The sequence below is a fragment of the Argiope bruennichi genome, chromosome 4, assembly GCF_947563725.1.
Source record: "Argiope bruennichi chromosome 4, qqArgBrue1.1, whole genome shotgun sequence".
Lineage (NCBI taxonomy): Eukaryota > Metazoa > Arthropoda > Arachnida > Araneae > Araneidae > Argiope > Argiope bruennichi.
The window spans coordinates 39,619,831-39,691,919 of record NC_079154.1 but is presented as its reverse complement, the minus strand read 5'-3'; the positions used below and the strand labels follow the sequence as shown (position 1 = coordinate 39,691,919).

The 72,089-nt window shown below is 27.1% G+C and overlaps 2 protein-coding genes across 3 annotated transcripts in view; both read left to right on the top strand.

Moving 5' to 3' along the window:
* The window catches only part of LOC129967082 (chondroitin sulfate synthase 2-like), a 5,934-nt gene extending 3,788 nt beyond the window's left edge, over positions 1–2,146 (top strand). Inside the window, exon 2 of the mRNA XM_056081748.1 lies at positions 169–2,146. Within this exon, the coding sequence (XP_055937723.1) occupies positions 169–1,677 (1,509 nt within the window). The 3' untranslated portion in view covers positions 1,678–2,146. The remainder of the gene's footprint in view (positions 1–168) is intronic.
* Positions 2,147–42,342: 40,196 nt separating this feature from the next.
* On the top strand, positions 42,343–59,056 carry LOC129966528 (uncharacterized). Of its 2 annotated transcripts, none has more exons than XM_056080968.1 (6): positions 42,343–43,108; positions 48,431–48,607; positions 50,230–50,523; positions 54,517–54,689; positions 56,211–56,465; positions 58,116–59,056. In XM_056080968.1, exons 1-6 carry the CDS (start codon positions 42,682–42,684, stop codon positions 58,338–58,340), a joined length of 1,551 nt encoding a protein of 516 aa, XP_055936943.1. In that variant the 5' UTR covers positions 42,343–42,681; the 3' UTR covers positions 58,341–59,056. The 2 variants fall into 2 exon arrangements, with proteins under 2 accessions (XP_055936943.1, XP_055936942.1); XM_056080967.1 differs by having other exon boundaries at positions 54,514–54,689.
* The last annotated feature ends 13,033 nt before the right edge of the window (positions 59,057–72,089 follow it).

Here is a 72,089-nt window from a genome sequence, read left to right as displayed (position 1 = left end):
AATAAGTGTATAGTTGTGCACATTTGCATTTTGTATATCTTCCTGTTATTTTCTGAATTCCTCCTTATTATTAATTTTTGTTATATTTCTCTGTTTGATTCCTTTCTGTCCAATGGAAATTTTGATTTGTTTGTTTTCAGTCATTTATACCTTGTATATCTTTTTAAGGGTTTGAATTATGAATCTCATCAAGTGTCCAAATATGATAACCTAGAAACTTCAATCCAAAAATCATCCTGGCCTAAAGATCTGAAAAATGTATTTACAATATATTCGGTTTCAACTCCTGAAGAACATTATTTGATTCATCATTATTTTTCTCAACAAGAGCTTATTGACAATCAACAACAGCTGCAAGAAATCCAAGTAAAAATTTCTAATCTGAGTTCATTTCTGCCTGTAAATTCCAGTAAAACTTCTTGGCCTGTTGGCATTGAGCCACCTTTTAAACCACATGGCAGATTTGATGTTTTACCATGGGTATACTTTAATACAACGCACAATTTTTTGCAAACTGAACTCGATGTCATATCTGAAGTAAAGGGTCTTTATAAAGCTGAAATTCAAGATCTACTTAAATCTACTGTGCAATGGATAAAAATTACACATAATGATAGGTACATTTATCAGAAATTAGTCAATGGTTACAAGCGATTTGATCCCACTAGAGGTACTGAATACATTTTAGATATGTTATTTTTAGAAGAAACCACTGGTCAAGAGGTATTGAAACGTATAAATGCTGTTCGGCCCCTTAATGAAGTAGAAATAATACCTGTGCCTTTTGTTACTGAACATACTAGAGTTGTTCTCTTGGTTTTAGTAAAAGCAAGTGAAAGAAATGAAGCATTAAGATTTTTAGATGATTATGCCAAAGCATGCATTGAGAAGCAAGATAGTACTGTGATGTTATTGGTTTTTCTTTATGGTCCTCAAGATCCTGGCAAAGGGGAAAAAGAAGATGTATTTGGGCCTGTAAAAGATTTGGTAAATTCTCTTGTAAATAAGTATCGATCAAACGGTGCTAAAATAGCATGGTTTAGTGTCAAAACAATTGGTAAAATGCCACCATATTTTGCCATTGTTGATTTAATCTCAAGAAAACTGTCTTCTGAATCCTTGCTACTACTTTGTCATGTAGGCATGGAAGTGCGTCCAGATTACATAAATCGAGTACGAATGAATACCATTCTTAAAACGCAAGTATTTTTTCCTATTCCTTTTCGTCAGTATCATCCTTCATTAGCATACAATCATATTACAGTTCCTGATAATGTGGAAGTTAAAAAAGATCTGGGACATTTTGATACAGACAGTTTTGAGCATGCAAGCTTTTATCTTGCTGATTACTTGGCCATTAGGAAACAGTTAGAAAGTACCATTTCAATGATTAAATTAGATAAAGATCTAAAAAATGAGTATTTGTATACTTTACATTTTGATCTGTTTGAAATTTTTCTTCAATCTAAATTACATGTAATGCGAGCAGTTGAACCTGATTTAAGAATAAGATTCAAATTTGACTCTTGTGACCTTGAGTCCAATGTTGCAACATATCAGGAATGTCTTCAGAATAGAGAACAAAATCTAGGTACTAAATCTCAAATGGCTGCAGAAGTCCTGTCACATTCTGAGCATGGTTCTAAGGAAAATGTAAATTTTAATGCAATTTTATAAGGAAAGGTTTGTAGTGTGTGTGTTTATAAATTGTGTGCTTTATTTTTTGATATATTTACAACTTTTATTGTTGCCATAATGCTTTTGAGTGTTTTCCTAACTAGTTTTTTATTTACTTTTAAACTGTGCCAATATAAGTGTTCCTTGCTTTGTTGTTGTTTGTAATGTTATAGAGAGTTCAGAATTTTTTTTTATATGTGTGATAAACAAAATATCCTTCAAGTGCTAAAAAGTCATTTGGAACAAAGAGAAATTCATCTTAATTTTTTAAGCTAATTTATTAATATTTAACTAATTACAATATAGGAAGCAAATTGATTATAAAAATAGGATTTTTTAATAACTTCAAATGTTTTTATTTTTTCTAACATATCTAATATTACATAATATTGATGTTTCATTCTAATTACAGTTTGTTTTTTTTTTAACTATACAGAGTCTAATTACATTTGAAAAAAAACTTTTTAATAGCTGGGTAATTTTCACCTCACTTTTTCTTAACATTTAGTAATATATAAAAATACCTTTTAAAAATATCTTTGTGATACTTCTTTTGCATTTGCCATATATAACATATACATTACAAATTTTTGTTTAAGGCATATAACTTATATCAGAAATATTTATAAAGTATTTAATGATTTTCTAAAGTAAAATGAAAATAAAAAATTAATGTAGATCATTTACATTTTTAAAATACTTGCATAATTTATAGATAATATACATCAATTTTGATTTTATCATGTATGTTAGATCTTTGATATTACTATAAAAAATATTCTTTTCGCATTTGCATGCCTGTCTTGTTAAAGGCAAAATTTTGCATAATACTTTAATATTATTATAATAAATAATTTTTATTATTTTTCAATTATTCTAAATTTTTAATTATATTCAAATGTTTTTATTTTTACTATTTCTACTTATGTATTTCCTTTTAGTGATAAATTTATTATATTGGGCTTGATTTTAAATTAATTAAAAAAATTGAAATTTTCATTTTACATTTTGCATAACTTTTAAATTTTAGTTTTTCATATTTTGAATTAAGCATTAAATTATATAAAATTATTTTACTATTTATCTTAAGGCAACCTGAAATTTGATATGAATAATTCAGACGTAGTTATGGAATAGAAAAGCAATTTCAAAATATGCGATGGAATTGTTCTTGCAAAATAATGAAAAAAAAAATTAAACGTTGCAAAATTAATAATGAAAAAAATTGTTTTGCATTGAATTGGAATTATATTATCTTGCATATGCTTGTTTATTTGTTTGTAATAGTGAATCTAAAAAATGATTCCTTATTGTATAATTGCATAATCCTGCTTATTTAGCGGTCAGTTTTGAAATTTTGCATTTACCTTAAATTTTCTATTTGCTTTTACAGTCATTAAAAATTTTCAAGTTTATTAATTACTATTTGACATGAAATTTGATTTTTTTATGTTAGTCATTGCTTGTTAATTCAATATTTTATTTGCATTTACATATATCAAAATTATGTTTAGCTGCTTTTTCAAACATATTTGATTTTATATCATTTAACAGTATCACTTATTGAGATTTTCTTTTCTTTGTTAGTACCTCTCAGGTTTAGATACCCAAAGACCTATATTTTCATCCTTTCTTTAAACATTTTGAAGCATATATTGTTGAAAATGCATGTTAATTTATTTTTGTGTCAGTTTTTTTTAATACTTTGAATCTCAAGTTTTTGTTCTTTATTAATCATGTTTAAGTAATTGGTTTATCAGTGCTATATTATATTTTAAACATTAATATGTTTTAGAAACTGTTATTGTTAAGTTTTTGTTAACTTTTTTATGTTTCCTTTGTTTTTTTAATATAAAAATAATGAATGAATATTTGGTTTGATGTATGAGTTTCCAATACTTGTGCTTCATGTAAAATAATCTATATTATTAATATAAATACAGTTAAACTTTTATATACCAAACTTAAAAATTCCTGAAAAAAAATCCAGAAATTTTGACAAACAGAAATAAATACTGGAAATTTGATATCACTTTTTTTATTATTATTATTATTAAAGAATATTTAAAAGATTTTTTTTGAAGAAAATTTGTTTTAAAAAATGAACAAAAAAAAAAACAATGATTTTTCAAATTTTTGTACAATTGCAGTTTTTTTTTTTTTTTTTTTCAAAGATTTCCTTTTAGCAGCCAACCTCACTGTAAGAAATCTAAATCTTAAACTGAATATACAGGGTGTTTATAAAGTCCCGGGCCCATTTTCATGTTTAATAACTCATAAAATAATAAAGATAGATTTAAATTAATAACATAAATGGTTAAATAGACTCAAAAAGTTTCATGACCCTTGTCAATGAATTTCCACGTGTGCCCACTTCGTCGCACGGAGAATATCAAGTCGATAGTCAATTTCACGCCAGGTAGCGACAAGTATGTCGGCATCCACAGAGCCATTTGCGCACATTATGGCGATTGACAATGCCAGAAACATGAAAGGATGCTTCATCGGAGAACATTATGCTCTTCAGAAAATCAGCAGCATCTTCTATCCTCCTTAGCATATCTGTTGCAAAGGCCATCCTCCTAGGCCTATCGTTCGGTTCCAAAACTTGAACAGTTTGAACTTTGTATGCATGCAGTCTTAATTTTTTCTTAATAACCTTGTACACCGTCGAAATTGGCATATCCAATTCTGTTGCCGCTGATCTCACAGATATTCTAGGATTGTGTAAAAATGTCTCTCTGACACGCTCAACATCAAAATCACTTGTGCAAGGACGTCTGGAACGTTTCTTATTTTCGATACTTTCAATTTCTAGAAAATTCTTTTTCCACGTCAAGATGCTGTTTTTGGATGGAGGAAATTTCAGAAAATTCTTCTGAAATTTCTCTGTGCTTGCACTATCGATTTCATTTCTATGAACCACCATAAAATCTGCGCTTTCTCTTGTGGTGTATGCATTCTCCTTAATATCCGCTCAAATAAAACATCACATACAAAAGTGCGACATAGAACAAACACATCCAAAGTAAACATAATATTGCAATAGTTGCCAAAAACAAAAGAGAAAAATGCAATTAATAAGCAGACAATATTTAGAAAAGTACAGATATTTAGACTGGAAAATGAAATTATCTGAAATTAACCACATGTGCAGACGATATTTACAAAAGTAAAAATATTCAAACCTGAAAAGGAAAATATATGAGTTATTTCATCAATAAATGCCATAAGTTTGTTTATATCTTTATTATTTTACGAGTTATTAAACATCAAAATGGGTCCGGGACTTTATAAACACCCTGTATAATAAAAATCCTACTCTATGTTAGGAAATAGATTTATTGAACCAAAAAATGTCATGTGATTCACAGTCTTCTGAGAATTTTTTATTGCAATAAGAATCAATCTAAATTATTTTAATCTTATTTTTCTTTTTATGAGGATTATCAATAGTTGTTTTTGACTGCAATAAATTTACATAAATATTATATGTAAAAAATCTCGTTTGATAATAAAAATGTTATTAAATTTAAAGGAATTGTTTTTGTTTTTTTGTTGAAAGGCAAATTTTCTTTTAAGTTTGGTTTGATTTTTAGAAATTTTTATTGTTTGAAATATGGCATTCTAATGTATATGCTTCTATGAAATCGTATCTGGAAAGCTAGGGAATGTTATTTTTTCTTAATTATAAATATGGTTAATTTGACATTTTGCTTAATATGTTAAATTCATGTAACCACTTGTTTATCTACACTTAAATTATTGAATTGTATAATTATAGTCAATGACCATCATGTTTACAGTATTAGAAAGTTGTTGGTGAATATATTGTACATGAATAGTGTCTTATAGTAATATGTGTCTTATGGTTATAAAATTGTACTTGGAATTAAGTAATTCATTTTAAACACAGAATTTAATTATTTAATATATGATTGTCTTATTATATTTTAAATTTTGTTAAAATATAATAAATACTTTGATATGCATTAGGAAATATTCAAGATTACTTAACTGGACATTATGTACTATACATAACTATCCTTATACTATCAACTTGCATAACAAAAACTATAAAAATTTTCTATAAAATTTTATTTTTCTTATTTTATTGTAGAACTGTATATGGATATTGTTATACCTAGAGATCTGATTTTCTTTGAGTGTGTGTCTTTTACTTCTCTAAGTTTTTAATCATTGAATAATGAAAAGATAAAGTTTTGATCTGATCAAATATTTTTAATAATTCAGTAGGTGCAGCTTATTGTGATCTTAATACAACAAATTATTTGATAACTGTGCATTTTTAATAATCAAGCAGCATTATTTTCAGTTGTTGTTTTGGAATCTTGATAAATGTTCCAATCTTTACTTAAACTGTCCAAGTTCTTTACTTTCTTAATAAATTTTAAAAATTGATTAAATTCAGATTATATAATTATTATTACATTAAGTAACACTTACCGTTTATGTTTTGATAACTTTGATGTCTTTTGTTCCTCTGAGAAAAGAACTCTATTTTGTTATTTGGATGTCTGTTTTAATTGTTCAATTTTTAATTTGGCACAATTATGAAATTCAACATATCAAATATTTCTACTTACAAATAAGTGATTTATAATTATGATTTATAAATGGTATCCATGTTTAATGCATTATATATTTATTAAAACAGAAACTAAAATAAAATTTGTTGAAAACATTTTATAATGTCTGGTTTTTAAGTGCCTGTTTTAAATCGAATAGTTTCTTTTGTATCTGTGAAGCACGTGTATTTGTTAAAAATGTAATCAAAAGTATTTAATAAGCATTAGGCTTAATCAAATTGAAAAAAAATGCACAAAAAATTATATTTTTTCATTTATAACATTTTAAATCAAATTATGCATCTGACTTACTAAGTGCAATGAATTAGCTATGTTACTTTTATCTGTCTGTTAATGTTAGAATTATGTTGTAAACTTTAAAATTACTTCATATTTTCACTTTAATTTAAAGCTCAAAGATGTTGTGATATATTAATATGAAATATTTATTAAAATGCAATTCCAATATTCTTTCATTATAATATTCCATTTATTTAATTTTCAAACTTTAATTTGTATAACTTACAATAGTTATAGTGATTTTTCTAATTTTTTTTCTGTCAACATAAATAATAAATTTTCTTTACTATGCTTATAGAACTAATCATTAATCAAAATATTTCTCAAGCTGTTTGTTATAAAAAAAATCGTTTTCTGCAATACAACATGTCAATTTCCCCCTCAGTTGTATTGTTTCTTTTTGTAAAATATATACACAGACCGATACAAAAGTTCTTATTATGTATGTTATCTTGTGTTTCAGTTCATGAAACATTTGTGGTGCTTTTAAGCTGTGTTTATGTTGCAATAAAATCTATTTTATTACATCAGTTTTACGAATTTGATTATTTCAATTACACTTATTAATCCTTCATTATACATTTATATTTAGGGACATTTATATAAATTCGGTTTAGTAAATTTCGTTGCTTTTAATGATCCATTTTAATATTAACTATCTCTTTCTCCTTGTAATTTTTTTATATCAATTTCATTTACTCTGGATTGACAATCCTTTCTCAAAATTTATTTCAATAGAAAAAAATTAAATTAAATTAGAAGTAACAATTTATTAATTTGGAGGGGGTTTTTTTATACAATTTTAGAACATATTTTAAATAAGTGAATTTTACTTCTTTTTAAACTTTTTTTAAAAATTAATAAAATCCATGAATAATTCTAGTCATTCTAGTTGCTTTTACATTTTTTTAGATTTCAAAAAATAAAACTTGAAACTTTTCCAGCTTTGAAATAAAAAATAATTTTTCAATTTTCACTGTCCATACTGCCTATTTGTATTAAAATTAAACTTTTTCTAAGCTAATTATATTTATTTCGAAATAATATAGAAATCTTTTCTTGCTTTGTCATGTATTACATGGCTAGCTACTTTAGGTGACCAATCGGTACATCAAGAATATTGACAACATTTAATGAAAACTCTTGTTTATAACTTGGTTCCATGATTCCATTTACAATGTATTTTAATAGCCTTGCACCTATTCTGCTTACTGTGTGTGCCCCTGAGTCTACATAATAAAATCAAGTTCCAAGAAATCATTATACTATCAAACTCAAAACTATGCAAATGTCTATTTCTTTTTAATTCCACATTATTCTTTGCAATATTTTTTAATTTCACTATCATATTCCTTATGCATACCGTACAGATAATAAACAAAACCCTTCTTTATTTGCTTTCAACAATGGAAGAAAATTAACGACGAATTATTATTTGGTGAAACAATGACATTTTGAATCTCATTGATGCATTATGCAGAAAAATGTGTGTGCATATTTAGAAAATCTTGAAATTTAAGATTACTAGATTGATATTATTACTTTTTTTTTTAATTTTAAAACGGTATAAAAATTATTTTTGTGCAGTAATATTTTCGGAAGTTATTGCTGAAAAACAAAATCTTGCTCAATTTTTAATTAATTTAAACTACAAAAAAATTATCCCAATGTGGGCATAAATTTGTGCCAAATTTGGTGATGCCAACACACATTTATTATCGTTTTAATAATACCAGTTTAATAGTTTAAAAATTCGGAAATCTAGATTAAATGAACTTTTTTTAAATATATTTTTAAGCATATACTTCAACTTTATTTTTATAATTGTAAATGTAACCCAAACCGTTTCCATTGTTTCATCACATACTTAATAGATGTTTTTTTCCCCTTATGTTGAAAACTAGTGAGAAGAATTCAATATAATATATGTATGATTTTCATCGCTATTATTAGTAAATAAAGTAGAATGCAGTATAAGGCAAGCTTTTAATAATGTTGTAAATTTTTTCTGTATGAACGGCTTATGATGAAGGCTTTCCTATGAAGAATTAATATGTAAAGGTAATTTTTTTAAGTGCAATTTTAAACACTGCAGTGCTTTTCTGTGATATATTTTGATGTGAAAAGAAAATGGTACAAAATTAGTGAAGTACATAGTAAAATGAACTGAACGGCTTAAGACTACTAAAATCATATAATGAAAGAGTAATAGTATGAAATGTCTACCAAAATTTGAAATTTAAAATATTGTGATAAGGAAAGTATTAAAGGAAAATTATATGAAATTTTTAATTGAAAATTTTTATGGCGAACCAAGTAGTAAATAATAAAGAACAAATTCCAAAAAAAAAATAAAGGTAAATGAATTAAGCCTAAAAATTATCATGTTACGATGCTTCGGTTTACCGATTCGAATCTTTTTTAAATTTTTATCCTATACCTTTTAAAACAATAATCAAATACTTAAGTTATAATTTCAATAATTTATATTTAATTAAATTTGAATTTAATTATAAAAATATATTGAATTGTCTGAATTTAAATATAAAAAAATAACTTGTCACTTTGTGCAATATTCCATGAAAAATAAGGTGTAAAACTTGATTTCTTTTTGAAAGTGAAGATAAAGCTTAAATTAATTGATCTGCTTCTTTTTGCGAAAAAATAATAAACTAGATTATTCCCTTGCCATAATTTTCAACAGTTTTTCCTTGTATCTGAAAGCTTTGTTCGAAATTATCACTATTCAACATGCGCACGAAGTCTTTCCAAGGGATTTCATAGTTATATGTTCTTTTACTGCATCATTTCCGCACTACTTTCAAAGCATTGCATTTTCTTCTTCCGTTACGTCCGTGTTTTGAAACTTAAATAAATTATGTTTCTATTTATAGCTTCAGCAAAACAGAACGATTTTATTTCGTCTGTAGAAATAAAGACAAAGATCATTTTAGTTGTTGCCTCTCTTTAAAATTTGACACGGAACTGTTTATTATTGTAGAAATCTAATATTACAACTAAACTATTATTCTTTTCGAATACTCAATCATTTTTAAGTTAATTAATTGCTTCTATTGTTAATAAAAATGGAACTATTTTTAGTTGATAAAAAAACATTTATTTAATTCGATTAAGTCTAAATAAGATTTATAGTCTAGTTACTGAGTATTTCTGTAGATTTTGAGAAACATTAGTAGTAAGAATAGGAGATCCCAACTTTTAAACATTGCGATCTAAGTTTTAGAAATTGAATCAATAATGAGTCCAACCTTGGCTCACTGAATTTTCTCATTTATTCAGTTTGTTTAAGAGGATTTAAATAACACCTATAGTCAAATCAGTTGCTGAGTGTTAATGTAGATTTTGAGCCTAATCATTAGTAAGAACAGGGGATCATAACTTTTAAATATTGCTACCTACTTTTTCGAAACTGAATCTATAATGACACTGTAGCGAATTAGTATGAGCGAGGATAGAACCTGGGAACTTGTGGTTCGCAGCCCAGTAACATGACCACAATATAAAAGCAATTGTTCGTGTGTCGTACCTGTTAACTGACTTATACGCTTTCACCACAAACCGTTAGAAGTAAACAAATACTTGATATCCGATTCCTGTTCGGATTTTATTTCCAAATCCTCGACATCACAATTCCGTAATTTTTTTTTCTCTATTTATTGTTTAATTTTTACCGGACCTTATATTAGTTTAATAGCTACAACTCTTCCTTTTCATTCTAGAAGATCTTCCTTCTTTCTGACATTTCCTAAGTGAAAAGTTATTAAAAACACAGAATAAGATCTATATTAAAACTAAATGCTTTTAAAGCAAAATATGCTACTTCCTTATAAAAATGGAAATCTATTCAGTTTTGTAATTAAATAAATTTTACAGTAGAAATTCAGAATACAAAGAAAAAAAAATGTTTTGGTTTGTTACAAGATTGTCAGTTTGAATCACTAATGTTTAAAAAATTTATAAAATAATATTTTTTGAAACATATGTGCAAATAATAAAAATTTCTTAGATGCCCAGGATTATATTAAATGCTGCCAAAAAACACACGGCAATTTCGCAGTCGAAACATGTTAAAGTAAAACGACCATAATTCATATTAATAATTTATTTACTAAATATCTATAATTACGTTGAAATTTTAATTCTGATAAATTTTCCATTTTAGTAGACTAATGATGAAGCTGTGTTTTATTGCAATAGAATACTGATATTTAATAAGTTTTAAAATCGTCAATTATGAAAAAGTTGTTGCTTCATTAATAATTTAATATTATTGCTGGTGGACAATTTTTCATAATAATTAATTATGAAAATAATTATTAAAAGTAATTATAAACGAGAGTTTTGAAAAGAGAATAAATCATATATTTTAATATAGAAATCTGAAAATAATTTATTGGCTTAAAATCGAAATTTGATAAACAATGGCAATAAATGACGTTTTTTAAGTTTAAGAAATGCAGTCAAAAGAGTTCACAATATTTTAATGATTAATACAGAATTCTAATTATATATTTATTACGAAATCTGAAAATACTGGGTCAGCAGATTTTTATTCTTACAATTTGAAACACGTGCGGTACCACTTGCATTCTTTTAATGGTTTGGATTTCGAATCAATCTGTCAACAGTTCATTCTCTTGCTTTGTTTTTCCAAGCCACATATGGCGATTTAATTTTTAAAGTATATTTTTAGCTCATTTTTGTCGTGTTTATTTTTTATTTATTAATTTTTTTTTTATTATTATTAAGCGCAATTTAATATAATAAACAGGGGAAAAAAAGTTCTTACAAAAATTAGATTTTTAATGTTGTATCTCTATTTCTAAAAAATGATGATTTTTGATTGATTTTTTTTAAAAAATATATAACTTTAAAAATAAACAAAAATTATGATAAATTTAATTTTAAATTTACTCTTTTATTCATTTATAGTGACGGTGAGAGAAGGGGGGCGGAGAAACAGAGAGAAAGAGGGAAAAATATTTTTATAATAAAATTGTAGATGGCGCCATTGAAATTTTAGATATTTTTTTTTCTTTCATATTTCGAACTTTATTTTCCTTTTTAAAACAGTAAATCGTATGCATAGTCCTGGAAAATCTTCAAATATTTCGATAACTAAAGGTTTGAATACTTAAATATGTGAAAAAAATTATTAAATAGACTAAATTTTATTTATTTATTTAGAATCTCACTATCAAACACGTGTAATATCAAAGAAACATTCAAAACGAAAATTAACGGTATTTTACCCGTCAGAAGATGTTTATTAATTTATTTTATTATTATTTTTAATTTCATACCTTCGAATTTCTATTGAAAATACCCCAAATTGTAAAATGAAAATTTTTACTTATGCGTGTCTTGGTTAATATGATGAATTAGTTATTATGAATAATTATCAGCCATTGCAATAAATCGATAATTACCTTTTATCGGTTATTATTCAAAATCCCGGGGAATCACATAAACCGAAGCATATTTATTTAAGTATTTTGTTGTTTATAATTAATTAATACTTTCTTAGTTGCTTTATTTCTAGTATGCAAACTTGGCGTTTCAAAACAATTTTTGTTCAATAACTGTACATTATTGTAAGGAGACAAAAAAATAATGATAAAACTGTCCTTCTCAGAGCTTACCCTCGCTACTATATATACCGCGAATAAGTTAACGAATATAATCTATTATATTCACATATTCTGGTTATCTTAGATGTTTGTTAATCTATCAAGCATTTACCATAGAATTCATTAGGAGTAGAACTCCCCATCTGGAAATTCCAAGAAATAAATTTAAAAAATATTTTAGCTTGATATTGCGTTATTTACCTATTATAAAAATAATTAAGATAATGCGCCTTGCTTAATTTATATTGTGAATATACATTTTTGAACTTTATAACATTATCTGTTTTGTTTTTTTAAGTAACATTTTCGGAAATATGCAGCGAAAATTAATGAAGCAGAAGTTAACAGCATGCCTCACAAAGATGTTATATATTAAGTAGTGCCCAATTGCTTCATATTTTCGTATTATCCGTTCAGATACTTGTTGCCCAAAATTAAATATATTTCAAAAAAGGGGTAATTGGATAAATTGTTTGTTAAGTAGCAAATGAAAAATTTATGTCTAACACTTACAAACAAAATATAGGCGTTTTAAACTCCCTGCATACTTTCATCTATTGCATAACAGATTAAATTTTGATACTTTTTAGGTGACGGAGAAACATTTACTCGGGTGGTGAAATTGGACGTCAGATTTGCGAGTTTCTACGTTCTGTCCAGCAATGCGATGTGGAAATTTGTAAATGAACCGTCAGTACAAGTTCCTTTCTTGCGATCCAACCATGGCTCATGTGTGCGCTCATATTACTCATATAGTAATGCTCATATTTTCACAATATTTTCGAATTATGAACACTAACTGAAATTCGTTAATCCGCAAATAAAAATTCCTTTCAAATTTTGCAATTGAAAGAAAAGTGATGCTGACTTTATTAATTCCTTGAAAATTTAATTTATTATATTTTTAAAGTTCTTAATATTAATTAGAGATCGAAAGAATATTACCTGGATATGATGAGAACGGTTATCGGAAGTCAGAATTATGAGGTTTTTATGCAATATGAGTAGTTTGGGGACGACATATCGATTAATATTGCACACTAACTGTCTTTGACAGCCAGTTAAGTGGCAGTAAAAAAATTCAATTAAATTCTTTACGAAACTTGTTTTTAATACTTTCTAAGCAAAAAATTTATAACTGCAAATTTATATATTGATATATAACTTATACTACTTAATCTTACGACATTGTGCTCTGCATTTCCGCAGTTTTCTCTCCACGTATTTACACATCCAGTTGTATAACTGGAAAAATCAGCAGTGTTTAAAAGTGACCGCATTAAAAAAAATTTCACCACTTCTTGAATTTGAAATTAGACTCTAATATTTGTATCATAATATCATAATTACTTATGATATTATGCTTCTTGCTATTAAAAGTGTTATACTCATAATATTTTTACTACTATTTTGTTAAGATTGAAAATGCTCTTATGTTAAGAAAAATAAGTCTGTAAATGCATCAGCAGGTTTTAGAGTGCTCATGTGTGGTCTTTGGCTTTTGTGATCAAAAAGTTATTAAATGGCGACTCTCAATAAAGATAATTTTAAAAATTACCTCAGTATATGCTTTTAATCAGCTCAGAGAATATGAGGTAATGGGAAGCACATGTTTTAACTTCTGACCGCAAAAATAGACTGATTCGATGGGAATATATTTGTTATGATAAGAAATTACTGCTTATTGCCAAAAAATTTATTTTAGCCTCGTTCTCAAATATCCCAAAGGATTATTCATTTATATTGTTTTCCATAAAAAACATATTCTTGGAATATCTCATATAAATAGTCATATCCTGTCAATTTGAAGTAACTTATAATCTTTATATTCCGAAATTTGTCTTTAAATGTCGGGAAATGAATTTTTATAAAAACATAAAAAAGCATAGTTTCGAAGTTGTAGTTCGAGAAGTTATAGTATGATAATTTGCTTGGCTCAATTCGTTTGTATTTATTTTTTTAATTGCATCTAAAAATTGCTGTTGAGTAACAGAAAGAATGTCCGTCATCATGTCATTCTTACAGTAGTTCTCATAATACTAATTTATTTTTTTCCCTTACTTTTTAATGAGTGGTTTTTCTCAAACCTCATCACGCAGTAATGAGGATTTAATGAGGTTAGAGCTAAATAGATTTTCAACGAATTTTAAGCGTAAACATGATGAGGAGTTGAAAAAATGATGGCGTAACTTTTAATGACATTTTTTCTTAAAATATGTCACTCAAAGTTAAAAGGGCCTAAAAATTCATATATATGCTTCCTGGCGTCACTTTATGGGACAAGTTATACAAAATTGGGACTGTCCTTGCTAATTCGACCCGTGGTCACTTATTTATCAAAAATAAAAACCATCCACAAAGGCGCGAAAAAGCAACCACTTACACTTTCCTCATTTCATCAGCAGTTGACTTTCCTTTATTTCGCAACTCACAATACAATAACAGCTTTTAATGCAGACAAATAACAGCCAGCCTTGTATGCAAGTAGAAAAAAAAAAAATAAAAATCTCTGATCGCACCGCCACACAAATGAAAGATAAACAAAATCTAGATTGTTTTGTATTTCCATTAAGAAATTATATCCATCAATGCAAATGAAATAATAATAATAATAAAAATCATTTTGCTGGTGTTGAATAATTGAAATTACTTCCCTTTTATTTGTTTGTCGCTCATAAAAATGGCTTTCTTGTTAGTTATATTCATTAAAATTCGCCATTATATCGCGGATCAAATAAGCCGCACCACGTAATCGACGCGGTCCTAAATAGTTCTTCACCTTTTGGATGGCGTATTCGTGACAATGGTTTTAAATCTAGACAAAGGAATCACCCACTGCTCAATTGACCCCAAACGTTTATTTTTGCAGCTAGGAAAATCTGTTTAGACACTTCTAAAATCCTCGCTTTCTTTGTTGTAGCCCGAGACATTAATCGATGAATAATGAATAAGAGTGTATTTTAAATTACTGAAATATTGCAATAAACTTTCTTATTGCATAGATTAATATTCGCCATACATTAGAAACACCATAATAAAAGAATTTCGGATATTAGAAACAGAAGAATTTTTCAATTCTGAAAGATAATAAATGGGGAGGGGGGGGGCGATTTAGGTGATTTCGCAATAACCTAATATATGGGATTGCATATGTCCGTAATAATTCTACTGTGTTAATTTCTTTTGCATAGCATCAGCCTCCTCCATCTTAAAATATCGGATTTAATTGTCGCCAAGCATCGTAGTATGTATAATAGCCAAACTAGTACTTGTCAAATGCTAGCATGGGACTTTGGCTCTTTAGCGCTGCTTTCATATAGCACAGAACTCGTTGTCTCTAAGCTAAAATATGTGCACCAGGTGTCGTCAAGAATTACACTATCGTCAAGAATGATTATGCATTAGTAAAAATGAATTTTAGAGTATCTTTTTTCACATTAAATTGATCATCGCGCTGTAACAGTGTATGTCATTTTTTTTTTTTTTTTTTTTTTTTTTTTACATTTTAATTTCTGAAGATGATTATTATAATAAGAAGATGTAACTTTATTCAAATTATCTTTAATTTGAAGGGAGAATTCGGAGAAATATGTGGATTTAGAAATATTGCTTTGTCAAAAAACACTGATATGCATTATCCATTATTTGTTGCACTTTTGTTAAAAAGAAAATCAAACCGACATCACATTCTTTCATCTTTAGCATTTATCGTATAGAATAGATATTAAAATTAATTCTAAAATTCTTATTAATAGGCAGTTCGAAACGGAATAATAGAGAAAAATATGTTTAGTTGCTTACTAATTTAGTTCAGTTAATAAATTCACTAATTTTATTCTTATTATTAAAAAATCTGAAATTTTTTCAATGAATTCAAAATATAGTGTATCACTTTCCTCTAATATATTCTGATGCTTCGGTACAAAAATTATCAAATAACTAATCGAATAAATTGCTAATTTTGAAAATAGAATATAACGAAAATATATATAAAAAAATTATTTATTGCTATAACTAAAGATAAAAACAATATTTTAACTTTGATCATTTATTAGAAAGCTTTCACTGTATACTTCCATTTAGAAATTAGGTTTCAAAACTTATCTTAAATCTTACAACGAAAGAAATGTTTGTTTGTTTTTTTCAAAATTACATAGAATGTATAATACATAAATTTTATGATTAATAGTGGGAGGGAGATTATTTGCACAGGGAAGAAGAATATCCCAATCATGGCAGTAAGTGTCTATGCGATGAACAGTCATGTTACTATTAAGTAATTTTTAATAAAAAAAAGTTGCAATTTAATTAAATTGTCAGCTTAAGCAGCTTATTGATTTCAAAGTGTTCATTTTCCTTCAGTCGTTCAGGACATCAAAGGCCAGGTCCAAATTACAATAGAATCTCCATTGGCTAATAAGATTGGATTAAAACTTGACGGTTCTATAGGAAATGCCTGCTTCGAGGTTCCCTTTCTTCCTCGACTTCTGAAAGCATAATTCGTTTTATTTTTTACTACAAAAGTTAAATATTTTAACGAAATAAAATAATAAAACATTTTATAAAGGTTCACTTTTAAAATAATAGGTTTTAATAACTAGCATCTATTTTTTTAATTTAAAAACGAATTTGATTAAAATGATAAAAAAAAATGTAGAAAATGTTCTTAACGCAATCTTACATTTCTAACACAAAGTTTGTCTTTATTTATGAGTCAGTCAGTCAACTGTAATAAAATTTAGATTACACTGATCTATAAGCACTTTAACAACAAAGTGTGTGTGTGTGTGTGTGTGTGTGTGTGTGTGTGTGTGTGTGTGTGTGTGTGTGTGTGTGTGTGTGTGTGTGTGTGTGTGTGTGTGTGTGTGTGTGTGTGTGTGTGTGTGTGTGTGTGTGTGTGTGTGTGTGTGTGTGTGTGTGTGTGTGTGCGTGCGTGCGTGCGAGCGAGCGCTCGCGACCGGTAGCTACCAAATCCCATTTATGCTTTGAATGTTGGGAATATGACCTGAAGGGATTTCTTTAAATTTCAATTAATTAAAAAATTAAGCTGAATTTTGGCGACTTGCTGCGATGTAACCTGAAAGTATTATTGCACTAAATTGATTTTTACGCTCATCAAAATTTAAAAAGTGTCTTTTTATTGAAGTCAATTTAATATTCTTGAATATTTTTTTCTGAATTTTGACAATTTAAGTTAAAAATATTTTTTATCTAAATTCTGAAATTTAAGGCATTTTCATTGTTTCATTAAACATTTGAAGGTGGCATTTTCTACCATTATTGTAAGCAAGAAAGAAGGACTCTGTTTAATATCTAGGTAGTTTACAAAGCGAATAACAAAATGTGAATTTATAATGCTACGAAATTTTGAGAATAGATGAACCAGATAAACATTAATTTAAAAGTCAATTTGAAATCTTTTAAGTTGTAAATTCTACTTGAAATTCAATGATGCATCCATTTACATTTGCTTTTTGACTTATGGTATTAATTTATTTTCAATATCTTAAAAAATTTACCACCTCCATAGTGCTTTCATACCTACTAAATAAGTGCTGCCATAACAAAAAAAATGAATGTAGTTAATAAATCTAAAATAAATTTAACTTCGATAATGTTTTAAATCCGTAATATTTGTTGCTAGAACATATAAATGTCATGCACAGTGCAATTGTTTCTATTGCAACTAGCGAATTTTCTATAATATTAATTCAAAACGTACTTTTCTTTAATTATGACAGTAAAAGTGTGACAGTTGTATTGATGAAATATTGCATCAGACTTGGTTACTACTAGTCATTATGTAAATACATCCAATCACTTTCTCGTGACTACTTAACCACTGGCGAAATTCATTGTTTACCTTGAAACATTTATAGCAGATAGTCAAATTGTATGGAAACCGTATGTCCATGGTAAGGCGCCAAAGGTACGTAACAAATATTGCAAACGTATCCAGAATATGCGGAAATTCGAACATTGTGTTGCGCATTGAAAGGATAATAGAAGTAAGCAATATGAAGGAATGCGACCAATCCATAGCAGATATGTTGGCAAAAATCCTGGGGTATTTCTGCGGTTTAATTTCGCCAGAAGGAAATGAGAAAAATGAACAGCTGTTTTTACAACAACTGTTTCTGCAGATGCGGAGTCTCTCTAAGACTCTGCAATAGCTTTGATCTTCCCGAATTGTAAAGGTATCTTGTAAAGGTATTGATAGTTTCTTAGAGTATATACGCAACTTGTATCAAAGACTTTCAAACAAGGGATATGCATAAGCCAAGCAGCTGTTTTTACACCAAATGTTTTGGCACTCAGATTATATTTTACAGAAAAATGGACAATACCTTTAATCTTTTTATATTCAACTGCAATGTCTCAAATTTTCAATGGAATAACAATCTATAATAGAACCTTGATTATCCGAGCCTCTATCAATCGTGATCTTTATTAATCGACCAGTTAACAGAAAATCAGACAGTGTTTTTTAAATTTTTTTTAAAAGAAAACCAACGAATTTTTCATAAAAAGATATTAAAGTTGTCATTGGATTCTCCAAATGTAAAGGCTTATAAAATCGGGAGATGGTGATAAAATAATAAAATAAATAATTTAGAAAAAATAAACCAGATCCATTCTTGAGCGGTTCGTTAGCGATGCCAGCAAATTTCAGGCAATATCATGACAAGTGGTACTATAAAGGTGTCAAAAATATTTCATGTTTGTTGAGCGGGTGAAAACATTATTCTTTTAAATAATAAAGGGAAAGTGGAAAGGAAACAGCGGCAATCTATAACATTAGCATAATTCATTTTTTTTAAAAATTTCGTAACAAATAAAATAGTTTGAGAAATTGTTAATGCATGGTAACAGATGCTACCTTATTTTTCTAATTTCAAATAAACAGTTTTGAAAAACCAAGTCCAAAGTCACCATTTAAAATTTTGTTTCTATTTATCAAGTTTCCGATTATTTAAATTTCAATTAATGAACTCAAATGATTGATTAATCTAATAATACTGACAGTTTCTTTGTTTATAACTTCATAAAAATATCAAACAATTCTAGTGCTTTATTGATGAATGTCTAATGCTCTAAATATCGGAAAAAAGGGTTTGATATTAAACCTTCAAAAGAAATGAAAAATTTAATAGTTATGTCTGCAACTACTCTTTTCGCAAATAAAAATATCTATCAATAGATCACAAAATGGCGAAAGCAGTTTATTGTTATCAATCATATTACGTCAGGATTTTCATTATTTATATTCAATTGCAAAGTAACAAAATCAGATGCAAAGTCTTATAAAGGTGTCTCTAAACTACTTTATTTATGTAAATTGGGTAAAAAAAAATAATCAAATATCTACAAATAAAAATTCATTCTTAGTTAACAATATGGAAATCTTTTTGCCGTATATTTCAAAGTATAGCTGGGAACAAATATTAATTAAAATTTAATTAATTAAGAATAATTAATAAGACTATAAAAATACATAAAATTTTATTTCAACAATAAGATCTATTTTTGAAAATTATTCAAAAATTAGTTTCTTCAGGTCATTTTTAATTAGATAAAAAAATATATAAAAAAATCGGTGAAACTAAATTTTATTAATAAACCACAATATTAAAGTGAAATTTAAAAGCTCAATATTTTAAATTCAAAATGAATCAATTATTTTTCCAACCTAAGCTCTTATTTGAAATGTTACATTAAGTACTACTTTTCCTGAATAAAATTCCATTAAAATCATTTCTCTTGGGGAAAATCGGATTTAATTAAAAGTTCAAAAGCTAATTAGAAGCTCATAAATACATGCAGGTATTCATGCAGAATTCAGTAGATAAATGTTAATGTTATTCATTCCCAAAATACAAATATTCAGGAAATCTTCCGTTTTATCCATTGGTCATGATTCAATTAATCTCCATCTATTTTATTCAAAGAGAAGTACTAATTCAGCTTAAATGAGTTCTATAAATGTTCTGTGACATCAAATTCAATATTTCATTGTTTTCGATTATCATTGCAACATTAATGTCGGTAAAGTTTTGCAGCATTTTTTAAATGTATATAATTTTTTCGGTAAAATCAAAGAAAAAAAATTGATATATTTAGAAACTTAAGGTTTAAATTGTTTATAACATTAAATATCAAACTATTTTTAATGTAAAGTTTTGTTTTTAAAAATTTTCTTTAAGTTCCATTTGTGAATTCATTCTTAAATTGTATTCATAGATGTCCTATAAAAAATAATAAAGTGTAACGGAAGAAAAAGCGTTTTGTTTTTTAAGACATAGGAAATTTTTGCATTTTTCAGAGATATTTGTGTTACTTATACAATAAAATTAATACATTTTAAGTTATGTTTAAAGTAAAGACATGGTTACGGAAAAGAAACGTTCTGTAGTTTATCAAAAATTAGAATAATTTTGTAGGCATTGAGATGACTTGATCATGTCTATTAATATATTTCTCTAAGCTGTTTTTAAAATTTAGCATGTTTAGAGTTTCTTAATTGTACGAAATTTAAAAGGTCAGAAGCCATCAGTTATCTATTTGTAAGAACATATTTGAGAATTTTTTCTAAAACTGTTGACAAATATTGGAGCAAAATGGTAAACAATGATATATTTAAAATAAATATATTTAACTACTAACCACTTTTGACGGTTTCTTAGTTCGGCAGGAATATTGGTTGTATTTAATCTCAAAATAACAAATAATACCTCCAAGAAAGTATTTTTAAGATTCAAATTGTAATACACATTAAAGTCGTGTTATTTTAATAATTTCTTTTTATTGCATGCATGGATTTTCCTTATGGAGTTGAGTCATATGATAGCATAATTCCATTGAAAAATATATTTTAAATTGCACGTTGCCTTTAACAGTAGTTTAATTTCACTTTTTAATTCCTCATATAAACCGTTCAGATAATTAATAGAAAGGATGTTTCTTAACATTTGACAATGGAAGAAAAATACGCAATTAAATATTTCGATGAAATGACATTCAAATAATTTCATTTCAGCAATGATATATATTTTTGAAACTTATGCAAAAATTAGTTGCTAAAGTCATTTTAATTCAGAAAAATATTGCATGGGAATTAAATTGGTATCACCAGAAAAGCAATAATTCAAATTTTAAAATGATTTTTAAATATGTTTTATCTATTTCTATTTCCAGGTATTAAGATGAAAAATCGCTGAAATCTCACTTAATTTAATTAATAAAAATTCTAATTAACTTTTTTTTAAAAATGACTGAGAATGAATTAAAGTTTTTTTTTATTATTATTATTTTTAATGGAAAATAAGTTTGAATTTATTCACAGCCTCCAAATTTTTTAAAGCCAAATTTGGTTAGTTTAAGTTAAGCCCAAAGTACAAAGACATATTAGGAACTAAAATCTCGCTTAATTTTAATTAATTGAAATTCTAATTAATTACTTTAAAACATGGCATTAAAAATTAAAAATAAATTTATACTTTTTTTGTAAAAAAAATGAAAAATTAATTTGAATTCATTCTCCGCTTCAAAAATTTTTTTTAACCAAATTTAGTAACTTTAGATCAAGCCCAATGTACAAAGACATAATTTTCTTTATTGTCATTAGAAATAGATATAGAAATAGACACCATAAACTTTGCCTGCATCTAAAAAGAGAAAGAAAGGCGCGAAATTGAATTACATTCTCATACCATAATACAGATCCTGAGGTATCTTTGCGGTTTTACTTTGCCAGAAGTGTTGAACAGCTGTTTTGCGGCAACTGTTTTTGCTGACAAAACATGTGCCAGTGAATCGGCAATCGCTTTGATCTTTCCAAAATCTGCTACAATGTAATAAAATTTAAAATGCCTTTCTAAAGTGCCGCTACATTTATTGCTGAAATATTTCGGAAACTGTCAAAATCTTTTTAACAGAGTTTCAGCTTGAGCTTCAAGTTGTAAATTATCCATTTTGTCCTTTAATGGCTAGAATAAGGGCAAGATAGTTCTAGGTAACTCTTTAGTTGGTTTGTCTTTTGAATATCTGTTTAAAGTCAAAAATAGTTTATTTGAAAATATTCTAATCCTTATATATCAGTTTCCCCATAGGATATATAATATATATTTAAGGGGCAAAGCAGCTGTTTCGATAATACTAATAAAATGAGCCAATATGTGTTATTTAATTAAAAGTGGGAGTTTTTTTTTTTTTTTTTTTTGTCTTTTTAGATTAATTGTTTAAATTATCTATATTCAGGAAAATATGAATTCAATTTTTCAATGTATATCATTAGTGTTACATATTAATGTTAAACTCCTGCAGCATGCCACAATGTGCATAATATAATCATAGAAACTTGAAAAAAACTTGAAAATCTCATAAAGCGCTTGACTCAAACATCTTGAAGGTTAAACTAAAATTGTTTCCCGATATATATAATTTTTGTGTAACTTGATTCATATACCAGTTATACTGTATCCAAAATCATAGTCTTGGATGTACACTGAAAAAAATAGCTAAAATTTTGAAGAATTAGCATAACATTGTATATTTGTAGATTTGAATACACCTTGTATATGCTTCCTAAGATATCCTGACGCTAGGTAAATTCAAAATATAAAGCATCTGTAAAATTAAAGCTTGAAAAACCAAATTCAACATGAAGGTGAACAAAAATTCGCTTTCACATAAAAAATATTCATTCTCGTGGCATCAACAAGCCAGTAAAGCAGTGAAAATGTTTTTTTCAGTTATAACAAAATACTAAATTATACATTTAAAATTTAAAAAAAATTCCAAATGCTTTTTTCAAAATATTCATTGTAATATTCAAAATCGATATCTTTTCCAACACATAAAAAAAAAAAGAATTTTATTGAGTAATTGATACTTTGGACCATGCAAGATTCAATTTGTTAACTTTATTTGTAATTTCATTTGCAATATTTATATATTTATATATTTTTCATTATATATTTTATTTTCATTATATATTTCATTTATATATTTTATTTATATATTTATATATTTTTTCTTAACGCTAAAAAACACATTCTGCACGTGATGCCTTTAAGAAAACACAACCAAGTAATAACAGATACAGAATTATTAATTTAAAATTCTTACTTTTAATTATAATCTTTTCCCTCTGTTATTTAACTAAATTCTATGAATACAAGTGTCAGATTGAAATGCTACCAAGAACCAAATAAACCTTGTGGGCCACAAATAAAAGCTTTCAATATTTGCACAAATGTAAGTTTATTTTTAAAAAATCACAATGACATAAAATTTGCTTCTTGATTCTTGGTCTCTCTTTTCTGTTACCATTTTTCCTATTTCATGGGACATCTTGCTCATAGTATCTGTTTTCAAAATTTATCTAAATTGATTATCAATAAAAATAGAACTAACTTTATTTCCTTTTATAAATAAAAGATGCTAAATAACTAAATTTTTCTCAGATCGATACGTATTTCCAAACATGAAAATAACTTCATTGACCGATTTGTGAATGTTTTAAAACTTGACTAGTAAATATTTTTAAATTTTAAAAATTCCAACTTCATTCAATTTTTTCTTCAAATCGGAACATCATGAGATTTTGATTTCCTCGATTTACAGATAGCAAGGAATTTATTCTATATCTGTGAAGAAAATCAAATAAGTATATAAAGAAATAAAACTCATTTTCGTATTGCTTTTAAACATCGTTTTAAATTCAATTCAAAGGTTACTAACTATTAGACATATTTTTTTATTGAATGTCGTTTTCCTTAAAATGTAATAGGAAAGTTGTGGTTCGTTTTAATTAATACCGCATTATTAGAAATTTTATAAACTAAGAAATATTTATTAAAAATGGGATTAAAAACTTCTATATTTATCAAGTCGCACATATATTTGTTGTAGGCATGTGCACACATGTTTGAAACCCTCGTCATAAATGGGACTAACCAAAAAATGAAAATAATTAGTGAGATAATGTAGCATCGATAAATACTTCCAAACATGAAAATAATTTTATTTGTCAATTTTCAAGCGTTTCTAAATCTGACTGCAAATATTGGAAAACAGTCATCTCCCGAAATCATTGAATTTTAACACTGGTATAAAATCCTGATTTAAAACAAGAGAGAGCATCTGCTGAAAGTTGTAGAATTTTTTACAATCTAGTAGATGTTTTCTATCCTCAAAAAAAAAATGCAATTTGCACCTTTTTTAAACTTGAGCTTCTGCAGTTGTATCGGAATTTGGTACAGATTTTTGATGTAAAGACCTGTACATAAAATACATATATATACACGAATTTTCATTTGCATTTTAAGTTACCTTCTCATGTACAGATATGATTCTAAAACAATCTTTTTCTAAGGAAGGTGCAGAAAAGAGGGATTTGTTAAAATCTAGGGACCAAATTTTTGACGATTACATTGCTTTCTCTTTCTATATTTAAAATAACTGAAATTTAAAAATTCATCCGTTAAAAAATAATTAATCGGCAAAGTTCGCCTTATGATTATAGAGTCCATTCAACATTAAATTAATTGATTTTTAATCCTTAAACCTAGGGCATCTTTTTCGTTTCTTTGCATAATGGTGCGTACGCATGAAACTGAAACTTTTCTTTGGTCTTTCATCAAAATGTGCGTTATTCACAACGAACTGCCATTGATCCAAGAGTAAAGAGCTAACAATCAATCATCGTTTGTCAGTCGCCAGTGCGTGTACAAACAATCATGTTTTCGCACAAGGAAAATAATTAAATTCCGTGATATTTCTAAAGAATATCTCAGAAAAAGGATTTTTACACCATTTTACAATCTAAACAATTACCTTTTTTTAATAATATACATTCAACCTGCATTAATTTTTTTACTAATTTTTAAAAATTCTAAATATTTTTTTGTAGTTAGGTTATAACATTTGTCAATGTCTTATTGAAAAATCAAATTAATTTCATTGTTTCAACAAAATGTTTTCCACATTATCTTTGTCATTGTTAAAGCTATGGTTAACAAAGTTTGAAATTGGCAACCAGTTGGTTCGCTAGAGATATTGGTTAGTTTCAGTTAAATCGTTTAGATATAACTTCTTGCCCATGATCAGTCATTAAAGCTGTGTTATGTCTTTATCTTACCTATATTATATTCATTGTGTCCATGAATCTACCTCATGGAGATCAGTCCCATGATAACTTAGTGCTGTTTAAAATGCAAATATTTAATTTAATTTAAAATGCAAATATTTAATTTATTTAAATGCAGTTAGTCTACCTTCTATTTCCCGCGGTACTATAACTTCCCTTTTTTAATTTGTCATATAAACTACACAAATATTAACTAGAATCCTTTTACTTTAACTTTCAATAAAGAATAGAAAATTTTCGATTAAAAACTCCCTGTAACAATGAAAATGGTTTGAATTTCATGATATCAATGTAATCTATTGTTCAAAATTAGATTTCTTTTAAAAAAAGTATTATTTTCTTAATTTCCAAAATTCAGGAAAAATTTGAACGGCTATGAAAATGGTATCATTAAAAAGACAATTTTTTAAATTTTGAAAATACTTAAAATTTATTTTGGGGCAAAATATTTTTGGAAATTATCACATAAAACTCAAATTTTATGTGATATTTTCACAAAATTTTAATTAATTTTTAGTTAGTTAAAATTTTGATTAAAATTTCAAAAAAATGAAGTGCATATTTCCTCTTTCTAAAGTTGTAGATTAAACAGTCTGGCCTGTAGAGAGTTAACGCATACACACACAAACACATCTTTATTATTAGTAAAGATTAACAGTATAATCTCCAAAGAAGATTTTTACTAATTCCTAGTTCGATCTTATGCATTTTCCAAAATATTTTACGCAACTCAAGCGCAATAAATGAAGTTCATATTTTGCGTTCAATAAATTTCAGTTCATAAGGTAAGTTTAGAGAAATTTCGAAAACAACTTCAAATTGATACATTTTATAATGTGATAACAGGCATCTGCTTTTAATATTGTTTTCTAATTACAGAATTTAGGTTTTTTTTAATTTTGCAATAGTTGAAAACAGGGCTTCTATTCTTTTAGAATTCTAATTAAGAAATAAAATGAAAAGAAACTTTTATAGGTATCAGAAATTTATTACTTATAACATTCTAAGTTTCCTCTTTTTAAAGAGTATTTGAAATATTTTTCTAATTATAAAAATTTTCATCGTTGTCATTTCGTTTAATTTTTTTTAAAAGCACCATATTGTTCTTTTATTTCTTTTATCTGTTAATGTACATAATTTGCAAATTTTTGCTTTTAAATTAGAGAATTTTCATTTTTTTTAAAAAAAATCTTTATCAATATGCAAAGTTTGAGTAAATATTAATATGGAAGACTCAAGGCTAAATATTTTAGTAACTAAATGAACTGTCATTTCTTTGCAATGTTGCGATAGTATCACTCTCTAAATTGCACAAATTATTTTGGGATTTCTATACTGCCTGCGTCCCAAATACTACATATAACAGTTTCGAAAAATATCATATAAATATCTTACTATTTCATTTGAGGTTTTCATTAATAAGAAAACTTATCTTTGAATATTTTCAGTTTTCACTGGCTTTCTGTACTTTACTGCACTTCATATAAGAGAAAGTAAAAAAAAAAAAAAAAAAAAAAAATCAAGAGGCACTAGTCTAAATATATCTAGGAATAGAAAGAAAATTAACATAGAAATTTTTCAATTCAGATACTCTATAAAAAATATTTTAATGCGTAATTTTCAGTATTTTTCGGTATTGCCATGAAGCTAAAATCCACAAGCATCAAATATATGTTTTTCTTCCATTGTTGAAAGCTAAGAAATGACAGTTATTTTTTTAAATCTTTTAATTCCTTTTCTAATCAAATTTTAGTGTTCTAAACTTGATTTGAAACCTACATTGCCCCAAATAAAATAATTTCTGAACATCTCACTGAATTCTCTGAACTCCTAACCAATACATATTAGTTTTAAAATTTACACATTTGAAAATCAAAAGGCATCATTCAAAATTCAACGAAAAATGCATTAAAATTAAAAATAACACATCAAAAATTTATGCTCAAATACTTTATAAAAAATAATAACAATCCAAATCCTTTGAGTTCATGTCAGGTCACATTCTAAGACAAAACCAAAGAAAAAAATACGAGCCATCAGCCCCAAGCGTCCATCATATCTACTTCAATTATATTTTAAGATGGTCATTTATCGGCCCCAAATTCAATTAATTCGACCTCCCTATCAAGTTCAGAACATACAAAAAACAAGATCGATTCTAAAGTGGATTCAAGCTCATCATTATAAATTTGTTTCGCATATGTCCAAGCAGAAATTAGAAAAACCAATAATATTATTAATAGTAAAACCCGTAAAGGGCGGTTACTGTTGGTCAGACAGGTGTAGAAAGGTGATCTTTTACGCGTGCCGTGAAGTCCAGTCCTTACGCCAGATCAAAGAAGCCGCCCTGGCTACTCAGATTGTAATTAGCCTTCATTTGACGCAACTTCAAAGGTGCCGCATTCAATCAGACATACTGAATAGCTACAAGGGAAGGTAAGGTCTCAATTGAGAAGGTTCGGCGCCACACCGGCTTATTGCAAGGGATTGCATATTGCCATCGGTACTTATAACTAAAATCCAAGATATCGTAAACAAATTAAGAACTTTAAAGTAACCGTATCGTAAACAGATTGGAAATTATTCTTGATAGGTTTAATAATTAATCCATTGAGCCTGGATGTTTTTCTGGTTTAATATTTTTAATATGTATAGAAGATGACCGCTTTGGTTCTTTAAAAGCCATATAGCATCTTTCTATTTTTAATATTATATACCAAAAATAATAAAATAAATTCGTACAGATTACGTATTTCAAGAATGATTGCGACCGCTTTAAAAAAAATCTGTAAATCGACACAGAATAAACTTTAGAATAATTTCAGAAGACTGAAAATATTAGAGTGATACATATACAAACACACAAATTTTCAAATAACTTTATTAGATAAGCAAAAAAAAAAAAAAAAAAAACTCTTAAAACATTTTAAAATTAAATACATACTTCATTGCCTCATTAAACAAAATTTCTTACCTTTTGGTTTCTCAGCTATTTTTCAATTAATTTCTAAGGTTATATCTTGCTTTTTCATGTTTTGTGAGATTTAAATTTTGAAATTTTTGTATCCATATAAAAATAGCCGCCTTTGGTGACCATCTTGTATTATTAGTTTCCCTGGGTGTTAAGTTATTAATATGCAATGGATTTATTCAACACTTCAATGAAATAATGATGGTTTCTATGAATATTTAATAAGACTGGAAGATATGAATTTAATGGATTCAATCTATTACAAATTATCGTATGTGTAGATTTTTTTTAAAAAAATGCATATACTATGAAATAAAAGCGGAAAGAAAAATCTTACTTTGGAATTAAAGCTCTAAGAATATAATTTTTTATCTTAATTTTAATATTTGCAAAAGCACGTGAGTGGGTGAATTTATGGATCAACGAAATTAACCTGAATTTCAACATAAAATAAAAAACATCATAAAATAAACATAAAATAAAAAATTGTTACAGATTGTATATCAGATTAGATTTTAAAACTTGTTAGAATGAAAAATTATACTAAGATGAAATCCATATTATTAAAAAGATAATTTTTTTAATTGTTAAGATAGAGTAAAAACCATTTTTATGTAGATATAGCTGAAAAACATTTAAAAAAAAAATATTTTACTTAACTTTCTAACTTTGAACTGTTGGCTAACTAACCTTGAGCTTTTATCTTATCGTGAAGAACACATATGCCAAATTTCAATGTGCGTACGCGTTTCTCTGTGTATATATATATATATATATATATATATATATATATATATATATATATATATATATATATATATATATATATATATATATATATATATATATATATATATATATATATATATATATATATATATATATATATATATATATATAATAAAGACTTTTCGCTGATTACTTAATAATTAAATTAATTACAGTAGACTCCCGATTATCCGCGGAGCGGATTATCCACGCCTGCCGCACTAAGGTTTTTTTTTTTTTTTTTTTTTTTTTTTGCTTTCAAGCAAAAAGAAAATGCTTCCAAAGCAAGAAGCATTGACGGATTTCTTCAGACACAAATGACGGATTTCTTCAAAAAGTTTTACAGTTATGCTTTTGTAATTACATAATACATTACATTATTAAAACAGTACATATGTATTAATTTTTCTGTGTATCCTTGACGCCTCTCGTAAGTACAAAGAACTTTTCTGTTTTCATTAACAAAATGCATTTTAGGTTAGTTTTGAGTGATATACTAAAATATTAAGCATTAGTTAAGCATTTCCTACTGTTTATTTTACGTTTTATTGTACATAAAACGATTTTTTCAAAGTTGGAATGACTGTTTTCTCTTTTGCTATACCCGTTTTTAGCTTTTTTCGGATTATCCGCGATTTCTGCTATCCGCTGCGGCCGCGCCACCCAATTCCGCGGATAATCGGAAGTGTACTGTACTTCAATTGTTGATTTTATTATATATATTAAATCACAAGTATACACATTAACAAGTTTTATGAAAGCGCAATTGAAAAATGACTCATAGAATGTGAAAAGAATTAGGAAGTTTTCTGATTATTTAATAATTTATTCCTTTCTAATATTCGCATTCTGGCCACACAGGTTTTGTAGTCTTCAAAAGGTGTAAAATTTATTTTTGTGCAGTGATATTTTTAAAACTTATTGCTGGAAAAAAAACTCGTGAAATTTAGCTCAATTTTTAATTTATTAAAATTAGATTACTATATCAAAAAAATCGCACGTTCCTACCTTCCAAGTTATATATATGCCAATTTTAGTAGCTACGGGTCAAACAATCTGTTGTAGAGCGGCAACACCCACACAGAGATATTCACTTTATTAATAGTATAGATGAAATAAATATGATATTATTTTGGTTTCAAATCACCTTTTAAGAATGGCGGTTCCTTAAAGAGTGGTTCGAAATGTATTGTGAAACCCTTACCTAGTTTCTGGGCCACTGCCCCACAGTGAGACTCTATATGAATAGCCTTAGATAATAGAGATTCCAATGCATTTCTTGTTGTAACAGGTGCTTGTTCAACTCATAGAAAAGAGCGGCATAATACAATATAGTGTGCAAAGCCCTTTTGAAACTATTTAAGGGACCAAGCCTTAGTAAATCCTCTTAGGCATGGTTAAAAGCTATGAACTACTGGCAAGTTCCTTGGTGTTTCTTAGGGGATATACTTACAAGTAACAATTAGCTTTTACAATCCCCCGCGCGTGCTGATTTCCTTTGAACTAGCCGCCGATAATAGGCCGATTTCAGCAGCCGTCAGGCTGACTGAAAGTCTTTTTCTTCAGGTTAGCCGATACAGCTGGATCGGTACTTGTGGTTGGTTTGAAGTTTTCGCACCGGCGCCGCTGTTACAGTCCTTTATTGTTTAGTTTATATCCTTTTAATTCTATAACCTTTTTTTGGTTAGGCATTATATTATATAGGATGGCTCTAAAAGATACAAAAATGCTGCAATTGCTGTAATAACATTTTTAAATAGTAACAATATAGAAACGAAATTATTCATTTGCTTGTTAAATTTTCATATGCACTGTTTCAAAGTTAATATCACGTTGCAAATTCAAAAATATTAAAAGCAACAATTTATTTGATAGATCAGAAGCTAGATATTTAGGAGTTAAATTACCTCAATTTATCAAAAAATTCATTTACGAATTCCTACCGAATTATGACAAAATGAATTTTAGAATGCAGAATCAATGATAAAAATCCAGTTAAAAATTTACTTGCATCTTTCGTAAATTTTGTTAAATTTTGATAAATCCTTATTATAATTATGAGGTTCTTAATTTAAGTTTAATCCTGATAGAGATTCTGTTAAAAACCTTGCTTACTCTATATCTTTCCCACTTATCCATCCTGGATATGGTATGATTTGATGAATTTCTCTCAATCTCTCTGATGAGATGAATTTTAAGATGATTATTATCCTTCTTGGATATGGTATGATTTAATGAATTTCTCTCAATATCTCTGATCAGACGAATTTTAAGATGATTATTATCCTTCTTGGACATGATATGATTTGATGAGTTTCTTTCAATTTCTCTGATGAGACGAATTTTAAGATAACTATTATCCTTCTTGGATATGGTATGATTTGATGAATTTCTCTCAATTTCTGGTGAGAAGATGATTGTTGATTAAATCCATAGTAAAGATTCTACAACTTTTTTTTTATTACAATACTATCTCTTCCTTGAATTTTGGTAAAGCGATCAGCTTTTATTGATAAAATCATTTATTACTATTAATTGAAATAATCCAAGAAAATGTTTATTTTGTTCAATAATTTTTACTAGCCTTCTTCATTAACTCAGTTTTTCATGGGTCCTATAAAAGGCTTCTTAGGAAAGTATAATTATTAATTCCTGGAATTTAATCCTCTTGCCTCAGTATATAGAAAAAGAAAACAAACTCTTCCTGTTTATCCATTCGGATATAAACACGATTCTGCAAAATTTCAACTAGCTAAATAATGAAATTTAACATATTAATTTGAGATATTATCAAAATTACATCAAATCTGCATTTATATTATTTTATTTAAGTTTTGTAATTGAAATCTTTCAATTATTCAAGAAAGAGTTCAATTTAGTAATTGAAATCTTTCAATTATTCAAGAAAGAGTTCAATTTAGTAATTGAAATCTTTCAAATCTTTCGATCAATATGATGGCGTATGTTCTCATGATGTATTATAAAATTAGCAATTTGCTTCATTTTAAAGGTATTTAATTGTGTCCTAAAGCATTGCGTCTAAAAAGAAGAGAGGTTATTCAGATTAAGTGAAAAGTCATTCCATCGGAAAAGATATAAAATCCCCTGTTTTTAGTCATGACATTAAATTAAATATACAAAAAAGGAAAATAGTAATTCTCATTATTAGGGGAATATAAGATGTTATTTTGAATTTAAGATTTCATATCTACAGAGACAAAAAAAAAAAATGCTTATATCATCACATGAACTAATATTTTTTTAAACCTTCTAATAATAATAAAAAAAAATGTTTTCATCTTTAATTTTTTTGGTTTAATACGTAGTCAAAAAAAAAACACCCAAAAAAACGATATTTTTTCTTTATTTATCTTATTAACCTCTAACACACAGTCATCTTCGAATTATAAATATTCCACTTCAGAAACTTTCTAGCATGAGTTTCACGTTTAAATAACAATTAGTAACAATTTTTTTTTACATATTTATAACTTTTTTTATTCTAAATGGCAATGGAGGAAAACTTTTTAAGAACTTTTTTTGTGTGTACGTTTTTGAAAATGCTACTTTAAAAACACTACATGCGCGATTTTTTTTTTTTTTTTTTTTTTTTTATAAAGAGCGAAAAAAAAATTTAGGTAATTTTTTTTACTTTTCGTCGATTTTTTTTTTGATAACAAGTTTTTAATGACTTTAAACTTTGTTTATTTCATTGGCTACGAAACCAGAAAAATGCCATCAAGTTACATTAAAATTCATTATGATGCTTGAATTATTTAAACCCGTTTCAAGAAAAATCATTAAGGAGCTATTTTAAGGAGTCTTTTTTTTTTAATGTAACTCGCATATTTATGTTAAAAATTGAACAAAATATTTGAGATTTTACTTTCTCATACATATGAAGAATACAATAAGAAAATATTGTAATTAAAAAAACTGATCTTGAGATTTTGATAAATAACCATATTCTAGTTCTTCTTGAATCTCTTGAATGGATTTATATCAATCTACCAGTGGACACTTTCGTATGTTTATATTTCATGCAATTCTGCATTTCTTATTTCCGGACTGATTTTAAATTGCTGCAGTTTTGTCAGGATCTTTGTATTCTCTCAAACCAAATCTAATTAATGCAGCATGCTAAATTGGGTTTCTAATATTCACATTTGAGTATAAAAATATTTCTCTCAGCATAGTCCTCAGTTTGGATATTTGTTTTGAATAATAATAAGCAGATTGGTAATAGCAAAAAATTTTGTTAAATTATTCTAATTTGACAGTGGGAACTTAAATTATATGATTTATCCTTTGAAATCGTTTACTAATTTTAATTCTAATATTAAAAAATGCGCGATATATTTTTGTCAATGAAAAAGACAAAAGCTATACATTATTTTTGGACCCTTGGATAATTTTTGTAGCCTTTTTTGTTAAAAGCGACATTGATAGAGGTCTTTCGGAACCCTCGAGGGGGAAGGATATACTTTTTTTTTTTTCTATCTCACTCCAAGTCTGCTAGTAAGATAACCCAAGTCTTATAAGTATTGAATAGGCGAGGGGACATTATGTCTGTGAACAACGGGAAAAAACTTGCCAAGCCAGAAAATTTCTTGCTTGACATTGGCGTACAATAGTTACAAAATATTTTTTGGGTTATAAATATTTTTTTGCATTTTTACTGAATCTATCGTGTCATCCCAGGCGAGTAAAAAACTCGCCAAGGCGATTAATCCTTGGCATGCTATTAATAGTATCCGAAAATCGAATTTGTGCTTTAGACATGTTTTTCTTAATCGATTGAGACAAAGATTTGACTCAAAACTGCACTAGTAATCACAAAACCCCATACCAAATTTGATATATTTAAGCCATTGCGTTTTTGAATTAACAGTGAAAATGTGTCTGAAAGTACAGACCGAGAAGCAATCAACCTGTTCTTGATTTTTTTCCTAAAATTTTGACAGTTGTCTATACTGTAGATGTTAAATCTTGGCTCCTAATTTTATCTGTTTAGCTCTCTTCGTTTTGTAATTATCGTGTTAAATTATATTCGAAGAGCCAGACAGACTTCCTCTGAACAGATTTTACTCAAAATTTTAGAAAATGCAAATTTGGTTTAAAGACCGTATGCCAAATTTCAACCGTTTAACTCAAAGCATTTTTTTTAGTTATCTTTGTCATAGACGGACAGACATTTTCCAAAAATTTGTTTTTCGAATTCAGGGAGGTATAAAACGTGGAAATTCATCAAAATCTTGAGTTCGAATTTCTTTTTGACGATTATTATACTTTTTCTATATTATATAAACGAGAAAATAAAAAAAAAAAATGAAATTATTAGACGAGGGAAATTTGATATTCGTGACTTAAATTAGAATTGCAAATATGAAATGGACTTCATAGAAATATCTGTCTGTTCATTCATAGAATAGAAACTCTGTCTGTAGTTCGTAGAATAGAAACTTTGTCTGTTCATTCATTCTCATGTAAAAATATTTCCGCAAAAATACAACTAACTAAATAATGAAATTTCAGATATTGTTGTTGATTTATTTATTAAAATTGTTTTAAATCTGCATTTATATTTTATTTAAGTTAAGTAATTGAAATCTTCTCAAATTTCGAACTAAATTCATCAAAACTGTAAGTGTGTTTCAAACAATTTTTTCGTTCATTTGTGAATAAAAGCAAAACTATTAAGCAACAAGTAACATATATGGAATTTCATAAATGGTCTAGAGACAAATTATATAAATTTATGCAAAATTGAGGAACCAATTAGTCAAAGACAAAAAGCCTAAAATGCATATATATATATATATATATATTATTATAAGGCTAAGTTAAGAAGATATAATACTTTAAATAATTGAACCGAAATTCAATTCTATAGGAAATCTGTCTCTGCATTTATTCGCTTGAGAACTCAATACCTCAAAAATACAAGCATCAAATAATGAAACTTGGGATAGTGTTATTATCTTGACAAAAATTGCAGTTCTGCGTCAAATTTTGAATAAGTCAAAAGTTTAATTGTATTTCAGTCACCTTTCGCTCATTTATGAATGCCATAATTTTATCAAACAGCAAGTAAAAATGCATGAAATTAAAAAAAAAAAAAGTCTGGAGACAAAAATAGTAGGTCTATTCCAAATTTCAGAACCAGTTGGTCAAAGAGGGAATACTAAAAGGAAATACAATCTTTTTATTTATTTATTTATTTTTTTCATTATATGGCAAAAATAACACTTTAAGTAATTGAAAGAGCCAACGGGGAAACATTCCATCGGGTTAATCTACTGATTTAAAATTAAAATTAATTTTCGTCGGATGGCTTTTGCATAGTCGAAATTATCTTAAGTCATAAATCTTTAAGCCAAAAAAAGACAAGAATGATTGTGGCTCCATTTTAAAAATCGCGAAAACCTTGAAGTATAAAAAATAAAATAAAAAATAAAACTTTTAAACTTCTAATTCCAAATATAGACGCATTTTAATATCTTATGACTGAATCGTCCATCTTCGTTTTATTTTTAAAATCTTACAGCAGAAGTATTATCACAAAAAATGTACATGATAATGTCACCACCAACAAGAAAAAAAATTAAGTAAACAAAAAATTAAAGATGTTGTAAAATATGCTTAAAAATATTTTTTGTAAATGAGTTAAAATTGGGAAAAATAAACGTACGGAAACAAAAATCGGTATTACTACGAAGATTACTTTTGAATCTTAAAATAATGTAAAAAGGCTTTTTCGCCGTTAAGTTCACTGAAATTATTAAATAATAACATTAAAATTTTATTAATTTATCATTAAAAGTTTGAATAAAATTTTAAAACCCTCATTTAATAAGCGCTTATTAATTCAAAAAACTTTTTTAATTGCATAATAAATTTTGTTACTCAAAATGCTATTAGGTACCCTTTACATATATTTAGATATATTCATTACATTTTGTTAGGAAGCCTAATGGTAACTATCTATTATTCAAAAAAAAAAATAATAATTTGAAGAGTGAAGTATATTTGAGAACTAAAAAGTAAAATTCACTGCTTTGCAGATATCAAAGAAATGCAAAATAAAATTTAATCATATTGGCACTTTATAGGCAAATTATTTAAAATACGTTACTTTAATTGAAGAAAAATGCTATGTATCATAAAAACTACTAATAAAAAATTAAATAAAATTTTAATAAATAGTGCTAATTTGGCATTTAACAGCAGTTTTGACTAATATTTGGAAAATACTTTTGTTGATTGTATTTCAACGAAATCATTCTTTTAAATGGTTAAAATAAACTTCTTTTTAAATTTTGTAATATATTATTCTACACAAATTTCTAAAAGTGCATTCCTTTTTTCATGTTGAAATAATGAAAATCTCAGCTTCAAATATATGAAGATTTTAATTTAAAAAGTAATGAGTGTCACATACCTTATTACTATAATTTCCTTGAATCAGCTTTAAAGATCCTCGATCTTATTAGAAATTCCAATAAAATTGTATTTTTGTAAAACATAAATGAAGTTCCATTATTTCCGATTTATCCGCGTATTTAAATTAAAACTACGCATCGTAGTACATAATTTATAATAAAAAAATTTCCTTATTAAACAGAAATATGTAATAATGAACCAATTCCAAACTAGTTCGCATTGAAATACAATAAAACATCACCAAAAATATTCTGCTTCAATAATTTTCAAAAATTTTACTACATTTCAAGCTCTCCTTTTAACAATTGACTGTAGTTATTTCACAGCAAACTAACTAAACCCTCAAGGTGTTTCTTGTGATATGATGAAACTTAAAGAAGGCAAAATTGAAATAATATAAAATAAAAATAAGGGAGAAAAAATAATGTTAATTATATATATATATATATATATATATATATATATATATATATTTCTTTATACAATTTGATACAAATCCTTTATGCAACTGACTGTAGTTATTTCACAGCAAACTGATTAAATCGCAAAGCGTTTCTTGTGATATGCCGAATATCAAAGAAAGCAAAATTAAAATAATATAAAATAAAGAAATAATATTAATTTGGTATTTATTTGCGGAAGAAAATAATATTATTTTTTGTATTTTTCCCCCATGGCAATGATATCAGTTGATGAACTGTTGACAATAAATATAAAGAAAGAACAGAAAATGGAATAGCTTCAAAAAAAAAAAAAAAAAGAGAAAGAAAGTTTCGAAAAAACGATGCTCTAAAACTTTAAATTAAATAAAATTAATATTCTTTTCCTTGAATTGATTACTTCACAAACAAGAAAGGTAAAACCACTCCTTGAATAAACTGAGAAAATCTTTGACTTCATCAAGAAAACAATTAATTAAAAATGAAAGAAAAAAGTTATCGTTTGATCATTCTAATTTTACTTTTGTGAAGAATGAACTTCAAAAAGTTTAAGAAAATAAAACGTCAGAATTAGAATGCGAGATGCAGGAAATTTAGTTCTAATTCTCAGAATTTTTCTGAAAAAGTGGATACTTTTTAAAAATTTCTCAAAATTCAGCAAATTAAATCAAAGATAAAAAAAAATCTTTAAAAAAACAAGTATTTATTCCTCTTGGATCCTGTTCAGATTTTTATTCCTACACTTATTAAAAATAACATTAATGTGCCCGATAAATCACTAAAATATTAAATAAATTTTTTTGGCATCACATTTTAAAGTTCAATTTCGAGATGTATTGAGTGAGTCTTTCATTGCGATTATGTGTGTGACAAATTCTAAGGCTATAAGGGCATCAGATTTGTCTAAACGCCGCATGCACATACGCATGCGCGCACACAAATATTTCCAGTTATAACTATAAACTAACTTAAACACTTTCCAGTCGTAAACTCGAAATATATGTAAAATGTTATAATTGCCGATCCCATAATTGCATCCGTTTATAAGTATGCCATTGCAATTATATTTCTACTTTTCACCACAGAAATATAAATCTAAATCTAAAGTTATTATTTGAAAAACGCATTTATAGATTCGAGTTAATTATGCATCAGTTATCTTTACTTACTATTACATTATTTCTATAAAAATAAATGAAAATGTAATTCCAAAAGACTATGAATGAAAAAAAATCATAAAAATTTTTCGGAACTACCCTGTCATTGTGGCGTACACAAGGACCTTAATCTGATTATAAGTTCAAAGAAAATTTACAGAATGCTTGGTTTCCCCTTTAGGTATAATGCTGGAGCATTTATAAATAGAAATGCCGAAATGGTAAGCCGATTTGCTACTTCACTAATTCTTTTTATGGGCGTAAAATACAAAATTTAATCCTTTGTGGCACTGCTAATTCTGAAAAGACCGCCGCACATTGGTCGGAGTAACGCTCACAAGACCTGAAAATTCTTAAATGCCTGTACAAAAGAGGCGGTTTTCTTAAAAGGAAGCTTAATCCGTTTTAAGTACTTCGGAAATAGCGACCGGGAAGGAAATTTTGTAAACTGTTTTTTTGCTAATATTTAAGAGGAGGATGAATTATTACCAGAAAATTTTCATTGCCGTATTTATACATGCTTCTGAAGTATAATTTAATTAATTACATGAGAAATAATTTTTCTGATGAGCAAACTTTAAAGATTTTGTATGCTATTATTAATCTCTCAGATTTTGAGTATTTCAACCTTATTTGATTATACAGCAAAAATAGCTGTCAAACTTTTGAGCAAGTGAAAAATAAGTTCTTCTATTATTTATTTTACAGAACTAATCAATTTTTTTAACGAGATTATTCTTTATTTATCTGTATAAAATTTATAATTTTCATTTTTTGTAATCTAAAAGGGAAATTTATTGTATATAGTATTTCTATAAAATTGTTATTAATGTGACGCGATGTTTCCTGGTGTATCTTTCTTGTAAACTGTTTTTCTTTTCTTCTTTTTTATAATGAAGAAAAGAAAGGCATTCATTATTGATTGCAGTTGCAAGCTAAAATATGTATATTTTAGCATATTTGAGAATTGTTTGTCAAAATCAATCAGTTGTGTATAAAAAAATTCTCACAATATAAATTTTGTAAAGTGTCCAAAAGATTTCCTGAAAAACTTAAGATTTTTAATATGTGCTTTAGTATTTTTAAAATCAGATATGTTTAAAATTTTTAAATTCCTTCTGTGCTTTCTAAAATTTTTTAAATAGAATACTTTCAATTTTTTTTTAATTCTTAAAATGTTTTTGTATGCTTTTGAGACAGAATGTATTCGGTTTTTGAAATCCTGGTGTTCTAATATTTTTTTTAGATTGATTACATTCATTTTTTAAATTCCTAAAGTAATTTTAATGTTTTTAGATCTTTTAAATGTATTTTTATTGTTTTTAATATTTAAATTTCATAATATTTAAATTTTTATTATTCCTTTTAACAATTTTTTTGATTGATTCATACACAAGTCAAATTACTAATACGTTTTGTCTTGTGTGTGTGTGTGTGTGTGTGTGTGTGTGTGTGTGTGTGTGTGTGTGTGTGTGTGTGTGTGTGTGTGTGTGTGTGTGTGTGTGTGTGTGTGTGTGTGTTTATGATCTATTTACTTTTTTATGAGTTTTTATTTAATTCCATTAGTAATGTTATTTTATATAATTTTTTTAATATTAAATATTTTGATGACCTTGATGTCTTCACTATGTTTATTAATGTTTTAAATTAAGATATTTGTAACTTTCAAACTCATAAATTAAAGATGGATATTTTTTGTTCATATTTTTCTGTGATCGACGTATTTGTTTGTGTTTATTTTGTGACTCATTGTTCTGTATTTTGCTCTGTGTTTATTTTGAGCCATATTATATTGATGCTAGATTTGCTGTAATATGCATTTTCAAATAAATAAGCAATATTTGTATATAGATTATTTGTGATAATTAAATTATTTTATGTTCTCCATTAACGTTCCCTTTTGAATAAACGACAGATATTGCTGTAAAACTAAGAGATAGTAAATGAAATTACAAACATCCGTGATAGAGCCTTGACATCTCAACCTAAGGATCCTTGGGTCTGATACTCAATTCCCTCAAAGTTTCGATGTTCTTGAAAACATGGTACTTATTAAAAATTAAATTATTTGAGATTATCAATTATCTCACTGATCTGGGGTGGAAGTTTGGGAAGATAAATTCCGACCCTTAGTCACCCTCATAATCTTAAACCGATTTAAACTTCCTTAAACTTAATAACGTTAAACTAAACAAAATCCAATTGTGCTTCAGTAGACCTTTCATAACAGTTCGTAAAATTTCGAGCCGATATCATACAACAATTAAAGAGAATTGTATATGTTTATTATACCTTCACTCATATTTGAACGCCAACATGATTTTGTTATGAACTGAATATAAGAGATGTTTAATAAAACGGACAATTGACAAATAAACAAATACGGATATATAATATTTTCAAGTGAGCAGTGCATTGTAGTGATTGCCTAAAGGACTCTAAGAAGAAAACTATTACCAACTTTCACTTATTTAAATGCTGCGGAAGTTCCGATGAAAACTTCCACAGACTTCAATATCTACAAAAAAAAAAAAAAAAAAAAAGAAAAGAAACTGAATACTAAGAACAAATATAGCCCGATAAAGATTTATTTCATGTGAAATAATATTAATCTTCATGATATTAATTGTTGTCGACTATGAGTTGTAAATATCATAGACAAGAATGTAAAATTATTTTCGACGAAATATTAAACAGCTTTTTAAAAAATTCCTTTTTTAAAAAATATAAATATATATTTAGTATTTTTAATATAAAATATACTTTATTTTAAAATAAAACATACTGGATTATAAAATGAAAATTCTTCATGCATTTCGCTTTTTTATTTTTAGTTAAAATGAAAATATCAGTTGCAAATTGATTTTTAAAAACCATCAAGACTAAATTTTTTCCTCTGAATTATTAACAATCTTTCAAAAATTTTACTAAACGATGCCGAATTATAATAATAAATGTTCAAAGATATGATATATTTCATTTAATAGGAATCGCAAGATTAAGGATAAGTTTGTCTCGTAATATATTGAAATATGTTTTAATTAATGAAAAGTTAATACTTAATTAATTATATCAAAGCCTGCACTAAACCCTTTTTTAGCGTTTCATAGTGTAATTAGCAATATATATATATATATATATATATATATATATATATATATATATAAACATAAAGAAGTTTTGATTTTTATAGCTTAAAAACTATTTGTGAAATTCTCTTTTATTTATAATGATTGCGTTTAATATTACATTTTTTTTATTAATAATAAAAATAAAAAAGGAAAACCCTTAAGCAAGTAATCAACCGTCTTAAACCATCTTTACTTGACGGTTTATATTTTAATTTAATCGTACATTTTAATAGGAAATATAACATGAAAGCGCTTGCTTTTTAGAAAATCTATTTAATCAAGTGCCTTTGTTTATGTGAGAAAAAATTTTCATTCATGATTGAAGTTAACATAAAAATACCTTTTTTACTATGCTTTGATCTTGACTCAATTAAATAGATTTTCGATTTCTTTAATATTTATGAAACTATAAGACGTTTACATAATTTAATTTATTAAAAAAAGATAACTATCTCAAATAAGATATCACACAAAAATATAATTCTTTACGTCCATGTTCCTTAAAGATATAACTTCAACAAGCACATTTTCTTTTTTCTTTCCTCTGTATCGAAAAATGCTTTTTTTAAAATAAATAATTTAATTAATTTATTTTTTAAAAAAGATAACTATTTCAAACACGACATCACATAAAAATATAATTCTTTGTTCATAGCTATAAAGATGCAGTTTCAAGCAGCGCATTATCTTTTTCTTTCCGCTATATCGAAAAATGCTAAGCTGGAAAAATCACTATCGATACGGCGGTACTTATCAAAGGAAAAAAAATTGTACAGTAGCTTCAAATTCATGAATAAATAAAAGAAAGTAGGGTCTAACTGAATATGAAATCTGCAGCTTCTGCAATGAAATACATCTGCCATCTTTTTACTGCATGCGATGCACGAATCCCTGAGATCCCCGCCTAACCCCCTCCCTCCCTCCTCACCCCTTCTCAAGTTCTTTCTCTTTTGTGAAAGCCCCCGGGCCGGAGTCGGCTCCTTTGATCTGCTTGTCGCCTTCCTCAGGCCTTTGAGGCGAGCTGTTGTTTACTTTTAGGATAAAAAGAACTCAGCACGTGGGTTCTGTATAAAAACTCGATGAGCAGCAAAGCAACCGACACTTCGCACACTCGAATCCAGTCTTCAAGCCACTTAGGTCTTTTTACTCGCTTACTCAATCAGTATCATCAGCACTTGAGTAAGCTGTTGATTCGATAGTTCTTCTCCTGTTTAAAAAGCGGGTTTGAGTGTTACCGGAAACCTTTTCACCAGTCGGCGCTTGATAAAAAAAGAAGAAAATCAATTTCTCATTCTTCGTCGATTAACATCTTCATAAAAAGTGAAGCAGCAGTATCGATCGCCTCATTAACGATTATTTCTGAAGAAAATCTTGATTCGTAACCCACACGTATCTATCGTAGAGATGGCTTTGCTTGCTATACCGTTTCTATTCTGGTTGGCCAGTTCGATTGTCAATCTCCAAGCCAAAGTTGTCCACATGAATTCTTTCAACCTGATAGTAGATCTAGATCGAAATCACTGGGCTGATGTAGCATTCGATTTCATTGCCAACATGTCCTGTAGAGATACTTTTTTGACAACAGAAGAAGATTGCAACCGACTTGTTTCCATCCGGAAATCAGACATGAACTTCTATTCTGCGCCTGTTTCCGGCAACAAATACAGAGCAGTCCTTCCAGATGGTCCTCTCACACGAACGGATGTCCACGATGCTATTCTTGTGATCGATCCTTATCCAGAAGCGAATCTTGGGCATCTTCTCGTAGTTTTCTATGTCGATTTGGGTTGGACGGAATTGCAGTGTAAGGTCAATGGAGGGCAATACACTGGTAAGTTATTACTTTATTATTATTATATATCAAATTCGCTCTAGAATTAATAAAATACGATGGCTTTAAAATTAATTTTTGATTTAAAATTAATTGAAGATATTGTTTATAACATGTTTTAACAGAAAGTAAAATTTGTGAAGAAGGTAAAGTTTCTAATGTGATTTAGAATTAATATAATTTTATTAATAGAATTAATAGAAAGTGGCTTTTCTAATGTGATATAGGATGAATGTAATGTTTTAGATTATAAAATGTAAAGTACTTTATTAGAAATTTCAGGAGGAAAATTATTGAGAATTTTCATTAATACTAATTTGTTAGTTAATAATGAAAGAATTTTGTTGAAATACACCAAAACGTAGTATTTTCATTAAGTTTGAAAATTAGCTCAATTCATAAAAAAATTTACCTAATTATAATGCAGCCATTTTGTTTATTATCTTTAAATGTATCAAAATTTCAACGAGGATTTTAATTGTTCTTAAAACTAAGTTATGAAAATTTTAGTACTAATTAAACAACGTACACAATTTTAGCCCGAGGCACATTTGAATATTTTCTGCAGAGCCATTTTTAACAGTATTTTTAAAACTTTCGGAGAGAGATATTTTACATGTTCCTTATCATTTCAAATTTTTTTTATATAATTTAATATTTTATTAAGTTATCAGCTTAATTTTTTTAAATAATTTTTTGAGTAATTTAATAGTTTATTAATTCTTATATAAATGCTCGATATTAAACAATAATATTCGATATTAAACAAAATTAGCAAAATCTTTTTAATATGTTTAACTATTAAGCTTCTGACTGAGAATTTTGCAATTATGAATTCAAAATTTTGGGGGAAATTTCTGATAGCGGTAACTTCCAATGTAATTTGAGAATTGTTCAAACTCTTTTTTTTTTTTTTTTACTGTTTCAATCATTAATTATAACATTTTATTTGTGATTAATGCTTATTATTATGAAGTGAGAGATTCTTCCTAAAAATTTCTGTAAGTAAGTGGATATACAAATGTATATAAAGATAACAGGAAGTACTTGTTTTTGCAATTGTTGGCTTAATGTAAATAAAAATAACATTTGAATTCAATATTTGTTCTTGGGAATAAATGGTTTTTGTATAAATTAAAACTACAGTAATTTTTTAATGAAATTAAATTGCATTTTTGAGTATTAAATTTGCATGTTTTATTGAAATACAAAAAAAAAATCCTTTGGTCTGTAAAATATGGGATTCAATGACACTTTTTAAAACTTATATGAATTTTTTCAAATTAGGACGTTTAGTAAAGTTTGTTTTGTAAAATTCCTCCGGGTCTGGCTTAATTAATTAGAAAAGATGAACATCATTGTTATGTTTAATATGGCGCAATAATAATTTTGAGTTTCACCGGCAAAGTGTATTAAGAGACCAGAAGAATTTCTTTATTAAATGTAGGATTAGCATACGAACTTTTAAAATTATTTATTTGAGTCTTAACATTCCATTTTATTCTCGAATTGTTAATACATTAATATCTTTTCAAATGATGTTATTGGGGGTAACATTCTCACAACTTGATGCCATGTAAAATCTATCGGGTGCATATATCTATCAGCTAGTGTGACATAGAAGTTTTTTGAAAGGTAAAAGTCTAGGTTTCGTCCTCGTCATTTGATCGAGGTTTAAAAATTGCGAATTTCTTCCCGAAGCCAATTTTCGAGTTCCTAGAATATGCTCTTTAATTTAATTTAACTAGAAATTAAATCAAATACTCAATACAAAATCAAATACAAAAAAAGATTTATTCATATTTTTTTTTTTAAACTGGGATTAAATAGTTTTAAGAAATGGGGAGGTGGACGAGAGAACAGAAATTTAGAATTCTTAAAAATATGGAAAAAAGTTAAAGCATTTTATTTTCTTCCAGAGGCTTACAATATAAGCTTGCATTCATTCACAATTTTGTATGTAACAAACGAAAATTAAGCATCTTTTCCAATTTAAGGAATTTTTAATTTAAAGTATAATATATTTATAAGTAGGTTTATCTAACATCATATAAACTTCAGACGATAAAAAAATTTTGCAATTGAAATTTTCAAAAAAAAGTTGAAATTAAAATATTACATTGCACCACTTATACAATTTATATAAACATGTATATATTTTCTAAAAAATATCTTGTTCGTTATCAAACAATTGCGCATTCATTTTTTTTATCATTTAAAAGAATATCCGGGTCCATTACGAATAAGAGAAGTTTCATCTTATCCACAAATATCATACGCATAATTTTTTTAATAAAAGGGAAAAAAAAATTCACAATAATATGAAAGTGCATTGTTTCGAAATCTGCTTTAATGATTAAAAAGACAACAATTTTATTTTAGGGAAACTGCTCATCGATATCTCTTTAGCATTTAGTATTAATTGTTTTAACGATGCACTCATAAATAAAATTCATAAATTATTTCACAAACCATTTATTACGAAAATTATTGCTTTCAGCAAATATGTTGTTTAGAATCTGTTTTTCATAGTATTTTTTAGTACTGTATTGCATCATCCAATTATCAGGTTAGATAGAAAAATTTTATAAATTTCCAGTACATCCTATTCAATACACACAAATATATCATCAATGCAGAAATTATTTTCTTAATTTGTTTTAAGATTAAGTGTATAAAAAATAATTTCGGAGCGTTTTTTTTTTTTTTTTTTCCAATAGCGCTTTAATTTATATATTAAAATTTTCGCTCTAAATATATTTATGATTTTTTACAAAATATAATATATATATAATAATTTCAACACATAATATAGTAAAATCTTATAAAATGTTAAATGATATTATGATGAGTACATATGTGAAGTAAAGTCAAACTAGTGAAAATCAATACAAAAATTCTGATTTATTGATTTTAAGATTAAGTGTCTGAAGACATGATTTCATAGTGTTTTTTTTTTTCAATAAAGCCCTCGAATTAATATAAATTATTAATATTACACATGCACACACATGTATATATAATTTCACAAACTATAATATATATATATATATATATATATATATAGTATTTTTAAAATATAATAAAATTTGATTTATAAACGGTAAAATAGTATTTATAATAAGTACCTTTGTGATATAAAATCTAATCAGTAATAATTACTATTATTTAATGTCAATGCAGCAATAAATAAATTTTAAATTAGTTTTAAGCGTGTAAAAAGAGCCTTACACGGTTATTATTATTAATTTTTAATAGGCTTTTGGAGTTAATATATTAAAATCCAGAAACTGAAAAAAAAAATCTTTATTTTTTAATGTATAATATATTTTACTTGGAGTTTTGTTTAAGTCTAATCTGTAATTTAGCAATTACAGATAAATTAGAATGTTATAACCGAATTGCTGGAAGCGGAAAACATGCAGTTATCATTCACCTTCGAGGAGTGGTAAAACTAACAATAGAATTTCACCCGAGCCGCAACATCTTCCTCAAAAATTGCACGTGTTTCACCTACCTTTCACTACAAAAGTAACAACGCACAACGTGTGGTTGAACACCTGACCACAAACACCCCGCAAAAAGACTCCACATTCAAAGAAAAGAATTGAGGGGTGGACGCTTCTTTGAAGGAACCGCCTCCCACAGTGTATAAAGCTGACAGATAGATCATTTAACCACTGTTAAAGGGGTTGTTAGATCTGCAAAGTTGAATAGAGCTGAGAAGGGTTCTACAGGTAATACGTCTTCAGAGCAAGTCCTCCCAGTCAATTAAAAAGACAGGTAATCTTTCCGACTCTAGGACACCAACTGGGAAGATTTATGCGATTGTCGGGAAAATGTTACCAAATTAAGAAGTCGGCATCGCACAAGGGAAAGTCCGCGCGCATCCTCTTGTCAAGTTTCGCTTTGTGATTCTTTGTCACAAACAGAGATTATTTATCAAGCAGACAGGACAATGGTTTCCAAATGAAATTGTTTGCACCACACAAGAAAATTCAGGGTTATCCTTTTGTCTGGTCTGGCTTTTTCAGATTTAACAAATGTATTTTGGTGATTCTTTGAAAATGTCGGGCTAGAAGGTATTGGAGGTTTGTAGGACATATATTTAAAAATAATTGAATTATCTTTTACACAAGAATGAAACGGTATCCGCCCTTTTGTCACGTCTTATGCAGGTCTGATAAGTTTGTATGGCGCCGTTCTTTGAAAATTTTGGTTTGGGAATTTGTGGAACATAGTTTGAGAGCAATCATCAAAAGTTCTGATATATGTCTGTATAATTTAAAGTATTAAAAATTAATTTGCCAATTTTTTTACCTTAATAGACTAAAGGTTGTTAGTTAAATTAGGCATTTATTTTATATTTTTTAATTGAGATTTTCTTCTCACTAGGAAAGAGTAATAAACTATAAAAATCATAACAGTAAATTATTGATCATATTATTAAAATAAAAAAGTTGATAATCTTTTTGAAAAAAATTAGCTATCCTTGTATATAATACAGGGTTTTATTTATTTATTTATTTTATAGGCTAAGTGCTGTTAATTTATATAGGCCTTTTTGTTCTTTTCTAAATTCAGATTTTCTTCTCAACAGAAAAGAGCAATAAACTTTAAAAATCATAATAGTAAATTATAAATCATTCATTAAAATAATATATATATATATATATATATATATATAAAATTGGCTTTTTTTTGTTTGTTTGTTTGTAATGCATAGAATAAAAAAATGAAACATTTTTAGAAAAAAAAAATTTTTAGATAAAAAAAAATTACTTAAATATATAATGAAAGACAATGATAAAATAAATAAATGATGAAAAAATTAGTAAGAATTCTTTATCTATTAAACTTAATCTTGACTGTGAAATACTGAAAAAAAAAAGATGTAATATAAAAACTTCAAAATACCTAATTTCAATAAAAAGAAAACTTTGAAGCAATAAATAACTGTTTTATTCAATGACACAGAAAATTACAAAATTTAACTTTCATACAATATCTTAAAAGATTAAAAAAATTAGTTGATTTTCTAAATCATTGTATTGACCAATATAATAATTCTTAAAATAAATAAAAGAACGATTTTTTTAGGCAAATTATAGTAAATGAAATTCTCTGTGGTCATGGCAATTTTTGTCAGTAAATATAATAAATTAGTCTGAATAACGTTTTTATAAGACATTAAGGCATCATAGAATCAGATAAACCTATATATATATATATATATATATATATGTATAGAATTTTGCAACAACAAATTATATTTTATTATTTAAAAAGAAATTAATGTCTGTTCTCTTCTTTTAATTCCAGATGATGGAGCTTGTTTATCCCTTGCTTTAAGAAAAAGATGCCACAATCTTCTGCTGAGGAAATTGAATAGCCATCGTAAAAAGCAATGCGAAATCAATTTCTTTCCTCTGGTGCACTTTGCTAATGAAGAACCTTCGCAACGATCCCAGAAATTAGAGTGCAGGGATTTTATGACTGGTAAGAATCACTTCAATCAGCTATATTTGGGACCATGATTAATCAGTAATAATCTTCGTAACTAGAGTCGCTGAAAACGAAAAATTAAAATATGCATATTTAATGAATTATCGCTGAATAAATATATTAATACATGAATTATCGTTATATCATACATATGTATTGAAAAATAATTTTTGAATTCAATCTTTAGAAAAATAATGGAAGCATTCTGGAACATATGTTTACTGATTAAAAGTATTATTAAAGCTCCATTAATAAATCCTTTTGGTGATAATGATAATAATCGAAGAGTTAAGTTTTCATCTAAATTCTAAATTCTTTGTGACAAATTCCCAAAGAATATCGAAAATTATTGTAGTTTTCTTTCTAATTTTTTAAAGATAATTTTTGTAAGTAAGAAATAGTTGTTAGAATAGTAAAAAAGTTAATTGGAAGAAAAGTAAATATTTTTAAAACCATGAAATCTATTCAAAGGACACAACTGTCTTATTAAAAAAAGTAATTCTGCATCCTTTCTAACTTATGCCTGAAAAACGCACATTGGGTTTCGAAATTGTAGTGCCATAGTGCGTTTGGAGATTATCATGTAAGCATGAACTGAAGATAAGATTGCAAAAAATAATAAATACTAGTAACTAAACAAGCTTCGAAAATGTATTTTTATTTATTTATTTATTATTTAAGGCATCAAATCCAAAGTTTATCTTCATTGTTGCTTTGTATAACGTTATTCTTTAAGGCTTTAATTTACCCATTATTCAGTTTGAAATTCAAAATAATTATTTTTAATGTTCTTATTTAATAATTTTTTTCTATGCAAAGAGTAAGAATTGTTATTGTCGGAAAATTCCAATTCAATATTTTAGCGAAACGCCACGTTTTAGATTTCCGCGAATCCTAAAAACATGTTTTTGAAATTACACCTGTCTATCTGGGAAGAATATAACTCGACAACACTTTGAACTGGAAAAATGAAAATACGGTCTTTACACAAAATTTTGTTGATTTCTATTAAATTTTAAATGAAATCCATTCAAATAAAGTTTCTCCTTCCAACTGTCCAAATATAAGCGAATACAATAACTACAAAAGTTAAAGTGATTGATTGGTAGACAAAATTTAGTACACAAATTTAACATGTAAAGTATAGATATGCATTAACATGAAAAGTAAGCCCAGCAAGATATTTACTGTCTTTTAGTCTATACTTTCACAAGTATATAAACACAATAGCTGAAAAATTCAAATGCTTAAATATATGAAATTTGGTATGTAATTTTATAACTGCAATTGCAATTCTGTGTTAAATTTTAATTCCCTTTTTTTTTTTTTGGTACTTTTGTGTAACCGTATCTCTCCAATTATTCTCCAAAAAATAGTCAAAGATTAAAACCTACTTTACACTTTCGTAATTATTGTTCACCAATTGCTTACATTTAATAGTACAAAAACGCATTTATTAGAAAGGGTGCGAAAAGGTTTTTCTGAAAAGCCCCTTCCACTGGTTTATATCTTGTATTTATATGAAACTGATGGGTAAGACAAGGTTAAGTTATTTGAACATAAAATAACATTAAAAAAATTTTTTACAGTAGCCTTAAAACCAATTTTTATTCCAGGTTTTGCACCTTGTCCCAATCTCCGCCCACGAAACCACACGGACAATTTATTTTGCGATGCATTAGAAGAGAATACTTTGAGATGTAGCACTTCTTCAACTACTGTCGGAATTCGTTGCCGACTCTTTGAGAGATGTGACCATGCTGTTCTCATATCTGGTGGATGGGATCGTTTGACCGACCGACCTTTATACCTAGAAAATATGGTCCGTTTCCATGACATGTTGATGAACAATGGTTTCATACACTCCAATGTCAAAATGTTTTTCTCAAATGGAAACAATGGTATTGACAGTAAGTTAAAATTTATTTAGTATTTTACTCTATCCATCCATTTCGTGTAAAATTATTTTAGAATAATGTTTGTATATTTAGTTGTGAAAATTACTAAAACAGTCAGTAAAAGTTTGGAGTGAACCCATGTTCGAGTAATATATATTTCTGTCCGACCGAATGTATCTTATAACTTTTATAAAACTTTAAACGAGCAATTATTTTGTATATATATATATATATATATATATATATATATATATATATATATATATATATATATATATATATATATATATATATATATATATATATATATATATATATATATATATATATACATGTAATGATATTTTGAACTCTTAATTTTAACCAAATTAATTTACAAAGTTTTATCGTAATTTAGTTAGATAAAATGTCCAAGAGCGTTTTTCCTCATTCCCCTCTGTGTTGTGTGTGTGCTCATCGCTTGTACATATGCCTGCTTCTCCAAAATGAAATAAAACGACGTCACGAAATCCAAAGTCTTTTCACTGTCTTCAAAACTGCATCCTGCTTCACAACATAAAATAATGCTTATATATATATATATATATATATATATTCTATCTGATTCTAACAATTTGGATCAAAATTGGTTTTTAGATAATATTTGGGTTTTTAAGTTTATCAATAATATATGTCTTTCCTAAAAAAAAACGGGATTTTACACAAAAAATCAAAAATTCTTTTTTATAACTAACTATTAGAGCCTCTTTCTAACTGCTCTCGTGCTTTCAATGTCAAATAGCGCTCTCTCGTGAATTTTTGTAGTACTTGCATTGTTGTCAAAGGATGTTTACCTACTGGTACCTCAAAGTTTTGTGAGATGGCTGTGATGAAATTGGAGATGAGACACAATTGAAAAATATTCATTATATGAATCTTATATAAATATTTTTTTCCAAAAAAAAATGCCTAGTTAAGCTTGGTTTCCCAAATATTGGAAATATGATAACACAACAATGCATTAAGATAGATGAAATTAAACATATGGATATGTATCAAATTTTGGTCAAAATCCTTCAACAGTTTGCTCGTAGGTCGATCTGTCTATCTGTGAGTACATGGAAATAATATTTCAAAAAATGTAACTAACTAAAGAAACAAGGTTGTGTACTAATATTTTAATATATAATCTTTTGTACCAAAATTGTAGATCTTATCTCTGAACTAAATCAATAAATAACTAGACCATGATGATGAAGTCGATCTGTCTATCTGTGCGCATATGAAAGTGATATTTCAAAAAACACTGCAAGCTAGAGAAACTAGATTGTATGCTAGTATTTTAGTATACAAGCTTTTCTACCAAAATTGTAGACCGTATCTAATTCTGGATAAATCAGCAAATCAATAAATAAGTAGATTGTTTGCTTATTCATCTGCCCGTAAGATAATTTAAAAATATAACAAGCAAGATAAATGAAATTCGGCATTTGTTTTTGTACATGTATATTAAATCTTTGGTGCAACCAATCAACGGAAAGAAGACATCCAAAATATAAACTTTATCCTCTTTACCGCTTAAAGCCCATCACAAAATATGCCATATTGTACTATTGTATTGAATAGAAAGTAGAGATGATATTTTTTTCTGGTTTGCTTATGCGTGTTTATTTCGATGAATATTATTATTAAGTGAAATTTTCGCGTCAAAGTTGGATTTCAAATAGTAAAATAGATCAATAGAAAAACTTTTATTCACAATTATTTTTGGTTTATCCATGAAAAACTGTAAATTATTAATCCTTAATATCATCTCCCAGCATTTGATAGGATAAAAGAATATATCTATCAATATATATGATTGTCTATCGAAATCTATAATGCTATTTTGGCGTCTAGCGACTCGGACAGGCTAGTTTTTCTAAGTATGCGAATAAAAATAAGCATAAATAATAATTAGTTATGATATTATAAACTCTGAATCTTATTTACATTTTTATGGTGGATTAGAGCAAAGATCAGTGTGCTGAGGTCTGAAATTTTCATAATATTTTTTCTTCACGGACAAATGGAAATTATTTCTTACTTTACGTCAAATTAGGAAATTTTTTTTCTTTCGTGTTTAGTTATCTGTTAAATGATCAATATTAGTTTCAATTAGATTTTAATGACCAATTTTGATCTGAAAGTTCATAAACAATCTGCATAGAAAAGATTCCACTGCAAGGAAACAAAAAGTAGCTTGAGAGAGAATTGCATGATGAAGGGTGAGACAAAGCCAAGAGACATTTAGCAAAATTCGTTCAGAAGACAATACATGTTAAAATCAAATTAAAATATCCACTCAACAGATATTTCATAAAAAATTTTGTTTATAATGAAGTTTTTTTAACTCATAAAATTCGAGTTTTTACTACAATAACTTTCGTTAATAATTTTGAGATATTATCAACAGTATAAAACCCGTCTAGACGGATAATATAATGTTTTATTTGTAAATGTAACGTCGTTTGATTTATTTTTATCTATTATTTTTTGTTTTGTTTTGACTTATTTGCGTGTGTACTATAAATATAACTTGAACCGAGTAAAATGAACTGAAGAATTTCAATCACAGGGCTGTTAAAGCGACACAGCTTAAATGTCTATCGCGATTTCATATGAAAAATACTTTGTTGAAGTGAGTATGAGGATCACGACAATTATTTAAAATTAAACTCAATGAATATTTTTGCCAAAGAAAGATCAGTCTTACTGAAGACGAATTTCTTTTTTTAGTTTAATACACACGGTTTAAAGACAGCATAATAGATTTCATTTTCCTGTCTTTTCCATTTTCCACTGACTGTTTACAGAAAGATGGACAAACATCATTATATATCATCATTATTCACTCCAAGAGTTTTGAAAAGTAGAAATTCATGAAAACATCGAGCCGAATTATTTGACGATTCAAATACTGTTCAATTACTTTCGAAATTGTTTCATCGTATATGAGAAGTAAAAATAGCATGAATAGAATAGAATAAAAATCATTAATATGAGTGTGTTCTCTTTTGCCTTTTAAAATAAGAATGCTCCAAATCAAAGAATCATACATATTTTGCAAAGGTTGTCCAAATGAAAAGTGGACAAGTTGAAATAAAATAATATCTTTATTGGAAATCAAAAGAAATTGCGATGGGTGTTATAACACAGGCACCATCGCTTAGGTGGTAAATCTACGCCTATGATGCAGAAAGGTGGTGGTTGATTCTTGAGGAAGTCCTTCACAGCTTGCTTCACTTCATCATTCGAATGGAAATGTGTTCCCTGTAATGCTCTCTTAAGGGTCCCAAAGATATGGAATTCACAGGATGATAAATCCGGACCGTCCGGCGGGGGTTCCAACACCCTGCAACGGAATTTTTTTTAAGGTCGTCTGGGTTTCACGAGAGACACATGGGTGGGCATTGCCATGGAGAACCTGTTGTGGGAGAAGGCCTGGCCGTTTGCTTTTGGTGGCTTTCCGTAGTTCCGTCAGAGTACTGCATCATTGTGTTGAATTTATAGTGTTCTTTTGGGGTAGGAAATCAATCAAGAGTGGTCCATGGCATTCGAAGAATCAAAAACCACACTACCGCGCGTTCTTCAGAACTGGACGCATCCATGTTTAGCATGACTTTTCTTCCGGCTAATTTCCTGTATCATGGACAGTTTTCATTGCTGAAAGCCGTATGCAGTGCACACCTCCTACCGCCCTTTATATTCGGTGATGCTACTATAGCTGCAGTTATTCCGACGCAATCGCAAGTACCCACTTTTCATTTGGGCAACCCCTATAATATGTTTCATGGTGAAATAGCACTTCAGATTTCTTTTAAAGCAAGACGTATTTAATGAATGCTTTCTGGATTCGTAAACAATATCAGATTTATTTCTAAGCATTGATTTATAAATGATGTATGCAAATTATGTTAAATTTTCTGTTTTAAATTAATAGGTTATAATGTTTTTAAAAATTATATTTTTTTATATTTTCAGAAGCTTTGGGTATAAATGATGAGGTGTTCCCTGCAGCTTTTAAATTAACCATGCGATACCACATCCGCAAAATCTGCCAGACAATGCACTGCGCCGACTCATTTGTTATATATCTGAACAGTCCAACAACAAATGAAGGATCTTCACTTCTTTGGGACATTGACAGAAATGGACAGGTGAGGAAAGAGTTAGTTCTTCTTCTTTTGTAAAAAGAAAAACATCAAATAAATACTGTAAATTAAAAGAGGACAGCTTTGGTCTTAAATGATAAAGTATTTCCTGCAGTTTTTAAATTAACTATGCGATACCACATACATAAAATCTGCCAAACAATGCATAGCTCCGATTCATTTGTTATATATCTGAACAATCCTACAACAAACGAGGGATCTTCACTTCTTTGGGATATTGGCAGAAATGGACAACTGAGGAAAGAGTTAGTTTTTCTTCTTGTGTAGAAAGAAAAACAAGAGGAAACAAAAAATATAGATTACTAATGGAAAGCACCATCAATTTCCAACCCGATTAAAGGAGCTGTCAATAGAAGATTTATTTTTTGGTTCATTAAAAGTAAAAGACATTTTCCTGAAAATGCGTATGAAGGAAAGTTTAGAAATTCTTAAATATAACGGTAGAGGCAAGTAAGATTTAGAATATATATTTTTTTTTAAAAAAATCCAATTTCCTATGAAGTAAAAACAGAATAAAATATTAAAAAAACATGAATTTAAAACAACTTTTAATCCTTTATTTTTAACTTGTTATTTAACTCTATTAAATCTTATTAATCAAGTCGCTCTTTACTGACGCATGGCTCCTCTCAATTAAAAAAAATCGACTAATTTAATTTTGTAACATTTTTAATGGCAAATTTAGAAAAGAAAAAAAATTAGTAAATGCCTGTTCCTTGTTAATTAAAAAAATATTTTATAAATTTTATAAACCTATTATCGTGGTTAAATTGCTTATATATATATATATATATTTTTTTACTTAACGGTTTTGATAGAAAGGTGTAAGACTTTATAAACAACTTTTTTCTTGAAAAAAAAAACAATTTTGAAGATGTTTCTCCGTATTAGCTAAATAAGGCAAATTCTGATTGATAACAATGTACATTTACCTTTTTCTTGTAATAAATCTTATTACAAATAATACCTTTTAAAAATTGTTTTCTTACAATCTAATTCAATAAGCATTTTCTGTTACCTTTTATTCCTTTTCTATCATTTTACAGAATATGAAACAATTAAGAAAGCTAAATTTTTTTTGGCCAATTATATGTTTTGGTAATTTTCTGTAGTAATAAATCACATGTGATATTTCTTTTAATGAAAATTTACCATTTAAAATGATTTTCATTAGAATGTATAATACCTAAATAAAGCAAATTCCATTTGATGACAATGTACCCTTACTCTTTTCTTGTAATAAATCTTATTTAAAAAAATAACCTTTAAAAAATTGCTTTCTTACATTTTAATTCATTAAGCATTTTCTATTACCTTTTATTCCTTTTCTATTATTTCACAGAGTATAAAATAATTAAAAAAACTAATTCTTTTTCGCAAATTATTTTTTTGGTAATTTTCTGTAGCAACAAGTTACGTGCGCTCTTTCTCTTAGTAAAGATTTGCCATTTAAAATCATTTTAAATGGTAAATATATGTATTCATGGGAATATATTTATTTTCTAGGCTGATGACAGCGAGATATATACCATACGAGAACTACTCCAAGATACCCAAGATTGCATGGCACAGCAACTTTACATAATCGCCGACCAGAACTTCTCCGGCAAGCTCATCCACGCTCTGGAACATTCGAGCAGACACCAAAATGTTATGGCTTTCGCGAGTGGGCGGGAGCATGAATATTCATGGAATGGAGATTTCACCACTCAGTGGACGGCTTACAACAGCAAACAGGACTGCATCGCCGAAACGCATGAAGTAAGCATAATATTCCAATAAATCACGATAACTATCAAGAGCTTGTTCAAGAGATGGTGATAATATCTAAATGGGTGGTTATTTATACTGCAACAGTTTATTTACTCTCTTACGAGAATAGTTAATTTTCCTGGAGCAAACATGAGCTCTTCACATCGCAAATTTGTCATATGATTTCCTGTTAACTATATCAATTAACATAAAATGTCTATATAGCCCTTGTCTTTGGCCTTAAAAGCTCCTGAATTGGGGAGAGATTAAATTGTGACTATTTAACTAAACCGGTATAGTTTGTGACATTCAATTACTATTAATTATCTCACGAGACTAATTAAAAGTGAAATTGATGATTGTCTAATTATCTACATTATCTAATTTACATTTTTCATTGCAATAAGATCAAATTACATCATGAAAATTGAGAAAAATGTTTCACAAAAGGTAATTTTTAAAATTTAATTCGGTTTATCTTTTTTTAATACATGCTATTTACTTGAAAGAGCAATCACAACATTTTATTCATTTTGAGGAAACCTTCCGCCATCAGGTTAAAAACCAGAACTATTGTAAGGCCTTATTGTTATTTGATTGCCATTTTTGGGAGGATGTAAACATAGAAAAATCATTACCAAAGCTGACATACCTTTGCTCAGATAATTTTGCTTAGCAATAGAAATTTGTTGCAAGAAGCAACTGAGTTATTCAAAAACTTTCCTTTACAATTATAATTATTTTCAGAAATCTCTTTAATTATTCAGTAAAAAGAATTCTCTTATGAAATTTGTTTAATGAAATTCTTACAGCCTCGGGGTCAAGTGAGTGAAATAAGAAATAAAATAAGTGAAAACAGTTTTAGAAAACTTCAGTTTGTTTTTGTATTATTGCATCAGTTTCTGCAATAAAATATACATACGTTAAAATTATTAATACAAAATATTATATGCCTTTGTCTTCGGCAGCGTTTTTAAAATTTGGAACAAATTACTGAAAATGAAATGCAAAAGTTCCTATTAGATTCAGAATAGAATGTTGAGGCGAGTTGACAAAAGTAATCGCACTAGTTGGTTAATTGGATCTTTCTTACGTTGTGATATGCTGTCGCATTCTTTTTCTGTCTGCAAGACTCGTAATGGATTCGAAAATTAAATAGGAAGAGCCGATTTATTAAGAATATTATGAACATTATTTGAATCCGTTCTTCTTCTTCACCTTAATATGTTTGAAAGCTGTTATATAAATAACTATCATAATTAATTATGATGATTAAAAATTATAAATATTTATACAACAATAGATAATATTAATATACAATATTTTGACGATTTTAAAGAAGAAGCATAATTTTAATGAATACCGTCATATATTTTTTGACCAAAGAATGATCCATTTTAGTTTTTTGGAGATTTATAAATCATTCACAAAGTAAAGTGGAGATTGTACACGTTACTTAAAAAACGAAATAAATAAAAAAAAAAGATTAAAAACAAATAATCTAAAAGAACGAATTTGAATTATTAAAAAAGGCGAAAGGCTTCTCAAAAACTAATAATAAAAAAAAAACGAATTGGCATAATCTCATTTCATTGATTGAATTTACCAGCCATTTTTTTTTTCGAGTTCCTAGCTTTAATTCCATTTATTTTTTTACAGGCCGTCAAAACGACAATGAATTCTTCTGAACCACTTTTATTCGATGGTTCTAATGGTATTCTCAACACCACAATTTACGGTGCTCCTTGTAATGTTTTACCTCCCTATACTGAGCATGAGCTCCAGAAGAGTTTTTATGGTTGCCAATATCTTCCTACATCAGTCTGGTTAAGGAGAGGTAAACATTACTTCAATGCAGCAGAAGAGGAAGATTATGAAGAATGAAGAAATTAAAGGTGGATTTACACTCAGCCAGTTATAAAATTCCAATAAATCACGCATGTTTTGAAAGAGCGGACAATAGCAGATTCTTATTGTACAGTAGTTGCTCATGCGTGGTCTTACTGGTTGGATTATACCTGGCCGAGTGTAAACTCTACTTAACCTGTTAATTTTAATGTAAATATGTATAATATTCGTTGCCAAATTGAAAGAAAGCAGAAAGAAAGAAATTTATTGAACTGTTTTTAAATAAGTTTCATTGTTTTGAGAAAATTAAGGGAAAAGAATTAATTTGAAATTTCTTTCTAAAGATATATAAAAGAAATCAATGGTTTGATGAGAGATTTAATACAGATTTTTCAACTGTGAGAGATATTTTTACTTCATATTACATTGTCTGTAGGAAGGAATGTACCTTTTTTCTTACCAGGAAAAAAAAAAAAAAGATTTTCGAATCAACGAAATTTTGAAATGAAAGCAGAAATTCTTCGAGGATACTTCTAAAAATTGATTTCCTAATTAGTGAATAAAGAAGAATTTCTTTATCAGAATTTTCATATTGTGTATTTAGAAGATAAAAACTTCATTTCAGAATTTGTGGTGAAATTGCAAATTTTGTGCTTTACGAATTTTTTTTAATATAACAGCAATCATGAAAAAGTGATTCATTTATTAATTGTGAAAGAATTTTATTTCATGTAATATTGACTTTAATTTAATAGTAGCATCCAAGACTTTAAAAAAATCTTTTGATAAAGTATGTTCTTCAAACAAAAATGAAATGTCTTTTGTGGTTTTGATTAATATTATGTTTGTAATGTTTTCATGAAGAATATTAAGATTATTTTGTTAAAGCAATCTCCAGTGGAAAATTTTTATAAATTCTTGTCTTGCATATCAATAATATTTGTGCATAGTTATTAAAATTTGTAAAATATTTGCATTTTTCAAAATTAATTAAATGTAAGCGTGGTGTATCCTAGTTTAATATTTACTCCAATATTATTTTTGCCTGACATTTTTAATATTAAACTCCATTATAATTTGATATTTCTAAGACTAGTTTAAAATTCATAATGTCTGACAATCATGCAATTATTTTCAGATAGCCTTGTCCCTTAATTCGGCTATTTTCCATAGCTATAGCAAGTATTATAAAACTATTGAATCCAATAAACTATGTATTTCATACTCATCATCATTTTTTATAATTATGTCATTGACATCTCATCATGATGTGCTCTCATTTTATTTGTGCATTGCTTTTGATTGATCTCATAAACATAGATTTCAAATGGGTATTTATCACACAGAATAGTGATTATGGATGGATAAAGAGAAAAATAAATCCGAATTCATTTCATCTTTTACATTTCATCATGATGTGTACTACTGTATTTGTGTATTGCTTTTGATTGATCTCGTAATCATAGATTTCAATTGGATATTGGTCTTACAAAATAATGTGACTGCATGAATTGGCTGGAAAAAAAATCCGAATTCATTTCATTATTTTCATTTCATTTTGTGCTGTAATTGTATCTATGCAATGCTTTTGCTTGATCTCATAATCGTAGATTTCAAACGATTTCTTGTCGCCAATTCATTTAGTTACAGAATAATGTAGCTGGATGAACTGATAAAAAAGAATCTGAATCATACTTATAAATAAATGTTCAATTTTTTTTCGTTTAATATATAAAGGTTAAATTTTTCTTGAACTAAAAGATTTTTGCGAGAATTTTTTTTGTCAGTGCGTCATTTATAGATCTGTGATATTGATTTTGATTTCACTGATTTTTGCCGAGCTTTGTAGATGTCTTTACATGTTTGAATTGTTTTTGTTTTTTGACGAAATGCTTGTTTACTAACACATGTACATAATTTACAGATATAAAAGTGCTGTATATTTTGTTAATATCAGATTAAATAAACTTATTTTTTGATAAAAAAAATTGATTGCTTTTCTTTTTTTTAAATTTGTACGATAATCTATTATTTTTCCTTTTCCTTTATTACAATGACTCTCTCAAAGTATCCAGTTATACTATTATTAGTACTAAAATATTCAATATACTATTATTAGTATTACTAAAGTATTCAATATACTATTACTAAAACTATATTTGAATGCTTGTTTATCAAAGAGATGGCAGTAGTAGCTTTAAAGTATTTACAACGGCGTCTCAAATGCATTAAATGTTATTTTTATATTAAATGTTCGTTAATAAAATTTTTATTTTATTTACAAATACATAATTTGCAGATATAAAAACCTTGTATATTTTGTTAATATAAGATTAAATAAACTTCTTTTTTAATAAAAATGGATTTTTCTTTTCCTTTCTTTCCATTTGTGTGTTAACCTATTATTTATCTTTTCTTTTATTACTACAATGACTCTCTCAAAATATCCAATATACTATTATTAGTACTAAAATATTCAATATACTATTTTCAGTATTACCAAAGTATTCAATATTCTATAACTAAAACTCTGCTTGGATGCTTGTTCATCAAAGAGACAGCAGTAGTAGCTAAAAATTATTTACAGCTACGCCACAAATACATTAAATATTATTTTAATATTAACACTTTCAGTATATATATATATATATATATATATATATATATATATATATATATATATATATATATATATATATATATATAGAGAGAGAGAGAGAGAGAGAGAGAGAGAGAGAGAGAGAAACCTTCAGTAGAGGACGAGTTATCTCATCCTTCGCGCATAGCGAATATTCCTGAAAAACGAGTTATCTCGTCTCTCGCGATGAAAGTGTTAAAACATTTTATTATTATTTTTGTTCTATTTAATAACATTTTTATTTTATTTAATCTTGGATTATTATCTTTAAGACAAAAGCGTGTGGCACATGCGACCTTAAAAGAATTATTTTACGTCTAGTTAACATAACAGTATAAAACCAAATTTTTAGTTTAAAGTTAAATTTTTGTTAATAAAATTTAAAATTTGTATCTATACATAATTATAAATATTTAACTGCAACATTCAGCCACAACAAGATTTAGAGAAATGGCACTGAAACAAAAACACGAAAAAAGCAGAACGCGAAAGAACTAAATTTGATACAATGTTTGAAGATATCTAAATTCTTGGAAGAAAAGTTGTCTTGGAGTTCCTCCATAGATGTGAAAATGGAAGTATTTTTGACTCAATGCTATTTCGATTTGAAGAGAAACTCAGTAAAAATTGGGATTAGTTATGTTTTCAAATGTTTTTCTAACTGGTTTGAAAACATTCGAAAAGTGGCATATTATAAACATACACGAATAAGCTAGCATGAACAAATAAAAATTTTTATTTGTACACGTAAGCTTATTCGAATCAGACTTGGAACACATCTGAATTTCTGTTCATTGATTATAGCAGAAAATTATTTTCATGTTTGAAAGCATTTATCGATGGGAAAATAATTTTTATTTATGAGGGAAAATAAGTCTCCTTTAAGATCAATAATTTTTGACATTCACCTTGGTTATTTTTGAAAATAATCCCTGCGAACAAGATATTCCTTGAAATTGGAAAATAATAGCAGAGAAGAAAGTATTTACTTTATCATAACTTCTGTTATTTCTCTTATACTATGTTCTTGAAATAAACCTACGTTTCTATAAATATTAGAATCTTTGTTTTTTGTGACTCACATAAACTTGGACTTTTATTTGGGTCCTTCAAATGTTGGGATTATAATTTGGTTTTCATAAAATATATTAATTTTGTTTATCATTTGCGATTATAATATTTAAATAAAATCGATTTCTAAAATAAAATTATTAAGTTTAACAAAATTAACGGGAATGTAACAAATTTATAACGTCATCTGACTACCACGTGAAAATTCTGCAGTAAAAGATATATTTACGGTAAATAAATGAGAAGGTGTTTATTGACAGAACTATTTGACCTTCAGATTTCAAACGCAGCAAAAATATTCTTTAAAGAGTGGAAATAGGAACCTGGAAGCATTTGGGAGCGGAGCGAATTTTAATTATAAGTTTATTTTCTTAATTTTTTTTTTTTTTCTTTGCTTTTTAAGTTTACTTTCTAACTTTTTTTGGCTGGAGAGGGGGCGATTACTTTCGGAAATATTATTGTATAAAAAATATGTTTTATGCCATATCTAAATTTAAGGGGAAAAAACATGTTTTCAATAACCATTAAGTGTCACCAAGTTTTAATTTAATTTAAATAATTTCTGAAAAAAAGATTTTTGTACTGCGTTTGCAACAATAATTTTCATTGCTACAATGAGATACAAACTGTTTTTATAATTTTTATAAATATTTAGTTGCGTTATTTAATTACATTGTTGATAGCTAAGGTAGAGACTGTGTTTTTCTCCTGTTCTTTGGCAATGTCGCCATACATTTTTATATTACATTTTCAATACTTCTTATTACTGAAATAATATTCAAAACATTTTTTTTTTTTGTAAAAATTTAAAAATGCATCATTTATATCGTTTAAAACAGAAAAAAAAATGTGTTTTTTATACTGAATATTAAATTAAAAAGATATTTTTATAGTCATGTTAAATTTTTATTATACATATGCAATAAAAGGAATTCAGAATTATGAAAGATCGCTAGATTTCAATAACAAATGAATGTGTGTCATTTATTTTAAAAGTTTTTAACATGCTTTGATGTTCATATTGGATTTACATATTTTCATGCTGCTTCAATTTATCAATATTTGCATTTCTAAAGTTTATTTGTAATTAAAAGCAAGAAGTAGAATTTTAATAAATATAATTTTGAAAATACTTTTTATTAATCTGTTAAATTGTAGAATTTTTTTATATTAATTAATTTCTATCTATTTAGTTTAACTTATTTTTATAAATATTAAGTAATCTCGAAATCAATTTTTCTCAAATCTATTGAAGGTGATTATAACTAAGAAATAATTAAATTCTGAAAATATTAAAATTGTTGCGCTTTTTACTAAATACATAAATGAACAAAATTTTAAAATTCTAGCACATTAAGAAATTTGCGTAAAATCAATTAAAAATTTTTAGCTTTGGAATCATGAAACAAATTAAGTTATATAAAAGTACGTGAAAATAAAAATTATATATTCTTTACAGTTCTTTAATTGGAAAAATAAAATAGCTTGATTTCTATAAAATAATTGTTTCATTTATTTGAGTTCTATTTCCTGAATGAATGGAGATATCTTCGGGATTTCGTCTGAAGTAATATTTAAAAAATGTAAATATTTTATAATACTTAAGCAAATGTATTTTTGTATAACATAAATCGTTTAGATTAACTAATTTTTCTTGCTTATTTAATTATCATAAACTTCATCATATTTTAAAATGATACAAATTTGAATGTAACATAACTTGCAAACATTCATGAGCCTACTACAAAGTCATTTTACTTTCTTTGCGTTTAGATAAAGAAAAAAGTGCTGGTGGTAATATCTACACTGGACTGTGCTGTAACAGAACAAAAGAAAATCAAAATTTCTTTCTTTCATTGTTTCGATTATTTTTATCAGCTTCATAAAATATAATGATACTTAAAACGAAAAAGGCCCGATTTGTATAACTGAAACGAATTACAAAAATATTCCAAATTATGCCTTGAACTCAGAAATGAAGTCCAAGGGGGATAATGAATTTGAGTTATTAATTTTAAAATTTAAAAATTACTAAACCATTAAATTATTATTCATCACTCACTTTAAAACTCAGAACTATTTCTAGTGAGATCATGACGCAAAATCAATAATTATTGGTGTACAATCTGGCGTCAAAACTGGGAATTCTGTAATGACAATAAAAGTGAATAAAATTATATCTGTTGGCATTTTACAGGATAAACCTTTATACTTAGAAACATTAAATTTGGCCTAATTACTCTTTGGAGAACGATTAAGTGCTTCCGGATAAAATTTTTCGAAATCTGGAATTCAAAAAGTTTTCGATTTCCAGAATTTAATAAATTAAAAATCATGCAAAATCTCTGTAATGCTCGAAACTTTATTCAAAATAGTGTTGGTTCACAAAAAAAGGTTTTAACTTATTTTCTTGGTAAAATTTAATGTAATTAAATTGTATCACTGTATTTTCAAATATAAATTATTTTCTTGCAAAATTTTGGAGATGAAAGAAATTGTAACTTAAAACATTATTAAATACCTAAACTAAATACAAATTTATTTACATCGTTGTTTATTCTGCAATCAGATCGAAATTATAGATAAAAAAATTATCGAATCAAGCTTAAATTATTTTATCCTATGGAGGAAGTTTTCTATTCAAATTCTTATACAATTTGAAATATATTCTAGTTCCTTAATTTTTTTATTAAGATAATATTGAATTATTTTGGTTAAATCAAAGGCAAACTAAATTTTATTTTTACTTTAGAACCCCAGTGAAAGCGATGATATGTTACTTATCCAATAACTTCTCATCCACGGACTCATGGTTTCTTCAATGGGGGGGGGGGGGATTTTTAGTGTTGATAAGCTAAACATTTTATAAGTAATTTCATTCATTATAGAGCTTTGCTACTGTAGAATGTAGTCAACAAATATACCAATAAAAAATATTGAATTATCATTTTAGTTAAATCAATGCCAAAGCTGAAATTTATTTATTTTAGAACTATTTTCTTTAATTAAATACGTTTGCAGATTATGTCATTAATTGTGGAAACCACACAAGAATACCCCCAGTAAAACGAATATCTGTTACTTAGCCAACAACTTCTCATCCCCGCACTCGTGATTTCTTCCATGGGAGTTCTTTAGTATTGAATTAGTTAAACGAATAATTTATAAATATTTTAATTCACTCGAGAGCTTTACTACTGTAAAATATTGTTACTAAATATAGTAATAAAAAATATCTCCGCTATATTGAAAGCAAAGAATCAATAGATGTTAGCTCTATTTTCTATTACTACAAACATTACTCCGATATATACAATTGTTGTACTCAAAAAACTGCACATTGTTTACTTATTAAAATCTTTATCCTTTAAATTTTTAAAGTTTTTAATTTTAATTATCACTTTATTTATATAAACAGCTTACTGTTTATTTATTTATTAAGCAATATTTATTTACGTTGTAACTATTAAAAACAAATCTTTACTGTAAATTTAAGTTTAAAAGTAGTTATTTTCTCTTGCTATACTAATTTTCATGCCTAATTTTTCATAAATCTTCGGTTAGAGAATTAACCAAATTCCTCTGTTATTGCTGGAAATCTCAAGAAAAAAATATACCATTCCTAATCACCAATACATTTTAATTCAAACGCTCTTCACTTTATTTTCTGTATCCTTTATCTCCTATTCTTGGCATATACATTTTTTTTCCGTAAAATTCGAAATTTATTGGAAATCCGAGAGTAGGTTTAGCACGTACTATAAATTATCAGAACATTCAGGGCCGGATTAGCGTCTAAGGGCCCTAAAGGCCCTAATCTCTGGACTCCTCTTCCCCTCCAAACTTTCAAAATCAAATATTTTTTTATCGTTTTTAATTTATTCATATATAAATTTTAAGTAGTAAATTTTAATAAACTGGAATAGAAAAACGCTTAATTACTGATCACTTTTTTCAAAATTAGTTTCAATATATCGCTTATCAAAAAATGCACAATGGAAATTTTAAAAAGGTTTTACAGAATATTAAAAAAGAAAATGACAAAACTTTCTTTCTAAAATCTAAATATATTTAATAATAGGAGTAGACAGTTTTTTTCAAAATTATAAAGCGCTAACCTTTTTGGAATAATCAAATTATATAATATAAAACAAGCAAATGATAATTATGAATGTTATAAGAATAATGTTAAAAAATTAATTAAAATATTACTTAGTATTAATTTTAAAAAGTTTGATTACATAGCCTTCATAATTGAATGAAAGTACAAAATTTAACAACTTTCAAAATTTGGCAAAAATTCTTGAAGATGCGGTGCCTCTAAAATTGTTGGTTGCATAGGCAATTGCTTACTTTGTTTACTTTGTAATCCAGGCTCGGAAACATTTAAGATTAAATAAGATAAGACAGATTTTTTTTAAATTCTAAACAAAATTTTAAATATCATTTAATATATCAGTAACAGAAAATTTAAATTTAATTTATGTCGCCACTCAAGACATAAATGCGCTAACACCATCATTAACTATTGGAAATCCAAAAGAAATTTTTTTTATCTCTAGTCAGCACTTATTATAATTTCAAGAGTGTCTTCACTTTGTTTTTTGTTTCCTTTATCTTCTATCTCTGTCACGTACCAATCAAATAATCAATATTGATTTTTTGGAAAACTGAATCACGTTAAAAGTGCCGAAACCCGAGCAATAAGTTCTGAGAACCCTTCGGATTAAACAAGATAACGTCGAGAAAAACAGGGTGTCGTGAAAATAAAAGCGAATTGACTCTATAAACTAAAAATTTTACGTAATATCACGTAACAAAGTAATCTTTCAAAAAAAATGGTAGTAAGTCTAGCACTTCGATAAGGCGGCGCGGCAGAGATCAAAAGGCAACAGACTGCCATTTTTTGGGGTGATCCGCCATTCACTGCTTTCTTTCCTTTCAACGCATTACAAAGAGGGTGGACTGCTGTTGAAAGAGAGCCGACAGCAAACCGACTCATTCACTAAAACGGAGCCGTATCTAACAGTTTTTCCGTTTAATAATTCGTAAAAGCCGCTCTGATCTTCATTCCATAATAGGAGCTCGGAAAGCCCCCAAAAGCAAGCCGCTAAGTCAAATATATTGGCTCATGATGGCACAGTTCAAGGAAGGATCGGAAAGTTTGGGTAGCACCTGGAAGGTTTTTTTTTTTTTTTGGCAAAATTTTGTGCACCTGGAAATATTAAAGAAAAAATATGAATAGAGCTCATTCATATTTTTTTCCCCTATAATGTTCAAATTTGTAACCTAATTTGAAAAAAAAAAAAAAAAAAAAAAAAAAACATTATACTCTTCGTCGTTTGATACTTCTCATATCTATTTATAGACAGCTATTCAATGAAATATTATAAAAGCTCAAAAATGAATGCTATTGCTTTCGGAATTTTTGCTTGGTTATTTAGAGGTTGAAATTAACTTTATGTGAAGATAGTAAGTGTAAAATTCGTAAACTAAGTATTAATATATAATATATCAAGCCTCTCAAATATCAAATAAAATGGAAAAAATACATAAATCCAAATAAGGTAAATTAATTACTCGTAAAATGTTGTTTTACTGTATCATAAAGAAAATAAGCTTGAAATTAATAATATATTAAAATAGGCTAAGTTCAATGAAAAATTATGTAGATTAAAAATCTCAAATTGCATTTAAATCAAAGTAATGGTGATGATGAAATTCGAAATGAACTGTACAGACAAAACACAAAAGCTCCCATTTTAGATTTTAAGAAGCAAATTCTTTTAGGCACATGCATATTATTACAAAGAAAGCTATTCGTACTACAATTACTGCATTATATCATTTTTCTTATTTCTTATTCTTCAACGGACGTTTTATTCCAATAAAACAATGTGAAAGTTTTTCTTATAAATAATATTAATGGGGTTATTTGAAATATAAATATTTATATATAAAGGGAAATGCGAAACAAAATTTATTAAATCTAATATGTATTAATCAAGAACTGTTAAATAAAACAGCTTAAATTATCTGGTAAAAATTGACACTTAACATGTACTAACATAAATTTTGTATATACATACTTAGGTTTTTAAATTGGTTACTAAAAAATTGATTGATTAAGCTGTTTGAGTTTTGTTTGATTTGGTTTGTTTGGTTGTGTGTACTATAGTTGCTTGATTAAGTTGATTGGGTAAATCTGTCCTATCACCCTAAAACTGCCTAATAGGAATCTCCAACCAAGTGACGATAATTCAAACATCAATCAAAAATACGTCTCTTTAAATAATAGTCTTGTAGGCGATTTCAGATTTAAATAGACTATCTCTTCTTTTTCCAAGGTACACAAGAGCTATTTTACGAGTTCATAAAACCGTTGATCCGTTATATATATAAGAAAAATTAGAAATACCGCTGGAGTCCTTGCATAGGGGTAGCGCATCTTCCTCATGATCTGGGCATCCCGCGTTCGAATCCCGGTTCGGACATGGTTGTTCTTCCTCTGTGTTCTATCTGTGAGGTGTATGAATATGCCCCCCCCCCCCCTGTAAAAAGGGGTTGTGCAAGCGAATGTGTGCTTCATCTTCATATGAGCTCGAAGTCAGATTTCTGCTCTAAGATGCTCAAGGGTCTTTACCCCTTGAAGCTACTGCACCCCCTTTCAGTAGGAACGCGGCCACGACATCATCATCTTTAGAAATGCCCTTCCTCTCTTCAAATACTAATAAATCATGCCATGGAAGGTTGACATAAGACTGCAGATTTAATCTGAGCAGTTTCCTGATAGATCTTCAATGGCTCTAAAACTCGCGATCTTACACTCCCTAACTTTAATTATATCGCCTGGGTATCGTAACTTCTGACAATATTGAAGAATTATAGAGAAAATTAACGAGTTTAATGTTAATTAAAAATACATTATAATTGAAAAAAAGAAAACAAAAATGAACACAATGCATCTAAACATATTTCTATAATCAAAAACTTGCATATTTTGTTTTTATGAGTATCAAAATACCAGTCTAATTAGATAAATAATAGGGGGAAAAAACTAGTGGAAAGACAATAGATATAACTGTCACACTGTGAAAGAAACTTTCTTAAAAAGTTTAAGCTTATCAATTTAAATTTTATCTCCTTAGCTTATTATCAAATTAGGATAGAGGGATTTTCTCCAAGCATTTGGTCGTGTGTTGGAAAATGTAAAACTTTATTTATTAGTCGCACATTTTTGCTGATATCATTAAAACCCTTAGGAGAGAGGGTGTGAATTGAATCCCATTCTATTGATTAATCACAATCTACTGATTGAAAACAGTTTTTCAAATATGGCAAAAATTTAAATGCGCCTTTGCAATATATGAATCGTTTTTATTTTCTTGATGACATCGAAATTTGTCGCTATATTTTGTCTTTTGAGATTATAATTTTTAAAAAATAATTTCTTTGAATAGTACCGAAATTTTATTAATGTTCTTGATTTTATAACAACACATCATTAATTAACAAAGCACCTACTGAAAAATCTTTCATAAGAACTGAAAAAATGATAAAATAATTATTTGAAGTCTAGAATAAATTAAGAAAGATTTATCACCTTAATAATTTTATGTGTCAAAACCGAAATAACACTCAAACTAATTTTTGACTATATTACCAACGAATTTTTTATAAATCATGTCAGAAGATGAAACAAAAATCGCATATTGTAATCCTATTCTAAATCACATACAAAATTATATTTTACAATGAAACAGTTAATTTAAAACAAATGTTTGATTTATTACTAATTTTTGGCGTGATTAAAAAGTAAATTTTATAAAATTAACTTAATTGTTTATCATGTTCGTGTATTTCTTAAGTCCTTTCTATACCAGTTTATCCAATTTTCTATATAGTAAAATGCAATAAATTTTGTTGCTTAAAGTTTATCTGAAAACATACAAGTCAACTTTGCAACAAACCCCGCTTTTGTTCGAGTTGGCCTTGTCGTAGATCTTCACCTCCGAGCAGCATTACAATGACATGCGTCTATTATTATAAATACGTGTAAGAACTTAATAAATGTTTTCCTGCAAATTCCGAGGGGAAATATAATTTTATACGGAAAATTCCAAAGCTACTAAATGACAAAAAAAAAAAAAAAAAAAAAAAAAAAGGAACCAAGAAACTTTTTTAAAGACAGAAGTATTTTTAATAAGACTCTAAAACGGCAAAGCAACAATACAATTTATACAATGGTAAATGCTTCCGTTACTTTTTTAAAAAATAATAAAAGAGCAATTTGCTTGAAATATAGTTGGAAAATAGAATATGTAATATGTAATAGAATAAAAATATTTCATGATTTAATCAATGAAAGGCAATTTTCTCGTTTATCATTTGTTTTTGTTTTTAAAATGCATCCGAGATGATAATCTTCCTTTTGAATCATTATATATTCCAAATTCAATAACAAATTTTGAATTCCACTTTTCTGTTTCTGTTTTCCCTAACATGTTATCAGCCCAGTCTCTTCTCTCTTTCTAAAACGCTTTCTAAAAGATACTAGCTTATGATATATTTTACTTTGGTATTACATTTTCAGCATTATCTTCTTGTTCCGGTCAATTATGCTTGCAGTTAATCAAAAATTAGATTTTATTGAAACTATTGGAACTAAGATAGTCAATTAATAAAACTAGATGATATAGATGAGTGGTTTCAAAAGCATATTTCTTGGAGAGTGTTTCAATCCTTATAGGTTGTGTAATTTATAATTACATGGTCTATAATTTTCATAAATGCAAATTAATTTTTAATTATTTTTAACAAAGTTTACCAGGCTTTTCAGCAGCTTCTGTTATCAAATCAAGGTATCGCACAAAAATCATTATGGAAAGAAAAATAAAGGTGTTTGAATTCAGTTTAAGTTTATAACTCGTAAAAATTTATATTGATTAACAGGTTTATCTGTTCTCTACTTATTATATTTATTAGAAACAGGTTTTTAGTAGGATCTAAAATGAACCCAATTTGTTTTTACTTTATTTATTCAAAAACAATTAATTATTTTACAAAAAATACAATCTATAATTTCATACAGAGCGTTTAAGAAAAAAATCTGAATTCAGAAGGGAGACAAAAATAAAAGAGTTTAAAAACCACTGATATGGGTATAGTCAATAGATCAAGTTATAGCATAATTTAGATCATAAATAATATTAGTATATCATTTAAATAATAGTTTTTTTTATAAAAATTATAATTTTTTGTGCATTTTTTTTTCCCCGAACTCCAATGTTTGAACTTTTAAGACACCTAAATAAAGTAGATAAAGTAGCATTCACTCACGTTTGTTATAAAAATTTCCATTTTGAAAATTAGAAACTGTTCGTAATTGCTCAAAGAATGAAGAAATTAGTTCGAACCTTTTTCCAGAAAATCTCATGGCGTAATATTTATTTATTTATTTGTCATTTGTTCCCACCATAGATTTTGTAGCAACTATTGTATTGTTTTGTGCTTCAGGAAAAGCATTCCAAAAAATATATACCAAGTACGTTAACGGGAGAAATATAGAGTCAAATCTGTTGAGATAATATCATCTGAAATTGCTGAAATTATCTTTAACTTTACAAGATGGTGAGTTTCGATACCTCATTTGAAAACTGTAGGTAAATAACAACAATAACAAAATTTAAATCAATCTAATTTGCTACATGTTCTGTACAGAAACAAATATTTTCCAGAAAAATCATTTAGACGGGAAATGTCAATATGTTGCAATTCAAAATAATGAACGATTTCTTTTATCTAAGGAATACCATGTATGGATTTGAACAAAAAGGAAAAAAGAGGCAAGCTATTTTATCAGCTTCATCTTTGAAAGCAATGAATATTTTATTTTTCATTCTGTGGTCTTTGCTGCATAATCTTTCATGTATTGATTAAAAGTTAAAATTATTATAAACATAACTTAAATATATACAGCAAATAATATGCATTATCAAAAGCAACGAATTCATTCCATTTTTTTTCGAAACTACATTTGATATATAGTTTTTTACTTGTTATTACAGTTTTTCTTA

What these genes read in the sequence shown, in the direction of transcription:
- LOC129966528 (XM_056080967.1), top strand. Translation starts at nt 42,682, where the DNA reads ATGGCTTTGCTTGCTATACCGTTTCTATTCTGGTTGGCCAGTTCGATT. An exon ending in ACATTGACAGAAATGGACAG is followed by an intron (nt 54,690 to 56,210) that starts GTGAGGAAAGAG and finishes TTTATTTTCTAG; the next exon opens with GCTGATGACAGCGAGATATA. An exon ending in GCATCGCCGAAACGCATGAA is followed by an intron (nt 56,466 to 58,115) that starts GTAAGCATAATA and finishes ATTTTTTTACAG; the next exon opens with GCCGTCAAAACGACAATGAA.